The 72,089-nt window shown below is 40.6% G+C and overlaps 1 protein-coding gene across 1 annotated transcript; it reads left to right on the top strand.

Moving 5' to 3' along the window:
- The first annotated feature begins 20,449 nt into the window (after positions 1-20,449).
- Positions 20,450-40,462, top strand: LOC121402285 (mucin-17-like). The gene is made up of 12 exons (XM_041588935.1): positions 20,450-20,623; positions 20,970-21,434; positions 28,916-29,014; positions 30,090-30,211; positions 30,301-30,359; positions 31,339-31,490; positions 32,216-32,275; positions 33,404-33,569; positions 34,980-35,144; positions 37,648-37,763; positions 37,872-37,948; positions 40,143-40,462. Exons 1-12 carry the CDS (start codon positions 20,572-20,574, stop codon positions 40,179-40,181), a joined length of 1,572 nt encoding a protein of 523 aa, XP_041444869.1. The 5' UTR covers positions 20,450-20,571; the 3' UTR covers positions 40,182-40,462.
- Positions 40,463-72,089: the final 31,627 nt, after the last annotated feature.

A 72,089-nucleotide genomic window follows, 5' to 3' on the forward strand; every position in this document is an offset into this window, starting at 1 on the left:
CCCGAACTTCAAAGTTATGATCTATCTCTCACCTCAGTGTAAAGCCAAGAGGAAGCCAAGGTTGGATCTCATAGGGGGTTTTCAACCATTGATCTAAGTTTAGTGACTTTCTAGTTGATTCAAAATTCTGACATTCTGATTCAAATACAAAGAAAAACAAGACTTATTAAGGGATTACAGAGCCTGAAGTATCTCAAGAACAATATGTCGTTTCTTATTGCCAGAGCTACACAAGCTCAGTGTATTTATTCATATGACAAAGACTTCTGTCCAAACTGAGCAGTCCTTTATAATGGAAGTTGGATCTGAATACGACAGGCAGATTGTCTTGTTGGGACCACAAAGCCATTTACTGAACTTCCTTGGTGTGGCTCAATACTTCAGGTTATGGATTTCCTTTTTCATTTATGTCTCTGGATAATTAGGATGTACAGTACACTGTGGCCCCTGGTGTAACAGTATAAACTGCTGCTATGATATGACACAATTCTATGTACAGACAAGGCCCAATAAGGAAGTACACATGGTGATACCCATAATGTGCTACTGTTTCTATTTACATTTGGTCATGTTCACTACATAGTAACATAGTAACATAGTAAGTAAGGTTGAAAAAAGACACATGTCCATCGAGTTCAACCTTTTTTTTTCTTTTTATTAACTACCTATCAGCCAGTTGATCCAGAGGAAGGCAAAAAACCCATCTGAAGCCTCTCCAATTTGCCTCAGAGGGGGAAAAATTCCTTCCTGACTCCAAAATGGATCAACTTGTACTATGAGCTATCTCCCATATCCCTGTATTCCCTCACTTGCTAAACACCATCCAACCCCTTCTTATACCTATCTAATGTATCAGCCTGTACCACTGATTCACTTCCCAGCTCTCCCTGTAACACCCCTTTCCCTCCTCTAATCTCATTGGCTCCCTCCTGTCTGCTGGGAGGAGCTACTGGTGAATAAAGCATCCAACCCTTCCTTGTACCTATCTAATGTATCAGCCTGTACCACTGATTCAGGGAGACAATTCCACATCTTCACAGCTCTCACTGTAACAAACCCCTTCCCAATATTTAGCTGGAACCTCTTTTCTTCTAATCAGAATGGGTGACCGTGTGTCAGCTGGAAAGACCTACTGGTAAATAAAGCATTAGAGAGATTATTATATGATCCCCTTATATATTTATACATAGTTATCATATCTCCCCTTAAGCGCCTCTTCTCCAGAGTGAACATCCCCAATTTGGCCAGTCTTTCCTCATAGCTAAGATTGTCCCTTTACCAGTAGTGATGGGCGAATTTGCGCCGTTTCGCTTCGCCGGCATTTTGTTTTTGACGCCGGCGCCCGTTTTTTCGACGCCGGCGCCCGTTTTTGGCGCCGGCGTCCGTTTTTTCGAAAAAAAAAATTTGACGCCGGCGAATTTTTTCCGCAAATTTATTCGCGCAAATTCGCAGCGAATTCGCGCCTGGCGAATAAATTCGCCCATCACTATTTACCAGCTTAGTTGCCCTTCTCTGTACCCTCTCTAATACAATAATGTCCTGTTTGAGTGATGGAGACCAAAACTGTACGGCATATTCTAGATGGGGCCTTACCAGTGCTCTATACAGTGGGACCCCCTCCTCCCGTGACTCTCTGCCCCATTTAATACAAGTCAAGACCTTATTTGCCCTTGATGCTGCTGACTGGCATTGATTGCTACAGACAAGTTTATTATCTACAAGGACTCCAAGCTCCGTCTCCATTATGGATTTGCCTAGTGCAGTCCCATTAAGGGTATAAGTGGATATTGTTACATCCCAGGTGCAGGACTTTACATTTATCAACATTGAATCTCATTTGCCACTTAGCTGCCCAGATTGCCAGTTAGTCAAGATCCTGTTGCAAGTGCCACATCCTGGATGGAATTAATTGGGCTGATAGTTTTGTCTCATCTGCAAACACTGATACATTACTTACAATACTCTCCCCTAAGTCATTAATGAACAAGTTAAATAAAAGTGGACCCAATACTGAGCCCTGAGGGACCCCACTAAGAACCTTACTCCAAGTAGAGAATGTCCCATTAACAACCACCCTCTGTACCCGATCCTGTAGCCAGTTTCCTATGGCTAGGTATTTTATTACAATGTAGCATACTCTTTTTTTTCTAACTTATAGGGCCAGTAACACCAGAAAATAAAAAAACATAACTACACAGTATGTAGGTGCCAACATATCAGGCACCAGCCCACAGACATATGCACAAACAAATGTCAATATATAATATTGCCTGTAAATATAGATACAAATAACAGCTCTGGGACAGACTTGCCAGACTGACAAGCACCATGCAAAGTGCAGTGATGAACAAAACTAAACACTTATAAGCAGTTTTGTGCTTAAATCATAGAGGTGACCATTAAAGTAATGACAGATTTAGTAGCAGTATTTGGGCAACATTGGAAAAACGTTGGCCCGTGTGCCATGAGCCTTAAAGGGAAATATACAGTATGTTCTTAAAGAAAATACAACCAGCAGGTAATTCATATCTTTATAAGTGACATATTAAAGAATATCATCATATTAGCATATGGCTGAATATTTCTCTTTTACATTTTTTACCCAGAGTCCCCATTTTAGAATGTTTTGTGTATCACTCACTGATCACCTCTTCTTCCCATTAGATCCATTAAACAACCATTGCTCTAGTGACGGATGTTTGGGACAATCACGTAGGCACTGCTGAGCAATTTACTGGCTGGACAAAGGTTTAAACTTGATTTACAACCTGATTATATTAGAACATTGTCCCATTATAGCACTAGCTTACCACAACGGAGACTCTGAACCAAATATATATTTCATTTATTACAACACAGACTGGAATCTAACAAATACCAAAAACATCAGCGTAATCCTGGCACCGCTTGGAGATACTCAGAACATTTCCTTGGGGACTGGTGATGTCACATGTAGCAGAAGTGATGTCACACAGTTGTGGTATGATGTCACTTCCAGAAACTGGGGGTGCAGCTGGCACCTAAAAACAGAAAGTAGAAGTAAGGGAGAAAAAATGCAATTATATGTCAGAAAGTGCTGGGGAAATATTGAGAACAAACAAACAGACATAAAATGAGAAGTTTAGGCATGACATTATGCTGCTGGCTGCCTTACTTGCTGTACCTCAAGTCATTTTTCATTTTGCAGCTGGCCGTCCTTTCCTTCTGAAACCACTAGGGATGCACACAATTCAACATTTTAGGAGTCGACTGAAGACCAGATCCCGAGCCAAATCGAAATTTTAACTTGCAAAATCCTAAACACTTGAAAAAAACTGCAGCATGCCAAAAATAATCAGCAGCCTCAGTTGTAACATGCTCCATGTTGGGTCCACCAGGACTAAGGATTCACCATTGAATCCTGCAAAAAATGGCTCGGATTTAGCTGGATTCCTAACCAAATCTAGGATTCCTTAAAGCCCTAGGAAGCACCTTGATATCAATGCAGCCTTTGCCTGACAACCAGCTCCAACACAAAGCTTCTCTCTCGCTCCTGCCCTAGTTCATTCTCCCTATCCAACCTCTGCCCTGAAGTTAAAAACAGTGCTCCTGTGCGCCATGTTGTGTTGCTTTCTGGTACTGCAGCTCTTTAAAAGAAAATTCTGATCAGCAAAACATTCTTCAAAAAATAAAATGACAATTATATAGAGAATGCTGAAGGCACAGCCAAAATATCCAGGGCTACAGTAAATATTATGTAGATATGTATAAGTGTATACTATGTACTGTATATGTACACACTGAAATTCCTGTGTTAACGCATAAACTGCCATTGGCGCAATTAGCATGGTAGCCTCCAGCTTCTGATGGCATCAGTGCACTGCCAGGCCTAGTCAGGTGGACACCCGAGACAACCCAACCAACCACCTCGAACTTACCCTTCCTTGTGATTATGCAAACATATGGCGAGGACCTGAGAAGTGGGAGTAAAGTGAGTAACGGGTGGTGAAGGGATGAGGACCTGGAGTAGGGGTACAGAAGAGGTACATAATTAGTGTGCTCCCCACCTTTGTGCACAAGGCACATGCCTCATCTCTATATATAGTGTATGTGTTTGTCCCATAGGGTCTGAAATTTTCCACTCAGTACAGGGTGCAGAGCTACATTGTATCCACAACCAGTGTTTCTGTCCATTGACCTTTCCCAAGGCTTATCAAACAATGATAATAAAACGACCCTTGTCTATTGTATCTACACATAACGATGTCTTTAACTTTTCATTTAACCATAGAGACTTGTTCATAGAATCGTACCACTAGGTGTCACCTGTGTTTCTCCAAACTACAGTATGTGCTTCATAAATGCCAAAGTCCATATAGTGAGGTTGATACTCGGAACAGCGCAAGTGATGAGGAAGGTGCGAGTACGCTTGTGCTGAAGAGCTTGCACTCGCATGAACTGCTGCCACCGCTTCTGCACAAAACGGTCTGAACTAGGGTAAGGCATCAGAAGAGGTAGGTGCCTGGTGCCCTCTGCCTTTATGCCAACCCCTAGTTCCGGCCCTGGCGCTCAGCTGCGCTCCTAGCTCGGTGTGTAAACTTTTCATGAAATAGATGCTCATAGACTCCAATGGGTGAAATAAATTGTTGCGCATCAAAAAAAATCAACACATTTTCAGTGAAGTTCAATTGGTCAGATTTGCCCATCACTTGCTCCTAGTCCATAAAAGGGAGGAGATTCCAAAGGAAACTTCCAGCAGTAGATAGGGAGCTCCTCCTCTTCCTCCTCTTACAGGCCCAGCCCATGGATTGATTTAACGCCTTTCATTAAAGGAAGTCTTAGTTCCCTTACAATTATATATATATATATATATATATATATATATATATATATATATATATATATATATATAGTTTTATATAATGCACTGGACCATGAATGCAAAAATGTGACACATACACACAGAATAATGGGTAAGTGGGAGGGGCCTGTAACAAGTAGTTTATATGAGATGTTCCTCATATCTAGGTGGGTTTCACCTCACAGATACACTTATACCATGTGACACACACACAGAATGATGGGTAAGTGGGAGGGGCCTGTAACAAGTAGTTTATATGAGATGTTCCTCATATCTAGGTGGGTCTCACCTCACAGATATACTTATACCATGTGACACACACACAGAATGATGGGTAAGTGGGAGGGGCCTGTAACAAGTAGTTTATATGAGATGTTCCTCATATCTAGATGGGTCTCACCTCACAGATACACTTATACCATGTGACACACACACAGAATGATGGGTAAGTGGGAGGGGCCTGTAACAAGTAGTTAATATAAGATGTTCCTCATATCTAGGTGGGTTTCACCTCACAGATACACTTATACCATGTGACACACACACACACAGAATGATGGGTAAGTGGGAGGGACCTGTAACAAGTAGTTTATATGAGATGTTCCTCATATCTAGGTGGGTCTCACCTCACAAATACACTTATACCATGTGACACACACACAGAATGATGGGTAAGTGGGAGGGGCCTGTAACAAGTAGTTTATATGAGATGTTCCTCATATCTAGGTGGGTTTTACTCTATTTTACACATATCTACTTTCTCCGTCCTAGTTAAAGATACAGAGACCACAAGTTGCCAGAAGATAATGGACCTTGGCTTACAAGTAGGAAAGGCAACACGGAGAAAGTCTACATGGCCAGATCCAATCGCCAATTCAGGCAGCTACAAAGAGGAATGGGGACAACATGGTACTTAATAGACTGTGTCCAAATGCCCCTACAAAAACTCTGCATTAAATGTGACTTATTTCCTGTGAATGTGACTTGATTGTGCAGCATTACTGGTGCCTGATCTCAGAGTATGGCATGTAATCAATGCACAGTTATAGCTAAACTCTGATTTATTCCCTTTAGAATTGCTATGGAAACCCAACTAGAGCAAATGGTTAGAGATATCAACCCAACCCACTAAAGCTGGTCTTGCTATGCCGGTGAAACTCATTAGGCTCGCCATGTTATATGCTGGACCACACCCAGTAATGCTCACACATCTGCTGTATAAATGCAGGTGACTCCCAGAAATTTGGGTGGCTTAATAAGAGTGAAAATAGGATGTGTTGATGATCATTGGTTGCCCTTTGGGTCCTTATTTAGTTTGTCTCTCTGATATGTGCTGCTAATTGTATCTAGCCAATGTCACATTTATACTAAACAATAAAAAAAATGGTCTTTGGTACTTTATACTAAATATCTGCGTTTCCTTGTATTCACCATAACAATCATTCTCCCAATAAAACAAAGATGCTAATCCGATAAAGAACGTCTAACTGATTTATTGAAGTAACAGTGCCGAGCTTTTATGGTTATTATGGTTATTATGGTTATTTTTAAACAGACATATCTGATCCTACAGATTAAAAAGAAACAACAATACTCGTAAGGCCAACAATATAATGCAACCCTTCTCTCATCTTGTTCCATTGTGATTTAATGGATTCTAAGACTTGAAGTCCCTCTGCTTTCAATAAAGAGCAGTGCACACATTCTCTGAAAATCAAAAGAACTTCAAGTCCCAGAATCCATCACTTTGCCATGGAATAAGGCACGGAAGGGGTTGGATTACACTGTGAGCCTAAGGGGGTTGAGAAATTATCTCTTACTCGTATCATGGTTTCCTTTATACTTGTGGAATCAGGTGTGATCATGTTTAAAACAAATATTATATACAAGATATATATTTATTTAGAAATATATTTATTTAATAATAAATATTTTGCCTGTGTGTCAACTTTGCCTTTTTCCTATCACTTTCCATGTGATTAAGAAGATTAGGGTGGGATTCAACATGAATAACTATTTGCTCTCCTAAGGTTAGAGTACTTTGGCCCGAACTTCAAAGTTATGATCTATGTCTCACCTCAGTGTAAAGCCAAGAGGAAGCCAAGGTTGGATCTCATAGGGGGCTTTTCAACCATTGATCTAAGTTTAGTGACTTTCTAGTTGATTCAAAATTCTGACATTCTGATTCAAATACAAAGAAAAACAAGACTTATTAAGGGATTACAGAGCCTGAAGTATCTCAAGAACAATATGTCGTTTCTTATTGCCAGAGCTACACAAGCTCAGTGTATTTATTCATATGCCAAACAAAGACTTCTGTCCAAACTGAGCAGTCCTTTATAATGGAAGTTGGATCTGAATACGACAGGCAGATTGTCTTGTTGGGACCACAAAGCCATTTACTGAACTTCCTTGGTGTGGCTCAATACTTCAGATTATGGATTTCCTTTTTTTCATTTATGTCTCTGGATAATTAGGATGTACAGTACACTGTGGCCCCTGGTGTAACAGTATAAACTGCTGCTATGATATGACACAATTCTATGTACAGACAAGGCCCAATAAGGAAGTACACATGGTGATACCCATAATGTGCTACTCAGGGCCGCCATCAGAAATCGCAGGGCCCCATACGAAAAAATTTCCTGGGCCCCCTGGGCTGTACCCACAAGCCCCACCTACAGGTCCACCCCCCACCACACACTAAAAAAAAACAAAAAAAAAACATTGGTGGCTATGGTTCCGACATGTTAATAAAAAAATATTGGTGGTCAGGGCCCCCCCATTAAAAAAAACATTTGTGGTCAGGGCCCCCCATTAAAAAATATTGGTGGCTAGGACCCCACATGGGGAAAAACAATTGGTGGACAGGGCCCCCCCCCCACTTGTAGGAAAATTGGTGGTAAGGGCCCCCCTTAAACGTCCATGTAAAAAAACTTGCCCCCCCCAGAAGTGCCCAGGGCCCCACCACACAACAGGGACCACAAAGGGTTACCCCCTAAACGTGAGCTGCCAACTACAGAAGGGAGGAGGGGAGCACAGGTGGCTGCATCTTCTTTCAGTGACAGCATTTTCTTCCCTTATTGGTCTCAGAATTTCAAGTCCTGGTAAAGCTGCATGGTGATTGGATGAGCTGGAGGTGAAGTTCAAACCTCAGCTATCCAATCCCTGAGCAGCTCAACGGGACTTAAACTCAGTGACCAATAAGGGAAAGGAATGGACAGAAGATCCCTCCCCTTGTGCTCCCGCCCTGCCTTCCCTAAGTCAGCAGCATTCAGAAAGCAGGGGAGACCGGCTTATCAATAAATTGTGGCGTGGCTGGGCCCCCCTTACCTTCGGGGTCCCCTACAACTCTCCCCATATCCCCCCCGATGGCTGCCCTGGTGCTACTGTTTCTATTTACATTTGGTCATGTTCACTACAAGGTACCTTTATTACAATGTAAAATACTCTGATTTTTCTAACTCATAGGGCCAGTAACACCAGAAAATAAAAAAACATAACTACACAGTATGTAGGTGCCAACCTATCAGGCACCAGCCCACAGACATATGCACAAACAAATGTCAATATATAATATTGCCTGTAAATATAGATACAAATAACAGCTCTGGGACAGACTTGCCAGACTGACAAGCACCATGCAAAGTGCAGCGATGATCAAAACTAAACACTTTTAAGCAGTTTTGTGCTTAAATCATAGAGGTGACCATTAAAGTAATGACAGATTTAGTAGCAGTATTTGGGCAACATTGGAAAAACGTTGGCCCGTGTGCCATGAGCCTTAAAGGGAAATATACAGTATGTTCTTAAAGAAAATATAACCAGCAGGTAATTTATATCTTTATAAGTGACATATTAAAGAATATCATCATATTAGCATATGGCTGAATATTTCTCTTTTACATTTTTTACCCAGAGTCCCCATTTTAGAATGTTTTTTGTATCACTCACTGATCACCTCTTCTTCCCATTAGATCCATTAAACAACCATTGCTCTAGTGACGGATGTTTGGGACAATCACGTAGGCACTGCTGAGCAATTTAATGGCTGGACAAAGGTTTAAACTTGATTTACAACCTGATTATATTAGAACATTGTCCCATTATAGCACTAGCTCACCACAACGGAGACTCTGAATCAAATATAAATTTCATTTATTACAACACAGACTGGAATCTAACAAATACCAAAAACATCAGCGTAATCCTGGCACCGCTTGGAGATACTCAGAACATTTCCTTGGGGGAAACTATGTAACTTCTAGGTGCATTCCAAGCTGGGTGGAGCTGGAAATATTAATGCGGGGCTGTTTTTCATGCGTTGGCTAAACCCCATGACTCCACTCCACTGGTAGTGCATATAATGATACCCTTAATCCTACTTTTTAGCAAAAGTTTTGTTTTAAAATGTTAATGCCCCATGCACAAAACTAGGTCCATACAGAATGGGGTCTCTGAGATGGGAGTGAAAGAACTTAACTACAGAAAGCCCCAACCTCAACCCAACTGAACCCCTTTTGAATAAAGTAGAACCACAACTGTGAGCCAGGCCTGATCCCCAACATCACTGCCCAATCTCTTGTGGCTGAACGGAAGCAAATCCCACCAAAAATACTCCTCTCTAATATCTAGAGCAGTGATCCTCAACCAGTGGCTCGGGAACAACATGTTGCTCACAACCCCTTGGATGTTCCTCCCAGTGGTATCAAAGTAGGTGCTTGATTTTGAAATCGGCTTGAAGGCAACTTTTTTAATGCATAAAAAACCAGGTGTTTTGCCCTCAGTAGACGGCTAGTTCACAAATAGCCAATCAATTTGCCAATCAGAGTCCTTATTTGGCATTCCCAACTCTTTTTACATTTGAATGTTGCTCACAGGTAAAAAAAACAAAAAAGGTTGGAAACCCTGATCTAGTGGGATGATATGACCCCATATGCAATGTAATCAATTTATCCAAACAGGTTTTGACTAATGTCGAATTAAAAGTATTGAGCTCCAGTTTGCTGGTCCCACCTTTGCTGCTCCAACTACAGGGCTCCCTTTGTGTGTAATGCCTATAGGTGCTGGCTGTTGTTGAATTATGCACAACTGAAGGGTGTGTAATTGTATACCCATGTCCGGCACACATGCAATACCTTTTCTCTTTGCATCTCTAGCATGTGAGACAACATTATGTCCCTGAATTGATGGGGGTACTATTTTACTAGGATTTACTGGAGGCTAAAAAAACATGACAGATGAATTACTATGGAGGCTGTTTTGCATTCTATAACTATGACTCTGAAAATCAATACAAAGCACCAACAAATCATCGCTCTTTTTTGTTTCTTTTGGTGTGGCACATCCTATATACATATATAGTCCCAATGGAGGAGCACTCACACATAAATATATTGTCTGCTTGGGTGCAGGTAACAAATAACGTAGCAAATATTTATATACTGTATATATATTGTCCTCTTCGGAGGCCCCTCTCCATCCTCCAAAATCACACTAACCCCACTAACCCAGCATGCCCCTTTTGCCTGTACCTGTTGATTAAAGGATCAGCTGGTTGATGAAAACAGAATAAAAGCGCAGATTCTGAACTCGTATTTTTCATCTGTTTACACAAATGAAGAACCAGTAAGTGAAGGTTTCCTTCTTAACACTCCCAATTCTAGTAATACAACTAATGATGCATGGTTCACACAAGAAGAAATTCAAAAGAGACTTGAACAGGTTAAGATTAACAAAGGTCCAGGGCCAGATGGTATTCATCCCAGGGTAATTAGCGAGCTTAGCTCTGTGATTGCCAAACCTCTTTACTTAATTTTTCAGGATTCATTGAGATCTGGTATTGTACCAAGAGACTGGCGAATTGCTAATGTGGTGCCTCTATTCAAAAAAGGATCCCGTTCTCAGCCTCAAAACTATAGGCCAGTTAGTCTGACGTCAGTATTAGGAAAGCTTTTCGAAGGGTTAATAAAGGATAAGATACTGGACTTCATAGCAAATCATAATACTATGAGTTTGTGCCAGCATGGTTTTATGCGTAATAGATCTTGCCAGACTAACTTAATTTCTTTTTACGAGAATGTAAGTAGAGACCTCGATTCTGGGATGGCAGTGGATGTGATTTACTTAGACTTTGCTAAAGCATTTGATACAGTGCCACACAAAAGGTTACTGGTTAAATTAAGGAATGTTGGCCTGGAACATAGTATTTGTACCTGGATAGCGAACTGGCTAAAAGATAGACTACAAAGAGTGGTGGTAAATGGAACATTTTCTAATTGGACCAGTGTTGTTAGTGGAGTACCGCAGGGCTCTGTACTAGGTCCCTTGCTTTTCAACTTGTTTATTAATGACCTGGAGGTGGGCATTGAAAGTACTGTTTCTATTTTTGCAGATGATACTAAATTGTGCAGAACTATAGGTTCCATGCAGGATGCTGCCACTTTGCAAAGTGATCTGTCTAAACTGGAAAACTGGGCAGCAAACTGGAAAATGAGGTTCAATGTTGATAAATGCAAGGTTATGCACTTTGGCAAAAATAATATAAATGCAAGTTATACACTAAATGGCAATGTGTTGGGAGTTTCCTTAAATGAAAAGGATCTAGGGGTCTTTGTAGATAACACGTTGTCTAATTCTGGGCAGTGTCATTCTGTGGCTACTAAAGCAAATAAAGTTCTGTCTTGCATAAAAAAGGGCATTAACTCAAGGGATGAAAACATAATTATGCCTCTTTATAGGTCCCTGGTAAGGCCTCATCTGGAGTATGCAGTTCAGTTTTGGACTCCAGTCCTTAAGAGGGATATAAATGAGCTGGAGAGAGTGCAGAGACGTGCAACTAAATTGGTTAGAGGGACGGAAGACTTAAATTATGAGGGTAGACTGTCAAGGTTGGGGTTGTTTTCTCTGGAAAAAAGGCGCTTGCGAGGGGACATGATTACACTTTACAAGTACATTAGAGGACATTATAGACAAATGGCAGGGGACCTTTTTACCCATAAAGTGTATCACCGTACCAGAGGCCTCCCCTTTAGACTAGAAGAAAAGAACTTTCATTTGAAGCAACGTAGAGGGTTCTTCACAGTCAGGACAGTGAGGTTGTGGAATGCACTGCCGGGTGATGTTGTGATGGCTGATTCAGTTAATGCCTTTAAGAATGGCTTGGATGATTTTTTGGACAGACATAATATTAAAGGCTATTGTGATACTAAACTCTATAGTTAATATAGGTATGGGTATATAGAATTTTAATTAAAAGTAGGGAGGGGTGTGTGTAGGGATGCTGGGTTTTCATTTGGAGGGGTTGAACTTGATGGACTTTGTCTTTTTTCAACCCAATTTAACTATGTAACTAACTAACTATGTAACTAAGTAAATTTTTAAAATAAGTGAATGTAAAATTGATGAGGGTGCTATTCTAAGAAACTTTGTAATTTACAATCATTATTTATTTTCTTTTTATTCCAAGATATTAAGGGATACATGTGCTGTTAATATGAATGAATTTTGTTACAACAGCGCCACCTGCTGGTCAGTTTCTGACTATTCTGACCACCAAGTAGTCAAGGAAGTTGTCAACGAGTTTCTGTTACAGTTTTGCGGAAAAATTCACAGAGTTGTGGAATTTCGTTGGGAATCCATTCCTGCGGAGCAAATTCGCTTTTTATTGCCACTCATACATTGGACAAAAATGCTGTGCCTTGCTGCACAAAATACCCTGTTTTTTGCACTTTGCTCCAAGCTTGATAAATGTGGGTATGTACAGGTATGGGACCTGCTATCCAGAATACTTGGGACCTGAGGTTTTCCATATCTTTCTGTAATTTGGAATGCTATACTGGTGCATTGGGGGACCCACCGGAAGCTTGCGAGAATGGTAACACGCTGTTTAGTGCCTTTTAGAACTTTTCTGACATACAGGATATGATGTCACTGAGAGAAGATTGAGGAGGATGAAGCTTCCTCTTATTCGTGTAGCAGGTCTAAACTGGCAAAAGAAACTATGGTGAAAGAGGTAACTTTCTGTAAAATTTGCACTTTAGTGGATTTGTAGAGTAACAACCGTTCGCCTGTGCAGAAATATGCCTGGTGATAGAGCGTTAAACTGCGATGGTCTCTTTCTCTAGCAATTTGTCCTCTACTCCTGTTAGTAAACTGGCGATGTCCCTGCAGGTGGGATTTCTGGCGAATTTTCACTTCACCGTTTAGTAAATCCTTATCATCTAGTTTTTACTTGCATGTAATACATGGGCTCAGCTATAAAACTCCACGGATACTGTTCCATGGGTTCCCATCCTAATTTCTGTAATGTGATGTTGCAACTGCTACAGATCAGTCTTTCTGTTTCATATTGAGGTCTCTTGTTCTCACCATCCACCTTTCTCACAAATTGTGTCTTTGTTGATATCAAAGCCAAGGTAAGGGCCTGTTGTGTACTTTGTGTCAACCTTTGCTAGCGCCATGGTCTAAGGAAGAATTAATCTCAACATACCTGGCAGTTAAGCAAACCTGGGAATGGTGGTCAAAGTGCTTTGCAAGAAACGTTTGGAAGCTTTATATGCCAGGAGCCCACCAGAAAACCTTAGACCATGGACCCACTTTCCAAACTATTATTCCTCCTCTCCTCATTTAACCTCTTTATTCTCCAAGTTTTTATATCTACTTACTATACTTTATTCTTCCATTATTATTTATCCCATAAAGAAATAGGCAATGACCATGAAATAGGCCAAATGTTTAGAAGCAAGAGGCCCACTGACACCTGGTCTCCCAGTGGCCCAGTCCGACACTGTATACAGGCAATTCCATATACACTTGTTCAGTTTTGGCCTTCTGATCCAGGGACTGGTCCGCCATTTTGGAGTCAGGAAGGATTCTTTTCCCCCCTCCGATGCAAATTGGAGAGGCTTCAAACTGGGTTTTTGCCTTCCTCTGGATCAAGCAGGTCATCAACTGATCAGGTTAAAATAGACAGTAAGGCAGAAAAACCTTTTATAATAACCAGTTATAACCTTTTATAACAGTTTTTTTATTTTATTATTAACTTTTATTTATATGGGACTGATGTGTTACATGCTTAAGAGAAACTGTATATGATTCCCATTTGTCCCAACAAGAGTGGTGCTATAGCATAAACTACTTTAGGGGCCCCAGGGCAGTGTTAGAATGGGGTTTCACCAGGGACTGTCACCTCAGGGCCCCATGACCATCTAGTCGCAACTCTAAGAGACGACCTTCACTTCAATGGATCACAAAAAGTCCTCAATCAGAGTAGGGAACGGACCTGGGTCAGCAAGGGTCAGGGCCACTAGGGTTTTTCCCTGGTGGCCCTGTGTTAGAATGGGGTATCACTAGAGGACCACTGACACCTGGACCCACCAGGAGTTTTCCTGGTCTCCCAGTGGGCCAGCCCGACACAAAAAGTCCTCAATCGGCTGGGAGCAGACCTGGGTCAGCAAGGGTCAGGGCCACCAGGGTTTTTCCCACTGATCCATTGCGACTCCACCCCCAAGGTGCAAGTGCTAGAGCATCAATGATCCAAGAACTTTGCCCCTCTGTGTAATTAACATCTCTAACCTCCAGAATACACACCTCCAATTGTCCATAATTAGGTGAAACACACTTGAAAGCTACAGGATCTCTCCAAAAAATGGAAAAATTTAGTTTTAGTGTTTTGCCTTGGAATGATGGAGCATTTCCAAGGCAGATTGTGGGCTTTTAATTAAAGGAACTCTAATGCCTCAAAACAAATGAATGCAAAATTGCTCATTGGCTCGTTTGCAATTTTACATAAATTTTCTTCCTGGATCTAAATTCATGTAAATATAATCCAACTGAAAAAACATCAGATGACTCGTCTCGGCTCACTAACATCATTCTTTAAGCTGCACAACATCTAAATATTTTCCTTTCTCATTAAATTAATTTTCAGCACAAACAATATATCGAAGTCGAAGGATTTAGCGCTAGTCCTACGATCGAAGGAATAATCGTTCGATCGAACTATGAAATCCTTTGAATCGAACATTTCGAAGGATTTTAATCCATCGATCGAAGGATTATCCTTCGATCAGAAAATTGTTAGGAAGCCTATGGGGACCTTCCCCATAGGCTAACATTGGCCTTGGTAGGTTTTAGGTGGCGACTAGGGGGTCGAAGTATTTTTTAAAGAGACACTACTTCGACTATCGAATGGTCGAATATTCGAACGATTTTTAGTTCGAATCGAAGTCGAAGTAGCCCATTCGATGGTCGAAGTAGCCAAAAAAAAACATTCGAAATTCAAAGTTTTTTTCCTCTATTCTTTCACTCGAGCTAAGTAAATGGGCCCCTTAGACACACTCATTTATTTTGCTTTTTTTCTCTACCCATTCTCCTATATTTAATTTTCATTTTTCCTCCCAATTTTTTGTTTTTTATATCCACCCCAAGAAGTGAAAGTCTCAAGCACTACTTGGGCAATAAATTAGAAGTTATTTTCTACTTACAGTGGCTGAATTAGAATGGGGATCAGAGTAAAATCATGAGCACTGATCAAACTTGAAACAGGTACGTGTCACGACCGGCACCCAATACCAGAACAAATGCCAAGGACCCTGGTCTCGGCTCGGCTTCACCAGTAGTGTGACCACCTTTGGGCTTGGGGAGGAGCCCTCAGCTTAATTGGGTGCCACCTGGACTTAACGAGGGGTACAAGGCGAGATGTTCTGGCTGGCAAAGGGGCACGACCGGATAGCAAGAGTCTTTGGGCAGAAGGTCAAGGACAAGGCGTAAGGTGGAAACGGAACAGACCGGATCAGGACTGGCAGATAACAGAATCGTCAGGCAGGCAAAGGGTCAAAACCAGATAATCAGACAGACTGGATAAGGCAGAAGGATGGTCAGACAGACTGGGTTGAGGCAGGAGGATATCAGAATCGTCAGGCAGGCAAGGGGTCAAACCGGGTGATCAAGCAAGGGGTTAAGCAGGAAGAGTTGTCGTAGGCATGCAAGGGTCAGGATACAGAATTCAGAGTAGTCAGGAACAGGCTGGGTCCAACACAGATAATCAGTCAGGATAGCAAATTCAGAAACAGGTAGCACAAAGCTCAGGAAACCACAGGGTATGATCCTATAATACACAAAAGCCATGAATATCTTGTAAATTATATCCTTATAAACGGTGAGTAGTGATGTCATCAGCTATAAACGGTGAGTAGTGATGTAATTTCTGTCACATGACTCACTAAAATTTGTGTATTATAATAAATAAAGTACCCCCAGTTGTAAAATATGAGGATATTATAAGTTACCTCGGAGTTCCATGACCTGTATAAAAACACTCGGCCTTCGACCTCGTACTTTTATATGGTCATGAAACTCCTCGGTAACTTATAATATCCTTATATTTTACAAGAGGGGGTACTTTATTCACTATATAACGGGCACTGGCTACAGGTCTGAATGGGCCTTAAATAGGGAACCAATTGGCGCCAAAACGTGCGTTATATGGTCACAGAACAACCCCTCAGTGACTTCTAATATCCTTATCATTTACAGTAGGGGGTACATTATCTCTTATAATATATGAGTGATACTCAGAGTTCCCTGTATAACTCAGCCTGCAGCCTTGTGCCTTTATATGGTCACAGAACAACCCCTCAGTGACTTCTAATATCCTTATCATTTACAGTAGGGGGTACATTATCCCTTATAATACATGAGTGATACTCAAGAGTTCCCTGTATAACTCAGCCTGCAGCCTTGTGCCTTTATATGGTCACAGAACAACCCCTCAGCGACTTCTAATATCCTTATCATTTACAGTAGGGGGTACATTATCCCTTATAATACATGAGTGATACTCAGAGTTCCCTGTATAACTCAGCCTGCAGCCTTGTGCCTTTATATGGTCACAGAACAACCCCTCAGCGACTTCTAATATCCTTATCATTTACAGTAGGGGGTACATTATCCCTTATAATACATGAGTGATACTCAGAGTTCCCTGTATAACTCAGCCTGCAGCCTTGTGCCTTTATATGGTCACAGAACAACCCCTCAGTGACTTCTAATATCCTTATCATTTACAGTAGGGGGTACATTATCCCTTATAATACATGAGTGATACTCAGAGTTCCCTGTATAACTCAGCCTGCAGCCTTGTGCCTTTATATGGTCACAGAACAACCCCTTAGTGAGGGGTTCCTGTATGATATGATAAAAAGCTTATCATGTACCCAACAACAATTTATTTTGCAGTGACATATTTAAAATGTAAATAGCACCCGCTATAACAATACACACTGCAGTCATTGAAATTTAACTTGCCCTTTAAATAAACTATTGAACAGTTATGTTGTTTCTGTTATGAACCAGTGTTATCTTTGTGCCGTGTCACTGACGCATCATTTCTGGCATAACTTGTAATAAAGACATGTAAATGAACGTGTCTGTAGAACTATAACCTGCCCGTGTGAGTCAGAGCTACATCAGGGATAACTTGTCATGGGAAGTAAAAGTAAAGACATAAATCCAGTGCTGGAAAAGAGCAAGAAATATTATTTAAAGGGGAACTAGGAACTGGTATATTGATGTCAATTTATTGATGTCAATTCATTCAAACTGCCCAAACCACCTCTGCTGTCAGTCACATCAACAAAGTCACATATCTCAGACATGGGGGGTCTTATTTATTATAATCTGAATTTTTCTGATTATTAAAAAAAAACAAGTCCGACCAAACTAGAATCCACGATTGGACCTTATTCGGGGACAAACACAAAAAAAATCAAGCGAAAATCTGAATTGTACTTATTTACAAGTTTTTTCCGAACTATACCATTTTTTCAGGCTTTTTCCTGAAAACCCTGAATTTTTCGGGGAGACCAGAGAACTCTATCATTGCCTGTTTCCAGCTGTAGCAATATGTACCCCAACCTCCCTTTGAATATCAATGCAGATTCTAAATTCTAAATGGGGCTGGAGAGTGAATTTTTCCGGCAAGCATGGATTTGTGACGAAAATTCTACATTTCACCGTCTCCATTTTTTTTTTTGCAAAACCGTGGGAAAGATTTGCCGCAAAAAAATGAGCCTCGATGAAAAAGTCGGCATGACTAAATTGAGGCTGAGACAAAAAAGTCACCATAAGAAAAAAACGATCATTCACTTTAATGCATTTGGACAAAAAAGTCTCTGAGACAAAAAGTCGCCAAGACGAAAAAGTAACGGAGACAAAAAAGCCACCACAAGAACGCCCATTGACTTTAATGCATTAGGAGTAAAAAAGATGTTGATGTCCAAAGCATTTCGCAAATTTTTCACCGTTTTGTGAATTTTTCCACAGTTTTGCAAATTTTCCCGTGAAGTGAACTGGAACAGATTCGCTCATCATCACTACCTGTGGCCGCCTATTTTAGCCTCTGGAGCCTGTCATCCTCCACCAAATGTTTGGGCCTATGATCCAATAACCAATTTTTTGGGGCGTACAAATGCCGAGTAAACTAACTGCCCAATTAAAGATAAGTAAGTAACAAACCAACATTGGGGAGAACCTAACATCAGCTGTATATATATTTGAAAGGATTAGTGATGGGCGAATTCGGGACGTTTTGCTTTGCCAAAAAAATTGGTGAAAAATTTGCAAAACAGCACCGGGGTCCCGTTTTTGGCGAAATTGCACAGGTGTCCCAAAAAACGGACGCCAGCGTCCTTTTTTTTTGACGCCGTTGAATTTTTGCTGGCGAATTATTCGCCGCCTGGGAATTCTCCGCAAATTCTCGCCTGGCGAATAATTCGCCCATCACTAGAAAGGATACCCAATCAGAATCCATGTGACCCCCCCAAAAAAAGTATTTTTTAAGTACCACATGCAGGCTGATTTTAAGCCGGTTTGGTCAAAGGTCCAAAATAAGTGTGTATCAGCTTATATGTCCAACCTCTGCTCCACTCAGGGATTTTATGTTACAAATAATAACACAACCAATAGATTTACGGGAATATTAGGCGTGGAGCTGCTATGGTTGTTGCTGAATATCAGTTACTACTAAATTATGTGGCCAAGAGATTTGTCCAGGAGAAGAACTTAAGGCTTTTGTATGTAGCAGGAACACAGGGGTATTATAATAAAAATACTATTTTTTTTAACTATAAAATCTGAAGTTTTAATTGGAAAAAAAAAACTAAAAAATTTTTGAATTTATCAAACCCTGATGGTGTTAAAAGTCTGAATAAAAAAGTACTGCAACTCAGACCTTGCCAAGTTCATGTAGAAGTCAATGGGAAAAGTCGTGAAGATATCCTGATCTGCGATGGGTTTCATGCACTAATCCGAAGATTTTGTGGTTTTCGGGCAAAAAAAGAGTTTTCGGGTGTCAAATCCGAATATTTCATATGATTTTAATTTTTTCACTATTTTATCGTGTTTTTTCCCACACAGAAAATTTGACGGAAAATTGATAATTTAGGGGAAAAAATACATGTGGATTTGGTCAGACGACTTTACCAAAAATTATCAGAAATTTTCGGATTTTGATAAATGATCCCCACAGTGTGATCCCTCAGTGTTACACTTTAATTAGGCTCAGGAAATGCTCTACAGATGGAGCTACGGTTTTCTAAACATTGGGATAAGATGGTTCTCCCTATCCTTAACCGAGGTTATCATAAAACCTTTCCCCATAATGCTTTGATTATTTAGTGCCATTTTATGCTGAGTGATGTTAAAACAAAGTTTGCTCCATCTGCACAACACAGACTGTGCCCACACAGTTTATCTTAAAGGGATCCTGTCATAGGAAAACATGTTTTTTTTCAAAATGCATCAGTTAATAGTGCTACTCCAGCAGACTTCTGCACTGAAATCCATTTCTCAAAAGAGCAAACAGATTTTTTTATATTAAATTTTGAAATCTGACATGGGGCTAGACATATTGTCAATTTCCCAGCTGCCCCCAGTCATGTGACTTGTACCTGCACTTTAGGAGAGAAATGCTTTCTGGCAGGCTGTTGTTTCTCCTTCTCAATGTAACTGAATGTGTCTCAGTGAGACATGGGTTTTTACTATTGAGTGTTGTTCTTAGATCTACCAGGCAGCTGTTATCTTGTGTTAGGGAGCTGCTATCTGGTTACCTTCCCATTGTTCTTTTGTTTGGCTGCTGGGGGGAAAAAGGGAGGCGGGTGATATCACTCTTACTTGCAGTACAGCAGTAAAGAGTAATTGAAGTTTATCAGAGCACAAGTCACATGACTTGGGGCAGCTGGGAAATTGACAAAATGTCTAGCCCCATGTCAGATTTCAAAATTGAATATAAAAAAATCTGTTTGCTCTTTTGAGAAATGGATTTCAGTGCAGAATTCTGCTGGAGCAGCACTATTAACCGATTCATTTTGGAAAAAAACTTTTTTCCCATGACAGTATCCCTTTAAAGATATTGTTACTATGGTTTTCTCATGTTAATTATTTTCCAGGTTTTATGCGTAAGCAGGAAGCTACTTCTGCCCAATTTCCACATGACCTTGGTGTTATTTTCTACTAGTATTGCCTCTTTTAGCTGTTATTTACAGATAAGCGGGGACATAAACATCTACCTGGAAAGACAATAGAACTTTGTACGTAAGCTGACAGGTGTAGCCATATCTATAAATATATGAAGATAACATTCTCTTCAGCCTCATTCTTCCAATAAATCCAGAATAAGAGAGCCTGAGGTTCTACCCATTGCTTATTCCTAGAGGGGGAACCTGGACAACATGAAGGGGAAAGTCATTTCTATTATAATTTGTCTCACTCTTCTGGCCGCTGGTAAGTGCCTTTTCATTTCTGATTTCCATGATCACAGGCATTAAACTCTAGAGAAAGAACCTAATGTCCTACTTCAAGTTCCCTGGTTGGCATACCATATATTGCAACAATCAAGAAGATGCCAATTTTTCTACTAGTTGGGAAAAAAATGAAGGGTCTCCAATGAATGATGGCATTGTCTACTGCAGGAATATCAATTTTCATTATCAAAAGTCATTGAAAATGGAGGAATCCAAAAAATGATTCAAAATAATGGAAATGATTTACATGGCTGAGCTGAGTTTACTTATATAGACAAGATAATGCAGGAGTTTTTATATAAACACTTCTTTATTTCTCCCCTTAGTCACAGCATGGCATCAGGAACCCAGAAAGAAATCTGGCCTCAAGCCCCAAGATGTCCCAACTGTGATCAGACATCCCACAGTTAACAAAACAAATTCATCAAAGAGCGTCTTTGTTGAAAAGGAGGAGCACAATGGTAGCAAACCCAGGAAAAGGAGAGACACCATGATGGTGCTGGAGATACGAGATCCAAATGAGGAAAGTGGAGGGAAAGTTAGGACTACTGCTAAACCAATGACACGACCATCGATCAAAATTGGACATTATTTCATCAATCTTGGGAAACATAAAAGAACGTCTCTGGAGTCTAAAAGAGTACAACAACAGATGGCGGAGATTTATGAAGGGTCTGGTACCATAGATCCAACTCCGGAGGGATCTGGAGAACCAGAAACAAGCTATACTGTTGCTACCTCCAAAACCCCTGTCTCCTTCACTACACAGTCATCAGTCATTAGCACATCGTGTAAGTATCACCCAAGTGTCTTCACTTTAATCCATTTATAAGTCCCAGGCATTCGTGTACGTTTTTCATGTACTTTTTTCATGTACTTTTTTCATGTACATTTTTCATGTACTTTTTTGGCACAAATATAATGGAAGTTTTATTACAAAAGTTGCTAATGTTGCGCTGGTGCCGTCTCCAAGTTTCACAGTGGTTTTCTCCACTAGTGGACGGTTTGCTAAACACTATTGCAGGATCACAAAAAAAAATTATATTTGCACACAGCAGATATTGTTTGCATAGTTTTTAATGATGACTTTTATCACATTTTCTGAAATGTTTTTAAAACAAAAAACAAACAAACTCAAAGTAACATTTATACCATATCAATGTATTCTGTCCCACCAGGACATTATTGTGAAATATGGGACAGACAGTGCCCATCCTTCATCTATAACACAGTCTATATTCATCCCCTAGGTTGCAAGATATTCAAGGTTTTCTGGAAAAGCCCACTTTGCCACATCTTCCCTCATTTACTGAATGTTTTGCCAGTTATCACATAGGGGGTTATTTACTAAACTCCAAATGCAAAAATCTCGAAAAAAATACATGATTTTTTTTTATAAAATCAGACTTTTAAAAAATCACGAATTTTTCGGAATTTATTAAACCCTGAGGATGGAAAAGTCTGAATTAGAAAATCTGGCATCTCAGACCTGTCGAGGTTGCATATAAATCAATGGGAGAAGTCTCAATGATTTTTTGATGTGAGCTGGGTTTCGTCCAATACCCCAAAGTTTTCAGAGTTTTCAGGCAAAAAAAAACCATAAGAATTCAGAGTTTTCGGGTGAAAAATCCAAAAAAAAACGTGAAAATCTAATTTTTTCCCACAAAGCAAATTTTCAGGAAAATGTAATGATAAATAAGAGTAAAAACCCGAGCAGATTTGATCGGAGTTTGTAGCAGAAAATGTTGAGATAAAATCAGACTTTGATAATTAACCCCCTTAGTGTAAAGAGTCCTTCAGAAGGATCCTCATGCAGATAGCTTCTAGTCTTCCCATACATGAATTCTTTTGCACCAACCATTGCACCATGTCTTGCTTCGCCTTCCTTAACTATGGCATGATAGAATCCATAATAGATTTATAGACAAAAAATGCAATTTGGCATCCCTTGGCAATATTCTTTAAAATAGATGCAAAATTCTGCAAGTTCTGAGCCTTTTCATATAATTTATGTTTTTGAGAATTTCAACTTATAATAAGATACCTCATAACTGGGACTATAGGTGGCCATAGATGCACAGATAATATCAGAAGAAACAAATTTTCGTATGATATTCGGTGCGTGTATGGTGGGAAAAGAGCCGACCAATATCAGCAGATGACTTGGATATCGGTCGGCTCGTTGATTGGGTTGGACGGAAAATGTTGATCGGGCGCCTTTGAAGACACCTAAACATCGGCCATAGTTAGTGCTGAATCGTCAGATACAGGTAGAATTCTATTGTTTCTATATGTATATCCGATGATTCAGCTCTACACGTGTGTATAGAAACGAACGCTCTTTCTTGGAAACATCATTTCCAAGAAAGATCGTAATTGCTACGTCTATGGCCACCTTAAGACGATGTCAAGACGGTATCATAATCAAAAATTCTCATTGAAGTATTGTCTGTACAACCCAACGCATCTCATCATTTCATTTTGGTATCCGTTTCAATGGCTTGTGCTGAGTGCATTTTAAATAGGGGAAAACGGAGAAGGGACAGGACCATTATGTTTTCCCCTTATGTAACCACCACGCCCTCCGACTGAGCTTCTGATTCTAATACCCTTGCAAAGAAGAGAATATAAAATATACACAGGTTTTAGGATGGGCAAACCCAAATCAGAGGTCTACAAGGTCAGGATTAGTCTTATTTCTTCAAACTGCTCGTATTATACTTGTCTAATGCCATTTGATCTGCCCCCTACCTGATAGTTTCAGCTGCGATGCCCCAACTTTTGTATTTACGTATAGATATTATTTAACAGTAACATCAGTTGAGAAGCCTTTGGCTCTGTATGATTTGGATCTTCCTTTGGAAGAGTTGTAGCCAATACTGATTCCTAAATGTCTCTGTGCTGGCTGCATCATCAGAGTTATATCACAATACATAAACAACTATATTCAGTGAGATTCTTGTGTTAATCTAATGTGTTCAGGGCCAATCCAGACACATAGTAACATAGTAAGATAGGTTGAAAAAGGACATACTTCCATCAAGTTCAATTTTTCAACTGTAACGGTCGGCACCCAACACTAGAACAAACACCAGGCACCCTTTGGGCATCGGGAGGAGCCCTCGACTTACTTGGATGCCACCTGGACTTAAACGAGAGGTGCAAGATGAGGGTTCTGGATAGGATGAGGGGCACGACTGTAGAGCAAAGTCTTTGGGCAGAAGGTCGTAGTACAAGGCGTAAGCCAATAGAGTAGTCAGATCAGGCAGGCAGAAAGTCAGCGTAAACAATTCAGGCCGGGTCTGGGCAGGCAGCGTTCAAAGCGAGGTTAGGCAGGCAAGGGTCAAAACCGGGAGATCAATCAGAGGGATACGGCAGAAGAGGTAGTCGAAATTCAGGCAATGGATCAGTATACAGAGGTCAGAATCGTCAGGAACAGGCAGTCAGAATCAAATACAGAATACAGAATCAGAATAGCAAAAGCTAAAGGCACCAGGAACAACCTATAACGGGCAATGAGAAACTGTACAATGGCCCTTTAAATTTTCAAATTTTCACGCCATTGCGCACTGACGTCATCACGCCAGCGGGCATGCGCCGATAAAAACAGTTTGGCGCAGGAAGAAGAGGACGCGACAGGCGTCCCTGCCGTCCCCCCACAAGACCACCAGGGTAAGCCTTCACATTAACTTTTTTTAACCTTCCCAACTGCCAGTTGATCCAGAGGAAGGCAAAACACCTCCAATTCCTTCCAGACTCCAAAATGACAATGGGACCAGTCCCTGGATGAACTTGTACTATGAGCTCTCTCCCATATCCCTGTATTCCCTCAATAAGATCATTATCAATTATATGGCCACTCACTGCTCAAACTGTGTGGTTTGGGTGCATCCCGCCCCGAACCCATCACCAGAAACCTAGAGCAGTTCTGCTCAAAAGGGCCTCCACCATACATTAAATACAAATACAATCCAATTACTGTGACATTCTTTTTTAACCTTATAAAATTATTCATGTTCAATGCCTATTTAAGTAAAATCTGGCAGTTAAGAAATGTTTTAATATCATATATCTTCTGGCTGCCCGATCTCAGGAATGTTACTATGAAGAACACCTGAAAAAGTAATCTAGAATATCTTGAGGGTTAAAGGAAAAAAAAACTGTAAAAATTAATGACTAAAAATGCCATATAGTGAACTTATTGCACGAGGCTAAAGTTTGAGCTTGTCAATAGCAGCAATGATCCAGGACTTCAAACTTGTCACAGGGGGTCACCATCTTGGAAAGTGTCTGTGACACTCACATGCTCAGTGGGCTCTGATTGGCTGTTGAGAAGCTAAGCTTAGGGCTCGTCACTAATTATCCAGCAGAAAATGAGCTTCCCTGGCTGTAATATAAGCTGATGCTACAGGTTTGCTGATTATTAGTGATGGGCGAATTTGCGCCGGCGAAAAAATTCGCGAAATTGCGCCGGCGTCTCGTTTTTGACGCCGGCGCCCGTTTTTGACGCCGGCGCCCGTTTTTCCGACGCCGGCGCCCGTTTTTGGCGCCGGCGTCCGTTTTTTCGGAAAAATTTTTTTTGACGCCAGCGAATTTTTGACGCGAATTTTCGCAGGCGTTTCACGAATTTATTCGCCCATCACTACTGATTATTAAATTCTGATGCTAATTGCACTGGTTTCTGTGCTGCCATGTAGTAATTATCTGTATTAATTACTAATCAGCCTTATAGTGTGACATTTCTATTCTATGTGTACTGTATATTGTGAGTGGGACCCTAAGCTCAGTAAGTGACAGCAGCACAGAGCATGTGCAGTGAATCAGCAGAAAAGAAGATGGGGAGCTACTGGGGCATCTTTGGAGACACAGATCTTTACTGCTAAAGGGCTGTGGTTGCCTTGGGCTGGTACAGAAGCACAAAACATCATGTACAACATTTCTAGCTACTTCTTTAGTTAGGCTTTAGTTTTGCTTTAAGAAGATGTTTCAATTTTTCTCTCCCTAACGACCAATTTTAGTGCGAAAAATCCATCAAATCATGGTGAGGTTAGAGGCACCGAACTATCACACTAACGATTTTTTTGCCCAACATCGGTCAGAAAATCGATCGGGCAGGTTAGAAAATTCTCATTGTTCACAGTGACATTTACCCGTGTCCAATTGTTTGTAGGGCCAAGCAGGCAGCTACCCACAGTCTTGGCTTCAAGTAGACCATATCGATCGAATAAAAATTGTTCGATCTAACGATGAAGTCATTCGAATCAAACGATTCGAGCGATTTTAAGCGATCGATCGAAGGATTTTAATTCAACCTAAAAAACTTAGAAAAGTGCTGGGGAAGGTCCCCATAGGCTAACATTGGACCTCGGTAGCTTTAAGTTGGCGAAGTATGAAGTCAAAGTTTTTTTTAAAGAGACAGTACTTTGATTATCGAATGCTCGAATGGACGAACGATTTTTACTTCGAATCGTTGATTCGATCTAATTCGATTGAATTTGACCAATTCGATGGTCGAAGTACCCAAAAAATTACTTTGAAATTCGAATATTTTTTAATTCGAACTATTCACTCGAGCTTAGTAAATCTGCCCCTTAGCCTGCTGATGCCTGGTTTTCTTGTCCTGATAAGCCCAAATAACATCAGAGATAATTTCACCTTATGTTACAGTACTTTTATGTACCTTTGTACCTATTCTAAAGTAAGGTGAACTATTATATCTTGTTCAACCTACCCTTGTCTTGATTATTAAAAGACTTTAAGGGGCAGATATATCAAGTGTCGAATTGAAAAGTTAAATTTTTAAGTTCAAAATTCGAGTGTACTTCAACTAAGGAATAGACCAAATTCGATTCAAATTTTAAAAAAATGTGAAAATTCAAATATCGAAATTTATCATGTACTGTCTCTTTAAAAATTCGACTATTCACCATCTAAAACCTTGCTGTTTTAGCCTATGGGGGACCTCCTAGAACCTATTTGGAGTCATTTGGTTTTTTTCTTAAAATACTTTGAATTGAATTTGATAGAATACAATCCGAATTCGATGTGAACGATCAAATACAGCCTATTCAGAAATTCTATTGTTTTAATAAATTTCAGTTGGTACTTTTTTTATTCAAATTTCGAGTTGATAGGCATTTAAAAAAACTCCCATCACCTCGAAATTCGACCCTGGATAAATCTGCTCCTAAGAATTGGCCACTATGAGGGGCAGATTTATTAAGGGTCGAATAGTAAATTCAAATTCAAATCTTTGAAATTTTTTTGGTGTCAAAATTCACACATTCAATTTTTAATCCCCCTATTTAAATGTAAATTTGAATGTGAGATTTATCACATCTTGTCCATGGACATAGTTGAATATTCACCACCTAAAACCTGCTTGAGTTCATGTACAAGTCAAGGACAGAGGTCCATTGAGTCATTTGGAGATGTTAATAGTCTTCCTGACATTCAAGTTTTTTTGAATTGTAGGAAAACTCGATTGGTACGATTGGAATACAATTCAAATTTTCAGGTCGGAACGATATGATATTAGAATTAGAATATTAGACATCCAATTTTTTTCTTAAATAACCTCCCAGTCGAATTGGTTTATTCGAGTTACAAAAAATTCACACGAATTTGAAATTCGACCTTTCATAAATCGGCCTATAAGTGTTTGATTTTGAAAGCAATTGTTTTTTCCAGCTATAAAGGATCCAGTTTTACAATAAAAATAGAATTTTCCGTGACAAGTGATTTCCACTCAAGACCCATTATTTTTAAATGTTAACATTTATATAGGGATGCACCAAATCCACTATTTTGGATTCTGCCGAATCCCCAAATCCATCTTGGAAGATTTGGCCGAATCCCGAACGGAATCCGAATCCTAATTTGCATATGCATATTAGGGGCGGGGAAAGAAAAAGTGGAAAAAAATTGGTTTACTTCCTTGTTTTGTAACAAAAAGTTACTTGAAATCCCACCCTCCCCACAATTTGCATATGCAAATTAGGATTCGGATTCGGTTCGTCTGGGCATAAGGATTCGGTTGAATCCTGCTGAAAAAGGCCGAATCTTGGCCAAGCCCGAACCGAATCCTGGATTCAGTGCATCCCTACATTTATATGATTTTTTACTAATTTACTTTTTATTGAATGTTGAACATTAAAGAACAAGAAATGTGCTAGTAACTGGAAGGGGGTGCCAATTCACTAGGCACCCCCAGTGAATATAATCACTAACCTTGGATCCATGGCTGGTGCTACACTTTTCTAAAAGAGTTGGCACTTTCCCTTTGAGCCAAATACAAAAGAATTCCCAGCAATCCCTTGTAGCTGCTGCGACCATTCAGATGCACCATAGTCAATATTTAATGGCTGCAATGGATCCCTGGGAAATCCTAGAAGATGGCGATGTGGTGCTCAGATCAATACTTTTTGCACTCTGGACCAGTTCTTCTTCAGCAAAGAGGGTACCAGGCCAGGGTCCGAGGTTAGTGACTATATTCACTGCTTGTGAGCGTATATAGATTTAGGGGCCGATTCATGAAGCTCGAGTGAAGGATTCGAATGAAAAAAATTCGAATTTCGAAGTATTTTTTGGGTACTTCGACCATCGAATTGGTTAAATTCGTTCGAATTCGAACGAAATCGAACGAATCGAACGAAAAATCGTTCGACTATTCGACCATTCGATAGTCGAAGTACTTCCCCTTTAAAAAAAACTTCGACCCTTTACTTCGGCAGGTAAAACCTACCGAAGTCAATGTTAGCCTATGGGGAAGGTCCCCATAGGCTTGCCTGTGATTTTTTGATCGAAGGATTTTCCTTCGATCGTTGGATTAAAATCCTTCGAATCGTTCGATTCGAAGGATTTAATCGTTCGATCGAACGAAAAATCCTTCGATCGATCGATCGCAGGATTAGCGCTAAATCCTTCGACTTCGATATTCGAAGTCGAAGGATTTCAATTCGAGGGTCAAATTTCGAAGTATTTTTAACTTCGAAATTCGACCCTTAATGAATCTGCCCCTTAGAGTCATGGACAAAAGCAAGAGAGGACTTATCACATCAGTTATTAGAACTGTAGAAGCCGCTAGGATGAGTGGTGGAACTTCTTCAATGATTACTCAGCAAGTCCAGTTGTTTTAGAAACACTTATACGAGATAGTGAGATTTTTTTCTGAATTGAATCGCATCTCAAATTGCATCTTGTCCATGAGTTTTCATGAGATAAACTTTTTTTTCTCACTGAATTGAATTCTATTTATTTGTTTCTTTTTCAGCTAAATGCCAGAATGGAGGTACCCATGATGGAATTAATTGTATTTGTCCCAGTAATTTTTATGGATTAGAATGTGAATTCATCAGAGACCTTCATGTAGGTAAGTACATTTAGGTCAATGAAAGGTATAAAATAAGTGCAGTTTTTTTTTTCAGGTATATTTTTCCACCATTGTTGAACCCCACCCACCTTTTACTCATTTGACCATTTTTAATGAAACAATATCCTCAATCTTGGCTAATCTTAACTCTGTAACAATATTAAACAATGGTGGTGTGTTGGATTTCAGGTCAATGTTGTAAGCCTTCTAGTCTGGAACAGCACTCTAGCAATCTGGCTTCTGTAGAGAGTAGACTCTGCATCTTTAATTCCAAGGCCTAAAAGACATAGGTGTACAAATGTTTTCCAATCTTTTGGTTACAGTGAAGGTGTATAGGTGACACTTCATGGTAGATCTTGTTGAGTAGGCCCTGTGCAAAACCTCTAGCAGTACGACCTGTACGACTTAAGAGACATATGTTATATTATTTCCTCTTATCTGGATGTCGAGAGAATACCTAGGTCTTCCTGCCATTGACTTTTAAGAATTTAAGAATTTCTAAACTTTTCACAGTTTTTCCTTAGTGAGGGAATGTTAAGGTTCTAGGTGATATTAAAGTTGATTTAACAGCATTCTGTTTACCCATTGCAGAACATAATGTGTGATTGGTCAGCTTAATGTCTGGATCTAGTTAGATCTAGTCTAAGATGAAGTTTCACAGTTGGATCTAGCCAAGCTTGTTAATATTAGGCAACAATAAAAGCTCAGCACAGCTGAGACTGAAAGGCGGCTGTTATTGATAGGACAATGTGAGAAGAGAGAAAGGGGTGCTAAATTCTAAGCCATTCCAGAGGATAGGGCTGTCTCAATGGAGGTCCAATCCAGAAATGTTCATGGCCCCACAATGGACAAGATCTCTGTAAATCTCTTTGGATGTCTTCACGGTTTTATAAACATTTGGAACAAAGTGTAACTGACCCACAGCATAGCAACCATGGGCAAAACTGCCATCAAGGCAATGCCTACATTTTCACACTTCCATTTTGTAACATAAAAAGTTATAGTTCATGCAAAATTTTACTACTTGAGATGCAAACGCTACTCAGATAATAATGCATTTCCTTCATTTATTCAGGAAAGCATGTGGACACCTTTGTGAAAGTGACTTTGAAGATTACTAACCAGGACTATACGGAAGCTCTGAATGATAAAACATCTGCTGAATATGTCAAGTTTGAGAGCAACTTCAGAACAGAGGTGAGAGGGTGGCGTCACCTGTAACTCGAAATTCTGATTTATTTGTAACATCCAGGTCAAAATGTTTTGTCTTCTCTTTCTACTTCTAGATGAATAAAGTCTACAGTGATGTTCCTGGATATAAAGGGGTACAAATTGGCACTGTAAGGTAGGCGTGCTTATGATTTAAAATAATACTTTATGGGTATTGAGCCTTAAACTGGGACTACTTTACACATTTACTGCTCTTCTCTTCCCCACTTAATTATCAAGACTTTTTGCTAATTTTCCATCCTCCCCTTTCCTGTAAACACATTATGAATACTGTTCACATTGGGACAGATTTATCAAGGGTCGAATTTAAAAATCAAATTTTTAAATTCGAATTTCGAACTAATTTATGTGTACTTTGACTAGGGAATAGACCAAATTCGATTTGAATTTGAAAAAAATTAGAATATTGAAATTTATCATGCAATGTCAAAAATTTGACTATTTGCCATCTAAAACCTGCTGAATTTCTGTTTGAGCCTACGGGGGACCTCCTAGAACCTATTTGGAGTCATTTGGTGGACTTTGAAAAATCAACGTTGTTTTTTAAAATACTTTGAATAAAATTCGATCGAATACGATCCAAATTTGATTACAACGATTGAATACAGCCTGTTCACTCGACGTTAAAAAATTAAATTAAATTTTTTTAATGAATTTCACTTGGTCTTTTTTTATTCAAATTTTGAGTTGATGGGAGTTTGTCTAGAAAAGGGAATGACTGGGGAGCAGTCTCAAATCCACTGCTTTATAAGCAATAATCATATTGAAATTCAACGTACAATTATAACTGTGGTAACTAACTTTAGTATGGTGTGGGCACGGTACATATCCGCCCATATCCAAGGTATGGTTGCCCATCCAGCTGGTTCCTTTGTTTTCTTTTTAACTTCTACATTGCTATTCCTTACCCTCTTTGTATATTATCATTTATATAATTCTAGTGGTATGATGGGTAATGGTAGTTGGGAAAGAAGACTTCATGGGGGGACTGGAGTGGGAAGACACAACACACATGTTTATCTAAGTACACTTAGAAGTACTAATAGAGTAAGACTAATAATAAGATTCATAGAAATGCATTGTGTCTCCTGTAGCCGAGGAAGCATCGTTGTTGAGCACAATGTTACAGTGGAAACTGAATACAAGAATAACACTAGTGTGATAGAAAACTATGATGAAATCTTCCGTGATGTGAACACTGTGTTGGAGAAGCTTGTGACGGAGAACTGTACTGGGCAAGAGAACTGTATGTATCAGACATTTCTGTTAAGTTACCACTCAACTAATCACAATAGCAGATCTTCTTTAAAGGAGAAGGAAAGTCTTCTTCCACTTGGGGGTGACAAATGTTATTCCAGTGAGCACCATGGAACGATCCTCTTCCGGCTTCTTCTTTCTTCAAATTTGCCGGAGCAGACGCATGCGCAGACTTATTAGTTTAAGTTTGACTTTTGGCTCTACTGCGCATAAATGAAAGAAGAAGCCAGAAGAGGATCACTTTGTGGTGCTCGCTGGAAGAACCCCTGGCTGGTGCATTTTTCTGCTGATAGGAGCACCGGCCCGGGGTTATTCCAGTGAGCACCATGGAGCGATCATCTTCTGGCTTCTTCTTTCTTCAAATTTCCTGGGGCAGACACATGCACAGACTTATTAGTTAAAGTTCTACTTTTCGCTCTACTGCGCATGAAAGAAAGAAGAAGCCGGAAGAGGATCAATTTGTGGTGCTCGCTGGAAGAACTCCGGCCCGGTGCAGTTTTTTAACATTTGGCACCCCCAAGTGGAAGAAGACTTTCCTTCCCATTTAACACATGGCAGTGCCAACTTGTTTGTCCCCCAGTCAAAGATGAGAACTTTAAAAGGGCCAGTACAGGACCATCATGGTATGGCCATCTTTAGTCTAAAAGTTTTGAACATTCATGGAATTTGTACTACAGTCCCAACCCATCATCATCCAATTTCTTCTTTTCATAGCATCGCTGTGCATTGGGGCCAATATTACTACTGAAGAGATTTATCCTACAAGTGAGAACGGTAAGGAGAATCCAACATTTAAGAAAATCTGAATTTATCTGATATTTTGAATAAAAAAAAGTCCAACCAATCTAGAAGCCACGATTTATCCTTATTTATTATTAAAAAAAAACATGAAAAAATCGGATCGGTAAAAAATGCTAAATTTTTGGATTGTCACATGAAAATGCAACTTTTTCGGATTGTCACACAAAAAGTCAGTTTTTTTCTAAAAAAAATTGGCGGAAAAGCCCAAAATTTTCAGATTATCGTATGAAACCCAACACAGACCATATAATTGTAAATAGTACCTCTGCCATTGACTTCTACAGGACCTTGAATGGTTGAAGATGGAGTATTTTCGGATTCTGATTTTTGCTTGTCGGGTATAATAAATCTCTAAAAATTTTAGGTTTTTTTCCACTAAAAATTTGGAATTTAAGTCTTTTCAGGCTATCTGTCTTTCTAGTCTTCCCACCTGAGAGGCCCCAATAGGCAAGTTAAGGCAGGCAATTTGTTCATGTACCTCCCAGCGCAAACTGTGCCCACAGAGCATAGAATGCATCCCAGTCAGCTACATATAGCAGTAACCTTGGGTGTTAGCCCAAACAACAAGTATTTTTTCATCTTTTGAATAAAACTGCTCAGATATGACTCCGCTTGCAGATGTTCAGGCTGAATGGGAGTTGCTTCACTGTCCATGGCTCACTCTATTTCTTATTATGTAGACTCCTCCCAGTGGCAATGATGCTTGTGTCTAATCTTGTAAGCTCCACCCTATGTATGAGGTCTGACATCACTGGAGACATGCCAACCAAAAAGGACCTTAAATGTATGAGGTCTGACATCACTGGAGACATGGCCAACCAAAAAGGACCTTAAATGGAACCCTCCTAAGAAATAACAGCTCTCTTAGTTTGCTCATAACACATACAGATAAAATAAAACCAATGCTAACAATGATAGTCCCCTAACAGTCCCCATATCAGCTGTAATATAAGAAACATCATATTAAAAATAGAAAAACTTAAAATAAATTTGCAATGAAATATTACACATTCTTAACTCTTGCATTTTTTAAAGACAAATATTTAAAACCTTATTATTCAATGTCTTATTTTTTTCCATCACAATTCTTAATATTCTCAGATATCTGTAAGATGGGAATTCCAGAAAACTTTTTGAGTTTCTTCACTCCGGTTGTGAATGATAAAGGTCTGACCTGTGTGTCTGAATGTAATGAGCTCTCCCCAAGATACATGGACTGTACACGTGGCACCTGCCAGATTCAGAGCGTTAAAGGGACCCATTGCTTGTGAGTATGGAGTCATTCTTGAACGGAAATCAAGTATTCCAGCTTCTCTTTCCATTCTTTGACAATGCTAACATTTCTAATGCATGCTAGTGGGGTGATGAAAAGTGGGGGCTGTAAGCAACATGTAGACCAGCGACCCCCAACCAATAGCTCGTGAGCGACATGTTGCTCTCCAAACCCTTGAATTTTGCTCCCTGTGGCCTCAAAGCAGGTGCTTATTTTTGAATTCCAGGCTTGGAGGCAAGTTTTGGCTGCATAAAAACCAGGTGTACTGCCAAACAGAGCCTCAATGTAGGTTGACAATCCACAAAAGGGGCTACTAAATGGCCGATAACAGCCCTTATTTGGTACCCCAGGAACATCTTTCATGCTAGTGTTGCTCCCCAATGCCTTTTACTTCTTGAACTTCTGAATGTTGCTCACGGGTTCTAAAGGTTAGGAATCCCTGATGTAGACAGTCAAAAACAATGAAATCCTAACTCAATCAAGGCATCTAAATGTCCATGGGGCTAGATCAACCGGTAATCAGTATGGTATTACAGCCTTCATTTGGCTAAACCAATCTGCAGTCAATCCTGTTAAGGCATTTTCATGGCTAGACTAACTTGTAACCAGTCAGTAACATAGGGGGCTGATATATCAAAATCAAACTGGGGAATCCAGAAGGATGTTGATCCCCAATGTGGTTCCAACTGTTATAAAACTCATAGCCCTAGCCAATCAGAGCATTAGAACAGTTAAAACTCACGGGGGGTTATTTATTAGAGTCTGAATGCTAAAAACTCCAAAAAAAAAAATTTTTGTGAAAAAAATAATTCCCTTTTTTTCGGGATTTATTATACTCCGAGGATGGAAAAAGTCAGAATTCAAAAATTCGGCATCTCAGACCTGGCGAGGTCAATAGGAGAAGTCCTGAAGATATCCTAATCTGCACTGGGTTTCATGCAAAAATCCGAAGATTTTGTGGTTTTCGGGCATTTAGGGAGGAACATCTGGAAAATTTATGCAATTCGAATTTTTGGACGATATTCTAAATTTTTTCGAGTTTTTTCCCCAAACTGGAATTTTTCAGGAACATGTATTGATAAATAATGGGAAATAAACCGTGGGGATTTGGTCAGAATATATTTCAGAAAATAACAGGATAAATTCAGATTTTGATAAATAACCCCCAGGGTGTTAGATTATTCATAGGGGTAGAACAGACTTATCGGCCAATCAGAGTATTTATCCAACATGTAGCCAGTTACAAAATTGTACCAATCTGAGCATTATAATGTTGACATATTTGTGCCACTATGATCATAGCTCAAACTTAGTGGAGCCAACTACCAACTGCTGTAAGGAAAGGTCTTTATATGAAGCTGACCAAGTTGACCATGTTGGCTGCACTTTTTTGTCTCTGCACAGGTGCCCAGATGCAAATGAATACCTGTACACCTCAGCAAGATGTGCGACGCGGATCTCAAAACCTGCCATTTATGGAAGCGCTGGAGCAGTTGGTGCTGCCCTGTTAATTATCATCATCACAGTGGCGATCTTACTGACCCGAGAGAAGAAACATAAGAAAAAGAGGTAAGTGTTTATGTAACCTCAAAGGCAAAGCTCCAAATTTAAAACCTTATCCTCCCCCAGTGAGCAAACCTGTGGGATGCACAGAATCCAGGATTCGGTTTGGGATTCGGCCAGGATTCAGCCTTTTTCAGCAGGAATCGGATTTGGCCGAATCCTTTTGCCCGGCTGAACAGAATCGGAGTCATAATTTGCATATGCAAATTAAGGTCGGGGAGGAAATTGTGTGGCTTTTTGTCACAAAAAAAGGAAGAACATAATGGTTCCCCTTCCCACCCCTACTTTGCATATGCAAATTGGGATCTGGATTCGGTACGGTATTCAGTTAAATCTTTCGTGAAGGATTAGGGGGTTTGGTCAAATCCAAAATAGTGGATTCGGTGCATCCCTTCTTGTTTTTAATTGATTGAGATATATCCATGCATCATCAATTAACATATTGGGCATCTCACTAAATCTCCTGCCTGATGTGCACCCCAACAGTTGCTCTCCCATTACAGTCACTGAGACATTCCTCCCTGCACACCTTCAACAATATTTGAGAATGCTTGAGTATTTGAGAATACAGTTGAGAAAAAAAATGTGTATAGTGGGTTTTTCCCAAAAATTCAAAAAAATTAAGTATATTAAAAGTATAGAGTCATTTATTAGGACAAAAAATGGCATAACGCATTTCATGCCTGTAAGGGCATTTACTCATAGGCTTATACATACAGACATTCTCCCTGGAGAGCCTCAGCATAAAAGTGTCATTATTTTTATTAAAGAGGGTCAACCTAAGGTTCGCTCTGTGAAAATAACACTTTAAGTCATTCTTTAGTAGGGATGCACCGAATCCACTATTTTGAATTCGGCCGAATCCCCAAATCCATCTTAGAATACCAAATACCGAACCGAATCTGAATCCTAATTTGCATATGCAAATAAGGGACGGGAAAGGAAAAAGTGAAAAAAAAATTGGTTTGCTTCCTTGTTTTGTAACAAAAAGTTGCGTAAAATCCCGCCCTCCCCACAATTTGCATATGCAAATTAGGCTTCGGATTCGGTTCGGCCAGGCACAAGGATTCGGCCAAATCTGAATCCTACTGAAAACGGCAGAATCTTGGCCGAATCCCGAACTGAATCCTGGATTCGGTGCATCCCTATTCTTTAGTATCTAAGATGGTCTGAAAACATTGGGCACCTAATGAATATTGAGGCCCTTCATGCGGATTGTTTATATGTTCCATTAATACAGCAGGATCTGCCCACTTGATTTTTATACAGTTTAATGATTAGTTACCTTGGTGGAAACCAGACTAAATGAGTATTTGTGGATACAATACTTTTTTACATGTCATGGGCTTATGAGTGCAATTCTATATTAAAACGATGTCAGGTAAGAAGGTCTATGGAACCCTTCAGAAGATTAAAAGCCATAAAAATCTTTTTGGAGGGTCACATATGACCATTTGGACAGACACAATCTAATTCCTTGCTTTGGAATAAGTTGAAAGGGACAGAAGTTATCTTCTGCCTTGATCTTAAAGAACTTTCCTGGTTTTCCCATTCTATGTACAAGATATGACAATTAATTTATTAGCTGCACAATCAGCACTTTCTTGCATCATTCCGCGATCCCCACCGTCACTAGGCTTAGATTAGCCGTCCTATATCACTTTCTCTTGCGAGCTGGGTGTATTTATTGCTTTATCTCTCAAGGTTCTTGCCTAATGTACACCGTTGAATTATATGTGGAAATATAGATAAAAGATTGCACAACGTGGTGATGCACTACATGATGTCTCCATACTTTTCCACATTCGTAAATATATCATGGAACATATAAATGACATAACTTGAAAGAGAATTCAATATACTGTAACTGAACATAGCATCACCATTTGAAAGTATTTAGTTCCTTTTTCATTTGAATTGTAATGCTTATCACTTTAACCCCACATTTTCAATATATAATTATAGTCTACTTAGTATGATGTCACTTCCTCTGCATTCAATAGCTGTTCCCATTCAGACAAAAGACCATCGTTCTGCCTCTTTTCAAATTCTTCTCTTCCCTTACCCATTCTCTGTCCTGGATTGGCTCCCTTGCAACTAGGGTTACCACATTGGAATCTAGTTCTGGAATGATCCCGGAACAGCAATTATTGGATTTTTTTTAGTTCAATTCATCTTTGACCTTTGGTCAGGGTCCTCCTTAGCTTATAATAAGGTTACAGACAAATTAAGCATTGATTTATCAGTCATTCATCCATATCTCCAAGAATATCTAGGGCAGCAAATAAGATTTCACCCTCACCCTAATTGACTGGAAGCTGAGTTTTTTTGGTGTATCTAGGAGAGCAAAGAAGCAGTCCCACCAGATTTCATCCTAATTGGCCAGGGAAGCCAATATGACAGTTTGGAAATCCCTGTCCTTGGATATAGACGTGTGTAATATGTGCAGTTTGCCTGACATTATCACTGTGTAGTTGAATGTTTGTCTGATGACGCCTATGTTTCCTAGCACTAGTGAGCCATTCGGCAATGACAAGGAAAATAAATGGTATGAAGATGATGAAGAGTGGACCAATAAAAACGAAAGCATTCCGGCAACTAATTCAGCCCTGCAAAGAGAAGACGGTAAGTATTCTCTGACTGTCCCATGATAAAAGGGAAGGACAAGCTGACCATGTGCATATGAGAATAGTGGACAGACTTCTTATATTTTCTTTGTGTATTACTGGGCAGATATACCGAAAAATAAATATTCCGCCAATAAAGAAAACTTCCAACCTTCTCTGGAAAATGTGGACACAATGATACAGGTGAGTGTCTCTTATCTGTCTTCTTTCAGATTCCCACCAGAAATACTTTACCCTGTCCATGGTCATTCTCATATATTCTTTCCCTTGTCTGGAGCTTACAGTATGGGAAATAGAGGAGAGTAGGGCAAGGAGGCGACTTACCAAACCCCCACGTTTTTTAAAAGTCTAGTGACAACATCAGTCTTTAAAATAAAATTCTATATATTAACTGAAGACCCCAGAATTTCAATACATCTTGGACACAATGATCAGATATAAAAAGTAGGAATAGCTGTCACTTTCTCTATATTATTATAACACTAATTTGGTTACTGTCTCTTTTAATAGCAACTTACCCATGGCAATTCAGGGGCCCTGAGTCCCTTTTGCATATGAAAAGTACTGGGAACTGGGAATTAGAGTGCAGTGCCTCCACCTAGTGAACACTGAGAAACACACCTCAGGGGGGTTCCACTAGGAATAATAAAGCACACAGTTTGCAAATGAACAAATATAAACTTTATATAAACAGTAGTAAACACTTGGGCAACTAATACACCATGCACTCCTACACTGGGGACACATGGGACACTACCTAAATCACTATGTTGCTTCAACTGCTGCTTTTACACAGTCTTTGGTAAATATCACAGGCCCAATCCTCCGGAAGGGATTAATAACCACACAGTTCAAATGATTGTCCCTCCCCCCGAGCTCTTATTCCCCAGGTAGCGCTACCTTATTCCCCAAAAGTACCTCTCCCTTTTGAAATTGGCAGCAGCTCCCTTGTAGCAGGTACATGGTTAAGACCTGTCTTCACTGTGTGGCCCCACACTTGTATCCCGGCCAAGATCCTCCCTTGGGTGGCTCACTCACCGGGGTGCGCTCAGAGGAATTCACACTGGAGATCACACACAGCTCTGCAGCAGAATCAATCTCACTATTGGCCCCTTCTGAGTTTCTAGCCACTTGGCTGGGGACAGTCTGGGCTCAATCTCCCCTGATTCAACAGCTTCTCTGTACCTTACACTCTTACAGCTACTCACGCTGGCTCTCTCAGCTCTCTCTCTGGGAGACCCCGTGCATTTGGCTCCAAAGTCAGGCACACCCTTTCTCCCAAGGATGCACTGGGGTTCCCAGCCAATCGGATCGCTATCCAGCATGAAACTGGGCTGGATGATGTCACAGGCAGACAAACAGGGGATAGATTCCTCATGTCCCCTACATTATCTTACCCTTTATAGCCTACCTCCACTTTTCCCTGTAGGTATATACAGTATATGTACAGTAAAAACTCTCCATGATGCAGCATATCCCAAGAACGCTATTGAGTTGTATCATAATATGGTTATGGCTTTGCCCCAGCTTGGTGCCTGAGATGTCTATCAGTTGTGACAGGCTAGACTCTAGCCACTAGAGATATTGGGGCAAATTCACTAAAGGGTGAAGTTTCACCAGCGAAGGCTCCGTAACACTTCACCAGGCGCAAATTCGCTAACACTACACTAATTCACTAAAATGCGAAGTTGCGTCTCAGCAGCCAAACGCTGGCGAAGTTTCACTAGCATTAATTCGTAAGCGCAAGCATTTTATATCAAACTTTCGCCAGAGTTCAATTCTGCCTAGTGAAACTATGTTAATACTCTTACACTTACTGTAGATCAATTTGAATATGGCGGGTACATATAGGTCATATATACAGTATGTCTATTGGAGATTTCTTCAAATTCTTGAAGTGACCACTTATTATTACAAATGTCCAAGGAAGCAAAATAAAGACAAAAGAGATCCTCTATTGTCCTAAACATGAGCCCACCCTAAAACAAATATGGCACAAATGTAGAGTGCAAAACTACGCTAGCAACGGTCTCTTTCGCCACGAATTGTCCTCTACACCTGTTAGTAAATTGGGGATGTGCCTGCAGATGGAATTGCTGGCGAATTTTCACTAGCGACAGGCACTTTTCATTTTAGTAAATCTGCCATAGGCAATCCAACAGAAGAATAACAATATGATAAAAATAAGAAAGGAGACAGAACTGCTAGTGGACATTGTTTGATCAATGGTGAACCTAAAATGGCCTTTTAAACTATCTAACCTGACTAAGACTGATTTCAACTATGTAGTTCAAAATCTTTTAAAATAATCATTGTTTTTTTCCAACTACGTGTACAAGATGTTCTACCTCTTCCTTTTGTCTCTCCTTCCCAACAGATGAAGATTATGAGACCAGAGGTCAACAAACCATTATGAAGAAACCTTGTCTGTACATCAGAAAAGTTTTCCTCTGCCAAATTACAATAAGGACTCTGAAGGAGAAATTGGAGCACTGCACTTTTTTTCAGAACTCGCATTTATTGAAGGATATTTTTAACCTCAGAAAATATCATCATTGGAGCGTATGATTAGGTGCAATCTACCTTGTGTCACGCTTTGAAGAGGTTCAAAGACCAACATGGGAGAAACAGGAGACTTAGACTTGTATTATTAAAAATCAAGGCAAGGTAGAAATAAATGTACCATTCCTTGTTGCACTTATCTGTGTTTAATCAACCATATTGAATATATCTTAGTATAAAACTGAATAATTGAAGGTCTCCAGTAAAAACATGGGATTTAGGTGCACATGCCCCAGACCTACAGCTTGGGATGACCATGGGCCCACCTGTTGTGGCTTAAACATCCTTCTTTCTCCCATTTTATATCAAAGGAAACTGATAATATATACATATGCCAATAACTGTTATAAAAATACAGCACTTTCCTGCAAACTGTTCCCATTTACTATAAAGGACTGGTGCTCACCAAGTCTACGTGTCTTACCATGGTGAAGTCCACTGTAGTACAGAGAAGCTTTTTGATCTGCTAGACCAGTGCAAGGAAAACCAAACTAACTTTCATGAAGGAACCATCAAATATTGTGTGTGCCTCTGTCTTCTTCTCATAGTGCCATGGGACATCACCCAATGGAGCAGTGGTTGATTTATTCAACTGTTATTATTATTTATTATTGTTAACATGTATTTATAAAAAGTCAGCACATTCCCCAGCATGGTACAATAAATGAACATACAGTATTACATACAAAGCAACCAATAACTGAAACAAGAGGTTTTAAGGGCCCTGCCCAAAAGAACTTACAGTCTAAAATCTCAAGCATTCCTTCTGTGACTCCCAAATTAAATGTTAATTAATTGCACATTGAAATGTTTCTGTATTAACACTGGAAGGAAGGAAGCAAGGTAAGAAAAACAGAATAAAAAAAAAGTTCTACTAAAGTGCGAATTGTAAATTCAAATTCGAATTTTCGAAAACTCACAAATTCAAGATTTCTCATACTTGGACCCTGGGAATAACTCAAATTCTACTATTCGGAAACCTTAAACCTGCCGAGTTCATGTAGAAGTCAATGGCAGAGGTCAAGTGACCCATTTGAAGATGGTAATAGCCTTTCTGACATTCAAGTTTTTTAGGAGAAACAGTTCCATTCAAGTTTAGTCTAATTCGTTTCGATTCAAGTTTTCGAGTCGGTAATATTCATTTGAGTTTTAGACGTTCAAGTTTTTTCTTAAATAAGATACTGTTCGAGTTTTGAGTTCATTCAAGGTAAAAACAAGTCTTAACTTTCGATCTTTGATAAATTAGTTCATGAGTATTGAAAAATAAGGAAAAAAAAAGAAGATCAAAGGGCAATGGGGCAAGGGAGAGAATGGAGGGAGCATAACAAGAGGTGAAGGTGTATGGGTCTGACGGGGAGACTCAAACAAGGAGATGCAAAGGTAAAGCAAAGACAAACTGTTAAGGCAAAGAAGGGATTAGGGAGGTGAGAGAACAAGAACAAGTGGCAATGGACAGATGAAGGTGAGAAGGAAAAGAAGGATGAAATTAAAAAAGGAATAACTAAAAAGTTAAAAAGAAGGTAGTGTAAGAAGGACAAAAAGTCCAAGCTGAGTGAAGGGGAGGAGAAACTCATAAAGAAGGGAATGGAGAATAAAGAGTAGCTAATAGAAAACGAGAGTGAATTAGGATTGGTATTTTGACAGTTCTTCCATGAATATGAGGGGAGTGGAAGTTAAGAGTCAAACACTGCACTATATGGCCCTAGCATAAACAATCTGGATGATGGAGGTTTCCAGGAACAGGCAGAAAGACAAGATGGAGGCTTGGAACGAGGACCAGAGACAAAAGTGTTGCAATTGTTAAATGCTCAGCTTTTATTTCCCATACACAAGTAGGCCCAGGTCTTTGTGAATGTCACCAAAGAACTGTTTCTCTTGTACTGGCCACAGCATTGCTAAATGTATCTAATATAGCAGAAGCCTATATTTGCATTAACACTAAATGTATTCAAGTGCATGAAAAATGAAATAAAACATGCTCCATTTGCAGTTTTACACCTCATCAGACTTTTTATTCCACCATTTCTCTGTGTGTTTTTTTGTTGTTGCTGCTAAAAAAGACAAACAGGGAAACTGAAGTTACTCCATGTTTGGTCCTCCTGCATACGGGAGTCCTGCTAGCAAACCAGTCACAACAAAGGGTGAAGGCAGTGTATAGTGGTAATCTAATACAAAAAATAACTAGAAGGGTGTAAAATGATCTCATGTTTAAAACTAGAACTGAACTGGAGACGCCTAAACTGTAGAGATTTTCATGTTTCACAGCTTTTATAAGAGAAAAGGATGAATAGTTTCTACACACCGTTTAGCTTTTATCTTTCCCAAAGGACTTTGTTTTGAAAACACATGGTTTGCAAGGGTGGGGATTTTAGTTAATTGTCACGGACATGGTGTGTCTAGTACGTCTGTGATGTCCATGATCCAGTCATAAAACAATAAATTATAGCAATATCAGTAGATGTACCTTCAGTAATAAAGATGTATCTACAATATCAACACGAGCATAGGAGGTTAGAGGTTTCACCTTTACTAAGGCAAAGTCCACTTAAGGGTTCACCCTAGCACTGGGCTGGGTTTGTTCAGAGTTGGAGGAGGTTCCTTTTCCAGGATGTCCTTATTGGCCAAAAATGTCAGGTATCCCCTAATGTTTAAAAGTGGATGAAGCAAGAGGTTCTATCTCTTAAGACCCAATTGACTAGAGGGGGTGGAAGGTGCGAAAGAGCCTGATGTAAGAGAAGGGCTAGTTCTTCTAAGGTTAGAGCCTGTCCAAGTGAACTACAAGTGAGGATCAGGCTGACGGTAGTTAGCAGAGCTACCAGAGGCTTTCACTGCGGAGAGCAGACTAGTTAGTAACCTGAATGTAAGTGAATGTAAGTGAATGTAAAATTGATGAGGGGGCTATTCTAAGCACTTTTGTCATTTACATTCATTATTTATTTTCTTTTTATTCCAAGATATTAAGGGATACATATACTGTTAATATGAATGAATTTTGTTACAACAGCGCCACCTGCTGGTCAGTTTCCCACCAGTCTGACCAGCAAGTAGTCAAGGAAGTTGTCAGGAGAAAGAAAGAAGCTGCTCTGATGTTCTTCTGCTTAGGAAAGATGTGAGAAAGGTTTCTAATTCTTTTCCTAAGCAGAAGAACATCAGCCTCTTTCTTTCTCCTGACAACTTCCTTGACTACTTGCTGGTCAGACTGGTGGGAAACTGACCAGCAGGTGGCGCTGTTGTAACACAATTCATTCATATTAACAGTACATGTATCCCTTAATATCTTGGAATTAAAAGTAGTCAAGGAAGTTGTCAGGAGAAAGAAAGAGGCTCTCCATTCAAAAATCATTTTTGCATAATTGAAGGTAAATGTAATTGTAAGCGACTTTCCGTGGAAAGTGGATTTAAACTTGTTTGTAAATGTTATTTCTATTGTAACCAGAATTTCTTCCGTGGTGAAGCGATGAGTGAATTATTTTTGGCAGGCATGGATTTACAGCCAAATTCTGCATTTTGCAATCTGTGAATTATTTCACCAAACTGCAACAAAATTCCACCGCGACAAAAAAGTCTCCAAGACAAAATTGTCGTTGAGACAAAAAAAGTCCCCATAAGAACATATGCCCATTGACTTTAATGAACTCGGACCAAAAAAGTCTCTGAGACAAAAAAGTCGCCAAGACCAATAAGTTGTCACAAGGAAGTGACAAAGATAATGTTGCTTGTAAAAAAAAAAAGTTTGACGTCCATTGACTTCAATGCGGGAATTCTTTCGTCATTTTGCAATTTTATCGGCAAAGCCAAATGGGACAAATTCGCTCATCACTACCTGAAATAATGCAGAATATACAAACACTGCTTTAAAGTGCAATTATATTTGCAAATAATTTCAAACCATTGGAAATATGCATATTGAAAAGCTGCACAAAACGACATTTCTTCATCCAAATAGCTGTTGGGTGGAGATGCATTGTAATCTCTATCTAATCTATCAGAATTACAATACTGTTATTTCAAGTTATAAAATGTTATAAATGTACAGTATCAATTGGTCATGTTCATAGTTCAAATACGATAAGATGAAAAAGAAATAATGGAGTGTAAAAGACTAACTTGATAAAACACTTCATATAATAATCTGCTGCTTAGTAAATAAGGGACAATAAATACCAGTGCTGCTGTTTTCAGAAGCGCAGATTTGCTGTATACACAAAAAGACAAAATACTTAAGGCTAAATAAAATAACCAGTGTAAGAAAAAGTAGTGGCATACTACAGAATATGCCAAGAAAAAATTAGTAGAATTAAAAAAAAAATTATTTAAATCAAAATAAACACAAATTCGATGCAAATAGGAGGGGAAAAAAGTCTAAACAATTTCAGTACGGTACAAGAATAAACCGGCAGTATCTATGGTAATATAATAAAAATGTAAAACATTATATTAACAACATAAAAATGTAAAATAATTACATATGAAAACTGAAAAAAGTGTAAACGGCTAATAACTAGTGTTGGGCGAATTTATTCGCCAGGCGCGAATTCGCGGCGAATTTGCGCGATTCGCCGCCAGCGAATAAATTCGCGAAACTCCCGTGAAAATTCGCGGAAAAAATTCGCCCGGCGTCAAAATTTTTTTTTCGAAAAACGGACGCCGGCGTCAAAAACGGGCGCCGGCGTCAAAAACGAGACGCCGGCGCCGTTTCGCGAATTTTTCGCCGTTTCGCAAATTTTGCGCGAAATTCGTGAATTTTTCGGCGAAGCGAAATGGCGCAAATTCGCCCATCACTACTAATAACATTATGGGGCATATTTTTGAAAAGTCGAATTTTGAATTGAAAAAACTTCAAAATTCAAAAAGACCAACCGAAATTAAGTCGAGGTTTTTTTTGGGCAAAAAGGTCCGTTTTCGGGATAATTCGTAGCCTACGAATCGCATTAGATCAAATTAGATTCTCCCAAAAAAAACTTTGATTTTTCAAAGTCCACCAATTGACTCCAAATAGATTCTAGCCTATGGTCTATCATAGGCTAAAACAGAAATTCGGCAGGTTTTAGATGGCGAATGGTCGAAGTCGAATTTTTAAGGAGACAGTACATGATAAATTTCGATATTCGAAGCTTTTGCACATTCAAATTGAATTTGGACTATTTCCTAGTCAAAGTACACAAAAATAGCTCGAAATTAGAATTTTTTCAATTCAAAAATTCAACTTGACCTTTTATAAATCTGCCCCTATGTATTTAATAAGATTGTAAGGGGCATATTTATCAAGGCTCGAATTTCATATCGAAAAAACTTCGAATTCAAAAAGACCAACCGAAATTAAGTTGAAGTTTTTTGGGGTCAAAAAGGTCCGTTTTCGATCGAATAGGTCTGCATTAATAGTGCATTCGATCGAATTCGATTCGAAGTTTTTCCAAAAAAAGTCCACCAATTGACTCCAAATCGGTTCTAGGAGGTCCCCCATAGGCTAAAACAGCAATTTGGCAGGTTTTAGATGGCGAATGGGAGAAGTTGATGTTTGGATTGGATGAAGGCCGAGGTAACGGCTCCCCTCAGGTTATTGGGCAGCGTTTTCTAAAGTTGTGAACTTTTCTATATGTCACCCTTTTCGCCAAAGTCTATTTCTCCAGGTTCTGGCTGGTGAATTTATAAGATGAAGTGACATCCTCAACATTATTATGTCAGTGATATCACATCGGTCATAAAAAAGACAAAACTGTGTTTTTTCATATATTATATTTTCACATATTAGTATGGGATTATGTACCTGTTAAATATATCTCATTTACACCTTTTTAATCATGTGAAGCTTATGCCCCATTTGTTTTAGGCTGGGCTCATGTCTAGGACAATAGAGGATCTCTTTTGTCTTGATTTTGGACATTAGTGACCATAAGTGCCCTAATTATGTGTCCGAATAACACAAAGCATAACTTTCCCTTGAGCTTTAGATCTCCTTCAGTGACAAATGCGCTTCTCTATAGCTTCAAACCTTGTTATGTTGATATTCATAACTTGTTGGGTTTTTTATAGGTTAAAGGGGAGGCAGAAGCAATGATAAGATACCGAATGCGTGCGACAAAACAGACCCTGCCCAAAGGAATAGGAATTGATTTACAGCACAATAAAACCATATACGTAACCTTATTGCCTGAACAGCAATTATTTCAAAGAAACCTTCTTGTCCTTCAGGCACTAGACAAAACAGACTATAAAGCAATGTCTCAGCTTCACCAACCATTATTTACATTATTATTTGATGTTTTACGTTAAAGTCCATTCATTTTTTATTTTTTTTTTATTTTTTTTTTAGAGGAAAACTTTTTATTGGTTTTTATTTAAAGTTATACAGTTAATCAGAAAAAAAAGAAAAAAAAACACCCCATCATATATAGAGTTCAGGTATACAGTAGATACAGTGTGTTATATAGTACATACGATTTTGCTCATTGAATTGAGTCAGGTTTGATTAGGTATAGAGATCTATTAATTCCCATGTAGGTCTCAAAGGGCATTGGCAGTCCTGACTTCAGCAAGAGTGAAGTTTACTGATGCTCCCAATCCAGTTTCCAACCAGGGGCTCCAGATTTTATCAAATGTTTTATAACTACCTCTGGCCTCATAAGTAAGCTTAATGAGGGGGATAGCGGAGTTAACTAGGTGGATCCAGGAGTCTCTGGTAGGTGGATTAGGGGTCATCCAGTGCAGTTTCACATTTTTTTGGCGTAGAATAGTAGCGCTCTGGTACTCAAGCAGACCTGGTTGGTGGTGAGGACATCGTCTAGGATTCCTAGTAAACCGAACGAGGGAGACACGATATGTGGGGATCCCAGCTCCGTGGCTAAAGTTTAGATTATTTTTGTCCAGTAGGAGACTAAGGTTGGGCATTCCCATAGCATGTGGTAGAAGTTGGCATGTTAACTATAACTATGTAACTATGTTGGGTGTTACATCGAGGGCAATGGTCGTGGGGAGTTTTCCCCGTGCGCTTAAGCTTGACTGGGGTTACATATATTTGATGAAAGAGTTTGTAGTGTATTAGTTTGTCTCGAATTGAGGTAAGAGGTTTATAGACATGCTCAGTGGCTTCATCCCAGTCGTCTGGAGATAGAGTAGGTATATTTTCTGACCATCGTGCTTGGGCAGATGTGAAAGGCGAGGGTGTTCCTGCCAGAATATTGCAATATAGGTTTGCCATTAGTTTTGTGGGATTGTCGAATGCGAGGGTATCTTCCATATTGGTGACAAAGAGAGTGGGTGAGAGTGTGCCCAACTGTGTCTTTAAGAGGCATCTCATTTGAAAATACGGAAATAAGGGTAGTGGTCTGATGTTGCAGGGCAGGATATGAAGCAAAGTTGGAGTCCTCGATAAGGTCTTTTAGATATTTCATACCTTGAAATGTTTAGATTACATTATACCTCTTTTGCCTTCAAACCCGCTCATTCTCATGTGCAGCTGTTGGCAAAGACCCTGCATTAGTGGCAATAAATTGTTTTGATTCAAAAATGCCAATTGACTTTATTTTTGTCGATTACTCCTTGTAGATCCAATAAAGCAATAAAGCATGCTGTGGGTATGTTTGGGAACATTATGGTAGAACAATTTAACCTAAAAAACGTAGTTAACCCAACAGGCAGATCGATGCAGTATTTATATAAAAACTATAAAAGTATCACATCTCAGGTCCACTCCAAACTCAACACAGATCTGGAAAAGACTGCTGAAATACATTGAGTAGTACATGGTAGACCTTAACTTTTCCACACTAATCTCATGTATTGCCCACAGGTAGTTGATACCTGATGATTAGATGTCAGGTAGCCAATTTGGGCAGCAATGGTTTGTTTTGGTTGACTGCACTACTGTGTTGCAGATGGGGAAATCAAGGTTCAGGCTTGGTTCCTCCTGCCCAATTCAAAAAAAATTTGTTGGTTTTCCACTCACAAATCCAGTCCAGTTATCTCGGAGAAATGTTATTCCTGTGCTCCCCCAGACAATAAGAATCTGTTAGTAGTTGATCTCACCCATTTACCAGTAGAAAATGGTACCATCCATAACTGCAGTCTAATGTAGTTTCTTAAAGTATAAGTAAACCTTTAAAATAAGTGAATATAAAATTGATTAGGGGACTATTCTAATCACTTTTGTAATTTACATTCATTATATTATTTTGTTTTGATTCCAAGATATTAAGGGATACATGTACTGTTAATATGAATGAATTTTGTTACAACATTGCCACCTGCTGGTTGCAGAGACAAAAAAAGTTACTGCAATAAAAATGCCCATTGACTTATGCATTTAGAGAGAGGAAAAAGTTGCACGTGTAATTGATTTCAATGCATTCGCTCATCAATAATTGCACATATCCCATCATTTTGTTCCAACAGCGCCACCTGCTGGTCAGTTTCCCACCAGTCTGACCAGCAAGTAGTCAAGGAAGTTGTCAGGAGAAAGAAAGAGGCTGCTCTGATGTTCTTCTGCTTAGGAAAGATCTGAGAAAGGTTTATAATTCTTTTCCTAAGCAGAAGAACATCAGCCTCTTTCTTTCTCCTGACAACTTCCTTGACTACTTGCTGGTCAGACTGGTGGGAAACTGACCAGCAGGTGGCGCTGTTGGAACAAAATTTATTCATATTAACAGCACATGTATCCCTTAATATCTTGGAATAAAAACAAAATAAATAATGAATGTAAATTACTAAAATAACTAAAATAATACCTTAAAAACCTCAAAATATGAAAGTTTTTTCGGACAATTTCTAGAGAAAAAAACAGATCAAAGCCAGAATTTATTTAAAGCAGTCTAATATATTGTGAAGTTTTGTATTAGAGATTTTTGTGGTTTTTACACTTTTTTTTAGAGCTTTTTTAAAAAATTAGAAAACCACAAATTTTTAGAGATGCATGGGAAAAAAATCTAAATTCGAATGTTGCTATTATGAATTTTTGAATGTTTATGGGCTTTTTTTTCGCATCGAAACCTGGCGAAGAATTTCACTCGTCACTACTGCGGAACACTGAATACAAATATTTGCAAGATTGTTTAGGAATGAGTATTTAAAATATAGTTATTCTCTTGGCATCATTGTTTTTCACTTATTTTCTGCCACTTACTATGGACTTTGTTCTGTAAGTGGGAAAATGATAGTGAATAAAAAGTCTGTGAAGGTTTTTTCCTCCATTATCCCAGTTATCACAGAGTCGCCTTTAGATGAAAGATTGTTGGTTATGGAAGTTTAGTGAAAAGTCACAACTCTGAACTCTGGACTGTGTCGGTATTTGTCTACTTTGTGTTACAGCCCAGATGGTGATCCATATTAATCTGACCCCAAGTTGTTTCCCAGTCGTGTGTTATCTGTTTAGATGGGATTTATCTTTGTATATTGCATAGAAACAATATATATATCGGAGTTGATAAGAAATGGAGAAGTGTTGGTTGGGCCAAGTACAGACTTTTCTAATTTGTAGTTTGGATTCAAGGGTTTTTATGGAAAAGCTGGGACATCTGTGTTTGTTTTTAATATAAATACATATACTATATTTAAAGGAGAAGGAAAGCTACGGAGGCATTTTATTGCCAATAGATTAGCTGCAATAGTGCAAGCTAGAATGCTATATTTATTCTGTAGAATGTTTTACCATACCTGAGTAAAAAGCTCTAGAAACTCTCTATTTGTTTAGAATAGGAGCTGCAGTATTAACGTGGTGTGACATCACTTCCTGCCTGAGTCTCTCCCTGCTCTGGGCTCAGATTACAGTAGAGAAGGGAGGGAGGGGGAGAGAGGAACAAACTGAGCATGCTCAAGCCCTAGCCCTGGAGGTTTAAGCTGAAAACAGGAAGTCTGATACAGAAGCCCATGAGTACACAATAGAAGGAAAGAAATGTGCTGTTTCTTTTGACAGGGGACTCAGAGCAACATTACTTTGGGGGTTTACTGGTATATTTAGATGGACCTTTCTGATAAGGCTTACTTAGTTTTAACCTTTCCTTCTCCTTTAAATAACCTAAATTAGAATATATTTAAATTATTTATATTTTGATTGAACTTCACATTTTATTTTGTATTCTTATCCTATACTTGGCTTTTTTATAATAACATGCCAATGCACTCTAATAAAAGTCACCTTGTAAAATATAAATGTATATTCATGGCAGATTGTCGGTTTTCTTCATTTGTGCCACATTTTTACATTTTCTTCTGTGGCAGCTGTGAAGAGAATTATTTCTATCCTTCCCTAACAGGCAAAGGTTATGATCCGTGGAAAGGAAACGATTGGATATGAGGAATGGGAGTGAAGAAGAGAAGATAAAAATGTAAAAATGTCATTGTAGAATTTAGCTCAAGAAACTCTATGGGGCAGATTCCCTAACTTCTGTGCTGTCTCCCAGCCCCCCTGCCCATGCACTCACCTTTTCAAGGAGTCCAGGGCAGGGTTGAACTGGGGGCCCTGGGGCCCACCGGGGCTACTGCCCCAGGGCCCCCCTGCCGCTCCGGCTAGCTGCGCTGCATCTGTGCACATGCGCGCCGCACCGAGTACACGCAAATTCTTTTTGCCGTGACCGCCCAACAAGGGGAGGCCGCGGCATTAAGAAGCGGATCTGGATCTGGCCCGTCGGGGCCCACAAGACCCTGGGGGCCCACCGTGTTTTTTCCCGGTGTCCCGCCCTGGTCCAGGGAGGTCCATGATGCAACTGCCCTCTCTACACTTGAAGAGCAGAATTTTGGCAACTGACAATTTTGATGCAACTGCACTCTCTACACTTGAAAAGCAGAAATGTGGCTACCTGGAGCTGATTTTTTGCCTCCCTTTTTTTGCCTGGTGTAGCTGCGGTGAGTTTCAACTCGCCTCATTAGTGCAGCGCACCTGGAGGTGGTAAACCCACAGGTTTCGGGTCGTCCAACACATGGCTGTGCATTTAAGGAGAATTCTTCTTCATTGGGGCCCATTATACTAGTAAGAAGGGCCTACCACCCAGAGGGCCCAGATGAGCAGTGAGCTAATAATTGGGGCACTCAGAGGGGAAGGGCCCTGATAACTTGGGGCCCCATGATTGCTGATGTCATTCGTGCAGGAATACAGGGACATGGAAGTGCCAAGGTGGGAGACATTTTGCTTGGCGGAGAGAGAAGCTTTAAGACTGGGGTAGATAAGACAGGACTGAAGTAAAGAGCGCATATAATGCATCATCAAACTGTCATCTGTTGTTCCCATGAAGATACTGACTGAATATCCGAATCAGCCCCCCTGTGTCAAAGGGTCCAAGCAGTATTGTTATGAGTCTTTTGGCTCCAGTAGGGTTTGGCCTGTGTCGGTGGTCGGGTTCCTGGATAGAGTCCAATGCAGCATCCGGTCAACACTTTCTTCTCTGCCCATTTCTCAACTCTGGAAGCTTTGAATAGGATTGTTGGCAGACAAAGCTCACGTTACTGCCAAGTCAGATGGAATCTGCCGATGAAATGTGCGCCATTTAGTTCTTGTGTGCCACCTGGCACTGCTGCTTCATTTCATTCACTCCCACGTGCCGAACATGTGAACACTGTGAGAGAATCCATGACTGTTTCCATTGGAACCTAGCCAGAGCTGGAGAGGCAGTCGCTATATAAACTATAGCAGTACATAGGTTATTATCTCCTGCTATAGTTGTTTGAGATGCAAGGGCCAAGGGCTGGTTGAGGATGCTGGGAATTATGGTTGTCAAAGGTTGGTTTTCCAAAGCTAAGTTAGGTATTGAAGGAGTCTGTCGTAGAATGGACACTCATGCAACTAGTAACATAGTAAGTTAGGTTGAAAAAATACACACGTGCATCAAGTTCAACCTTTTTAAGTCTGTATATAACCTGCCAGTTGATCCAGAGGAAGGCAAAAAAAAACTTGAAGCCTCTCCAATTTTGCAATTTGAGGGGTAAAATGCCTTCCTGATGGCAATGGGACCAGTCCCTGGATCAACTTGTACTATGAACGGTCTTCCATAACCCTGTATTCCAGGCATGACCAAACTCTGGCCCGAGGGCCAATTGCAGCCCGTTTATAATTTCAGACTGGCCCGCAGTCTTAAACAAGGATTCGCCCATTCAAGGGCAGGCCTGGATAAAAATTGGCAACCAACTGGCCAGCCCGAGCAGAGATGAGTAGAGCCGTCTATCTTCTTAAGTTGTTTCAAAATTTTTGATGGTCCCTCACTCCATGTGTTTGAATTTATCTCCAACAGAGTAGCAACCCCATGAAGCCATGAAACTTCCAAATCAGCTTAAAAGTAAACTCTGGAGAACCACAGCAATTTCAGTGTATTTTTATTTCTCATAACATGTTTCAGATATAAATATCCTTCATCAGGTGCTTGTTACAGTGTAAGTGAACCTCAGCTATTTACTAACCCAATTTACACCAACAATAAGTGTGTCAGCTCCAACATTTACTCAACAGAGTATTGCCATCTTGTGGCCTGCTCCGATAATACACCAAGGAATATAGATATTTGGTTATATCACAACAAAGTTTATAGAATACATAGAATATTTCTGAACTATAAACTTTGTTGTGATATAACAAATGCAATTTGGTGACAGAATAATGATACTGTCTATATACTGTACTATGTATCGTAACTGTCCATGAGATGATGGTTCTGAATTTACATATTTGTATCTATATTCCTTGGTCCATTACACTGAAATTGCTGTGGTTCTCCAGAGGCTGCCACGGAGCTGTGCGCAAGCTCTTCATCTAGTTTTGCTGCAGGACTTGTCTCCTAACAGGATGACTCAACCCACCATGAGAGACTGCTGACAGTTTACTACTTTGGGTGGCTGGTCTCAACATTTGAAGAGCCCAGAATGTACAACATGCCAATTCTATTTACAATGGTGCAAAGCTTGACTGATTATTTCGGTGCCAGATGCCAGAAAAAGTTTCAGAATATAATGCCATCTCACCTACTCATAGTAACATAGTAACATAGTAAGTAAGGTTGAAAAAAGACACATGTCCATCGAGTTCAACCTTTTTTTTGTTTATTAACTACCTATCTGCCAGTTGATCCAGAGGAAGGCAAAAAACCCATCTGAAGCCTCTCCAATTTGCCTTAGAGGGGAAAAATTCCTTCCTGACTCCAAAATGGCAATCGGACCAGTCCCTGGATCAACTTGTACTATGAGCTATTACCCATAACCCTGTATTCCATTACTTGCTAAAAAGCTATCCAACCCCTTCTTAAAGCTATCTAATGTATCAGCCTGTACAACTGATTCAGGGAGAGAATTCCACATCTTCACAGCTCTCACTGTAAAAAACCCCTTCCCAATATTTAGGCAGAACCTCTTTTCTTCTGATCGGAATGGGTGACCTTGTGTCAGCTGGAAAGACCTACTGGTAAATAAATCATTAGAGAGATTATTATATGATCCCCTTATATATTTATACATAGTTATCATATCACCCCTTAAGCGCCTCTTCTCCAGCGTGAATATCCCCAATTTGGCCAGTCTTTCCTCATAGCTAAGATTTTCCCTTTACCAGCTTAGTTGTCCTTCTCTGTACCCTCTCTAATACAATAATGTCCTGTTTGAGTGATGGAGACCAAAACTGTAGGGCATATTCTAGATGGGGCCTTACCAGTCTCTATACAGTGGGACCCCCTCCTCCCGTGACTCTCTGCCCCATTTAATACAAGTCAAGACCTTATTTGCCCTTGATGCTGCTGACTGGCATTACTTGCTACAGACAAGTTTATTATCTACAAGGACTCCAAGCTCCGTTTCCATTATGGATTTGCCTAGTGCAGTCCCATTAAGGGTATAAGTGGATATTGTTACATCCCAGGTGCAGGACTTTACATTTATCAACATTGAATCTCATTTGCCACTTAGCTGCCCAGATTGCCAGTTAGTCAAGATCCTGTTGCAAGTGCCACATCCTGGATGGAATTAATTGGGCTGATAATTTTGTGTCATCTGCAAACACTGATACATTACTTACAACACCCTCCCCTAAGTCATTAATGAACAAGTTAAATAAAAGTGGAGCCAATACTGAGCCCTGAGGGACCCCACTAAGAACCTTACTCCAAGTAGAGAATGTCCCATTAACAACCACCCTCTGTACCCGATCCTGTAGCCAATTTCCTATCCACGTGCAAACGACTTCATTAAGCCCAACAGACCTTAGTTTAGAAAGCAGTCGTTTGTGGGGCACAGTATCAAACGCTTTGGCAAAATCCAAATAGATCATATCTACTGCCCCCCCACTGTCCAGCATCTTACTTACCTCTTCATAAAATGCAATCAAATTCGTCTGACATGACCTATCCTTCATAAAGCCATGCTGATTGCTGCTGATAATGACATTCATTAGGACAATTTTTTGAATGTGATCCCTTAACAAGCCTTCAAATAATTTGCCCACCACAGATGTCAAGCTTACTGGCCTATAATTGCCAGGCTGAGATCGTAATCCCTTTTTAAATATTGGAATAACATCAGCTTTTCTCCAATACATAGGCACCATACCAGATGAAAGTGAATCTGAGAAAATCAGAAATAAGGGCTGGTCTCTACTCGCTCTAGAACCCACTGCATTGGCCACTTTGCTGCCATCTCATGATGGATATCTATGGTCAGTTGTTTTATTTCAACGCTAGTGGGTAAGGAACACCTGAAGGGGACCCATCCCACTGGGAACTTGGAAAGCCTTGAATAGTTTCTTATACGGGAGCTTGGGGCAGTCCTAGATATATTAACATTTGGCCAAATGCTTCCAAAGGGCTCAGTAATGGTTTAAAGGATAAGTAAACCTTTAAAATAAGTGAATGTAAAATAGATGAGGGGGGCTATTCTAAGCACTTTTGTAGTTTACATTCATTATTTATTTTTTATGAATTTTTATTTTTTATGAATTTTGTTACAACCGTGCCACCTGCTGGTCAGTTTCCCACCAGTCTGACCACCAAGTAGTCAAGGAAGTTGTCAGGAGAAAGAAAGAGGCTGATGTTCTTCTGCTTAGTAAAAGAATTAGAAACCTTTCTCACATCTTTCCTAAGCAGAAGAACATCAGCCTCTTTCTTTCTCCTGACAACTTCCTTGACTACTTGGTGGTCAGACTGGTGGGAAACTGACCAGCAGGTGGCGCTGTTGTAACAAAATTCATTCATATTAACAGTACATGTATCCCTTAATATCTTGGAATTAAAAAGAAAATAAATAATGAATGTAAATTACAAAAGTGCTTAAATAGCCCCCTCATCAATTTTACATTCACTTACTTTAAAGGTTTACTTATCCTTTAAAGAATGTCACACTGAATGGTCAGCCCCCACACATTTTCACCTCACCAATTCTGGCCCTCGTTGCAAAAAGTTTGGACACCCCTGTTTGTATTCCCTCACTTGCTAAACACCATCCAACCCCTTCTTAAAGCTATCTAATGTATCAGCCAGTGCCACTGATTCTTTTGCCCACTATCTCATCCAACCTAACTTCCCCAGAATCCTTTACTGAACCCTCCCCCCTACGACTAGTTTGAAATCTCCTCCAACCGTCTAGCCATCTTCTCTCCCAAAACAGCTGCACCATCACAAGCCCATCCCTAGCAAAGAGCCTGTAGCAGACTGAGAAATCAGCCCAGTTCTCCAAAAACCCAAAACCCTCCTCCCTATTCCAATCTCTCAGCCGCACATTAATCTCCCTAAGCTCCCACTGTCTCCTTAAGGTGGCCATACACGGGCAGATAAAGCTGCCGATATCGGTCGTTTGGACCGATTTGACAGTTTATCTGCCCGTGTATGGGGGCTTCCGACGGGTCTTCCCGATCGATATCTGGCCACGATATCGTTCGGGAAGGTTGGATTTCTACCCGACCGACCCGTCAGAGCCGCTTGGCACATCGTAATTCGATCGTTCGGCCATATGGCCGAACGTTCGAATTACCCCCGATATAGCCACGCAGTTTAGTGGCATATCGGGGAAAGATCCGCTCGTTTGGCGATGTCGCCAAACGAGCGGATCTTGGAGTCTATGGCCACCTTTAGTGTTGCTCGTGGCACAGGTAAAATCTCTGAGAAAATTACCTTGGAAGTCCTCACCCTCAACTTTACACCTAGTTTTTTAAAATCATTGGTACCTATGTGTACTCCAACTCCCGGGTTTTCCCCATCCCCTCCCAATACCTAAAGGGGAGCCTGGCTGTGCTGCTGTTTCCGAATTAGCCAAGCCCCCTTGACAGCGCGCAAGCTGAACCCGAAGCGCAATGTCCCAAGGTCCCGAAAACCCAAAGACACAAATCCACAAAAGGAGCAGAAGGAAACAAGGAAGAAGGACAATGAAGAAGAATCTGAGGTAAGTTCCACTGAACACCAATCTGTTTTTTAATTTTATTAAACCCCTGGCCACCAATGTAAACTTATAATACTCTATAGGCCCATGGCTACCAATATTAATTTAAAATATTCAATGGGGTCCCTGAACACAATTTTTTTGTGGCGGCCTGGCCACTAGTGATTTTTTTTTAACTTTTAAGGGGGACCCCTGACCACCATTTTTTCAACTTGTAGGGGGGACCCTGGCCACCAATGGGTTTTTAGCACCCATGCTTGTGTGGCTTTTTTACTGTGGTGTGGGGGGTCTAGGCTGGGGCCATGATGGTGTGCAGCTCTCAGAAATTTTTGTTGTATGGGGCCCTGTGATTTCCGATAGTGGCCCTGCCTACAACTAACACCTGCCTTTCTTTCCTTGTATTCCCCCACCACCCGTATTAGAGCCACTGCCTCCCAGGGTGCTCTGAGTGTGAGTCTCCTCCATACACGCCATTTCAGAGCTTTCCTCCCCAGAATCTTCAGCCAAAAAGGTGAATTTGTTGTTTTGGACAAGCTGCGGTCTAACCCCCCTACCCTTCTGTCCCCTACTTCCCCTCCTGACTGTCACAAACCTCCCCCCCTCATTAGCCTCCACTGCCCCTTCTCCTCCCCCCACTCCACTAGCCCCTGCCAGTCATTACTCTGTGATTCTCCTTTCCTCCCCCACGTTTGCCCCTCAGTGCTGCAAGTTCCCCCATTAGAGTCTGCAGTTCAGATTCCAAGATGGAAACCCACCGACATCTCTCACATGTAAATACTGCCTGGAACTGCTGCTCCAACACCACATACATGTGACACACACTTGCACTCATATTTACACTGGTACTTACAGTCTCCCAAGAGTAATTACGCTTACACTTGGGAGCGTAATTACACTTCTGCAGTCTGAAGGCCAGTTAGGGGGAGATTTGGGGTGAGTGCTTATTTGTACCCTGGGTACCCCTGGAACTATAGCAGGGTGACTGTTACCCCAATGTTTCTATATATCTGTAACCTTGTTATGAGCTAAGGGGGCCCAGTCTGAAGGCCAGTTAGGGGGAGATTTGGGGTGAGTGCTTATTTGTACCCTGGGTACCCCTGGAACTATAGCAGGGTGACACCCCAATGTTTCTATATATCTGTAACCTTGTTATGAGCTAAGGGGGCCCAGTCTGAAGGCCAGTTAGGGGGAGATTTGGGGTGAGTGTTTATTTGTGCCCTGGGTACCCCTGGAACTATAGCAGGGTGACTGTTACCTCAATGTTTCTATATATCTGTAACCTTGTTATGAGCTAAGGGGGTCCAGTCTGAAGGTCAGTTAGGGGGAGATTTGGGGTGAGTAATTATTTGTACCCTGGGTACCCCTGGAACTATAGCAGGGTGACTGTTACCCCAATGTTTCTATATATCTGTAACCTTGTTATGAGCTAAGGGGGCCCAGCCTGAAGGCCAGTTAGGGGGAGATTTGGGGTGGGTGTTTATTTGTACCCTGGGTACCCCTGGAACTATAGCAGGGTGACACCCCAATGTTTCTATATATCTGTAACCTTGTTATGAGCTAAGGGGGCCCAGTCTGAAGGTCAGTTAGAGGGAGATTAGGGGTGAGTGCTTATTTGTACCCTGGGTACCCCTGGAACTATAGCAGGGTGACACCCCAATGTTTCTATATATCTGTAACCTTGTTATGAGCTAAGGGGGCCCAGCCTAAAGGTCAGTTAGTGGCAGATTTGGGGTGAGTGTTTATTTGTGCCCTGGATACCCCTGGAACTATAGCAGGGTGACTGTTACCCCAATGTTTCTATATATCTGTAACCTTGTTATGAGCTAAGGGGGTCCAGCCTGAAGGCCAGTTAGGGGGAGATTTGGGGTGAGTATTTATTTGTACCCTGGGTACCCCTGGAACTATAGCAGGGTGACACCCCAATGTTTCTATATATCTGTAACCTTGTTATGAGCTAAGGGGGTCCATTTGGGGTGATGCTTCTTTGTACCCTGGGTACCCCTGGAACTATTGCAGGGTGACTGTTACCCCAATGTTTCTATATATCCCTATATATAGCCCAATCTTCTCACATAGGCTGTCCTCTAACTTACTCCTAAAGGCTTACTTGCCTCTCTGATGTACAATCACCTCAGGGCTCTAACCCCAAGCTAATACTCCTCGTTGGGACAACGGTCTGTCTATGCTCACTACCCCTCTCTATCTTACACTCCTGGAGAGAACTTACTTGCCCCTACTATCCATTGGCTAGCCCTACGACACCAACCTATCCCCAGGGAACTGGTCATTTCAGTTTGCTGCTGCTTGTTTGATGTGATAGACCAAAAGAAGAAGTGCCCCAGCAAGGAACTGTATAATATAGACTCACAGGTCGACTTAGTGCCACCTGCTGGCTGCACTACAGCATTGCTTAACTATTTACATAATAAAAATAAATTCTTTAATTTTTACCCCTTTACACTTCACCCTCCTGAAAACCAAACATGTCCTTGTGTCTGCTAAAAATATTCAACAAATAGGAACAAACGCAGGTTCTTGGCGTTTAGAGCAGGAACCAGCAAAGTGGGAGCCGTTGGCTCATTCGTTCAGGGAAAATAAAGACATTTTCACATGGTTTACTGCACCTATACACCTATATATGACCTGTATGTAGGATCCTGTACTTATTATTAAATAAATCCGAGCACCTAGAGCATATTAACTGAATCCAGTATAGTCAAGTGCCCCCACAACCGACAAATCCCATTTCATTGCCATGAGCTTAGTCAGAAGTGTCAGTGTGTAAACACAGGAGCATGTTCACTGCAATGTATTGTTGATCCAACGTCACACAAATATCGGATGCAGACACAGGGCATAGCGTTTGCAGCCGACAGTCGAGTTGCGTCGGATCAACGCTGCGACACAATCCGACATTTGTATCTCTTACCTTACTTCTGTCTTCTGTCTACCTAACAATACTTTTTCCATAACACTACCTGGTACGATTTGGAATTACTTCTGGATAACCCACTTGTCCAGGAGGCAGAACAAAACTTTCAAACTTAGCCCCCCCCCAGGACAACCTCTAGCACAGTGATCCCCAACCAGTAGCTCGTGAGTAACATGTTGCTCCCCAACCTCTTTGTTTGTTGCTCCCAGTGGCCTCAAAGCAGGAGCTTATTTTTGTTGCATAAAAACCAGGTGCACTGCCAAATAGACCCTCAATGTAGTTTGACAATCCACATAGGGGCTACCAAATGGCCAATCACAGCCCTTATATGGCACCCCAAGAACATTTTTCATGCTAGTGTTGCCCCCCAACTCCTTTTACTTCTGAATGTTGCTCATGGGTTCAAAAGGTTGTGGATCCCTGCTCTAGCACAGGCACCCCAACCCCAGAAGTCACCACGCCACTAAACTATTAACAAGCCACCTGCCATGACTGTAAGTCCACAACAATGGCACTAAGGCTAGAGCCAGACAATGGAGGATCTCCACAGGCCGAGAATCTGCTGCCCAGCTGCTCCTCCTCTCCTGCTCTTCATGCACCTGGAAGCATTGTTTCCAATCGGATGCAGGCAGATGCGTCGGATTTTGGCATAGAAACGTGACATTTTGCATTTTGCTCCAAAATCCGCCTGTGGTTCAAAATGCAAAGGAAACGGCAAGGCAGCGGATTCTGTGTCTGCAGAGAATAAATCATCTGGCCCTATATAAGTCCTGTATATATTCACTATGATTCTATGCCAACTAGGAATATTTTGGATACCTCCTTATCTGCTTTTCTTTACTTGTCCTTTTTTGAAAGCTGACGTACAAACAATGTTGATATTTACCTTTATTTTGTTTCATTTGGAAGTTTAAATAAAAACAGAATAAAACAAAAGGTGAATGGCCCCTTTGATCCACTGACAGTCATTCCCAGTTAACCTGTAAAGTTTACAGTAATCCATTAAAATCAAACTGCCCCAGCCACACTAATTGATATCTTGTTTCAGAACCTTTATTAAAGCAACGGTAAAGCAGCTTTGGCACCAAGATCAGAGGGTTACTGTGCCGTCAGCACTACCTTCCGCTAATAGGTGAGGTCACAATTGGTACAACAGGCGCCACAGCACCTCAGACAGTAGGGGACTGATTCCGTAATGAGGACAGAATGCAGTGATCTCATGTTTTACTACTCATGCTGCAAAAACGCAGGTCCCAGTCATCTCTAATCCCCAACCTCACTTATTCTTATATCCCTTCCCTTACATGTGTTTCTCATCTGGCTTCTGTATTTGGCTGAACTGCAAACAAATCCAAGTAACATGAGTAACAGCGGAGTCATTGATCCAGACTGTACCCTTACATTTCACTCAGTGAACTAGATCCCAAGAAAAAGTGTTTGTTTTAACCTTTAAAAAAAGGTCATTGCTTCTTCAGTAATAACAACAAGCTAAGATGGCAGCTGCTATCCTAAACAAACAGAGAGCTTCTAGAGCTGTTTACTCAGGTATGGTAAAGCTTTCTGCAAAATAAATATAATGTTATAGCTTGTACTATTGTGGTTAATCTATTGGCAATAAAATGCTTTAGTAGCTTTCCTACTCCTTTAAAGCTATCTAATGTATCAACCAATTCAGGGAGACAATTCCACATCTTCACAGCTCTCACTGTAACAAACCCCTTCCCAATATTTAGGTGGAACCTCTTTTCTTCTAATCGGAATGGGTGACCTTGTGTCAGCTGGAAAGACCTACTGGTAAATAAATCATTAGAGAGATTATTATATGATCCCCTTATATATTTATACATAGTCATCATATCTCCCCTTAAAGGAAAACTATACCCCCAAAATGAATACTTAAGCAACAGATAGTTTATATCAAACTGAATGACATATTAAAGAATCTTACCAAACTGGAATATATATTTACATAAATATTGCCCTTTTACATCTCTTGCCTTGAACCACCATTTCGTGACTGTATCTGTGCTGCCTCAGAGATCACCTGACCAGAAATACTACAACACTAACTGTAACAGGAAGAAGTGAGGAAGCAAAAGGCAGAACTCTGTCTGTTAATTGGCTCATGTGACCTTACATGTGGTTTGTATGTGTGCACAGTGAATCTTACGATCTCAGGGGGCGGCCCTTATTTTTTAAAATGGCAATTTTCTATTTATGATTACCCAATGGCACATACTACTAAAAAAGTATATTATTATGATAATGGTTCATTTACATGAAGCAGGGTTTTACACATGAGCTGTTTTACTCAGTATCTTTTAATAGAGACCTACATTGTTTGGGGGGTATAGTTTTCCTTTAAGCGTCTCTTCTCCAGAGTGAACATCCCCAATTTGGCCAGTCTTTCCTCATAGCTAAGATTTTCCCTTTACCAGCTTAGTTGCCCTTCTCTGTCCCCTCTCTAATACAATAATGTCCTGTTTGAGTGATGGAGACCAAAACTGTAGGGCATATTCTAGATGGGGCCTTACCAGTGCTCTATACAGTGGGACCCCCTCCTCCCGTGACTCTCTGCCCCATTTAATACAAGTCAAGACCTTATTTGCCCTTGATGCTGCTGACTGGCATTACTTGCTACAGACAAGTTTATTATCTACAAGGACTCCAAGCTCCGTCTCCATTATGGATTTGCCTAGTGCAGTCCCATTAAGGGTATAAGTGGATATTGTTACATCCCAGGTGCAGGACTTTACATTTATCAACATTGAATCTCATTTGCCACTTAGCTGCCCAGATTGCCAGTTAGTCAAGATCCTGTTGCAAGTGTCACATCCTGGATGGAATTAATTGGGCTGATAGTTTTGTGTCATCTGCAAACACTGATACATTACTTACAACACCCTCCCCTAAGTCATTAATGAACAAGTTAAATAAAAGTGGCCCCAATACTGAGCCCTGGGGGACCCCACTAAGAACCTTACTCCAAGTAGAGAATGTCCCATTAACAACCACCCTCTGTACCCGATCCTGTAGCCAGTTTCCTATCCATGTGCAAACGACTTCATTAAGCCCAACAGACGTTTGTGGGGCACGGTATCCAACTCTTTGGCAAAATCCAAATAGATCTACTGCCCCCCCACTGTCCAGTATCTTACTTACATCATCATAAAAATCAAATTAGTCTGACATGACCTATCCTTCATAAAGCCATGCTGATTGCTGCTCATAATGTCTTTTACAAGGACAACATTTTGAATGTGATCCCTTAACAAGCCTTCAAATAATTTACCCACCACAGATGTGAGACTTACTGGCCTATAATTGCCAGGCTGAGATCATAATGCCTTTTTTTATATATTGTTATGACATCAGCTTTTCTCCAATCCATAGGCACCAGACAGGTGAAATTGAATCGGAGAAAATCAGAAATAGGGGCTGGTCTAAAACTGAACTAAACTCTCTTGCCATGATTTACATTTATTACAGTGTTTATATTCATTAAATGCAGCTTCTGTCCCAACAGACTTGTAATTTATAAATACCTTGCTCTTCTTTTCTATTAACTTCTTTACTTCTATATTAAGTCACATAGGGTGATTCTTAGAGCTTCTATCTTTAGCCTTTTACTTTCATGTCTTTACTTTCAGTTTCAGATCTTGCCCTGTTTAATGCCATAGATATTCCCTAAAGAAAACAACAGGCAGGAAGAGTGTTCAGCACTCCGCTATTATTCACTGGGCTCATGTTGGACAATGGGGTTATATAGCACTTTACACACTGATACAGCCTAATCCTTGAGACTCTGGAGCTGATACATGGGGCCTGTTTCTCATTCCTCACTCCATGTCCAGGCACATTGTTTCATTTCTCACGTGTGTCGCTGCCAACATTCCCTTTCCTGTTATTAAGATTTCGTAAGAAGCCCAGAAGCTGTGATATGATGAGTGTTTATATGAGGGGTATGGGGAGAAATACTTGGGGTATGGAGTAATAAGAGCTGGATCTGACCAGCACAGCCTGCAAAATCTGCTTTCACTTTAACTCTGGTTCCTTCATGCCAAGCCCCCCTTTATCTCCTCTCCCTCTTTCTGATTTCCATTAGAGGCCCCTGTGTGTCTGTCTTCTCTCCACAATCCAAACACCCTAAAGGCTCATTGTCTGCCTACATTTTTTTCACAACTCTGCAGGAACGGACCATTAATTTGTTCATAGCCTGAACAGCTGTAAGTACCCAGTACTAATTCAGCAGAAACAGCCCCTGAATCTGCTGTACAGAGAGACACCGTAAAATTATGTCAGCATAGGTATTCCTCTGTACTAAGCACAATTCAGCAGGAACAGTCCCCTAAATTTGCTCATAGTCTGTACAGAGAGATCCCATTGAACTATGGCAGCATAGGTATCCCCTGTACTAAGCACAATTCAGCAGGAACAGCCCCTAAGTTTGCTCATAGTCTGTACAGAGAGATCCCATAAAACTATGGCAGCATAGGTATTCCCTGTACTAAGCACAATTCAGCAGGAACAGTCCCTAAGTTTGCTCATAGTCTGTACAGAGAGATCCCATAAAACTATGGCAGCATAGGTATTCCCTGTACTAAGCACAATTCAGCAGGAACAGTCCCCTAAGTTTGCTCATAGTCTGTACAGAGAGATCCCATAAAACTATGGCAGCATAGGTATTCCCCTGTACTAAGCACAATTCAGCAGGAACAGTCCCCTAAGTTTGCTCATAGTCTGTACAGAGAGATCCCATAAAACTATGGCAGCATAGGTATTCCCTGTACTAAGCACAATTCAGCAGGAACAGTCCCCTAAGTTTGCTCATAGTCTGTACAGAGAGATCCCATAAAACTATGGCAGCATAGGTATTCCCTGTACTAAGCACAATTCAGCAGGAACAGTCCCCTAAGTTTGCTCATAGTCTGTACAGAGAGATCCCATAAAACTATGGCAGCATAGGTATTCCCTGTACTAAGCACAATTCAGCAGGAACAGTCCCCTAAGTTTGCTCATAGCCTGTACAGAGAGATCCCATAAAACTATGTCAGCATAGGTATTCCCTGTACTAAGCACAATTCAGCAGGAACAGCCCCCTAAGTTTGCTCATAGTCTGTACAGAGAGATCCCATAAAACTATGGCAGCATAGGTATTCCCTGTACTAAGCACAATTCAGCAGGAACAGTCCCCTAAGTTTGCTCATAGTCTGTACAGAGAGATCCCATAAAACTATGGCAGCATAGGTATTCCCTGTACTAAGCACAATTCAGCAGGAACAGTCCCTAAGTTTGCTCATAGTCTGTACAGAGAGATCCCATAAAACTGTCAGCATAGGTATTCCCTGTAGTGATGGGCGAATTTGCGCCGTTTTGCTTCGCCGAAAAATTAGCGAATTTCGCTTGAAATTCGCGAAACGCCGACAACCGTTTTTGACGCTGGCGCCCGTTTTTGACGCCGGCGTCCGTTTTTTCGAGAAAAACGCCGGCAAATTTTTGCCGCGAATTTTCGCGGGCGTTTCGCAAATTTATTCGCTGGCGGCGAATCGCGCAAATTCGCCGTGAATTCGCGCCTGGTGAATACATTCGTCCATCACTAATTCCCTGTACTAAGCACAATTCCTCCCATCTGCAAACACTGATCTTATAGGACAGAAAATAAAGCAACATTACCTTGTAACAAATAAGTGGTATAATATAATCAGTTAAACAGGTGGTTCAGCTTTAAGTCAACTTTTAGTATGTTTTAAAATAGCAAATTTTAAGCAACTTTTCAATAGGTCTTTACTTTTTTTTTATAGTTTTTTCAAATTATTTGCCTTCTTCTGACTCTTTCCAGGTTTCAAATGGGGGTCACTGACCCTATCTAAAAAAACAAACAAATACTCTGTAAGGCTACAAATGTATTGTTATTGCTACTTTTTATTCCTCGTCTTTCTATTCAGGCCTCTCCTATTCATATTCCAGTCTCTTATTCAAATCAAAGTATGGTTGCTAGGGGAATTTGGACCCTAGTTTTAAATGCAAACTGGAGAGCTGCTGAATAAAAAACTCAAAAACCACAAATAAAATATGAAAACCAATTGCAAATTGTCTCAGAATATCACTCTCTACATCATACTAACAAACAGCCCCTTTAATTATACAACAGTATCCCTTTAACTATGGAGTTTCAAGGCCCAAGGCATTATGGGATACAGGATGGAAGGAATAGTGAGACTCAGCACAGCTATACAACTCTGCACCCTGATTAGCAATCCTCTGATCTCTTATGACTGTGATGCTGAGCTACATTACACTCATCCTGCTCTGTAAACCCAGAGACAATTAATATCAGGATTAGCCCACTGAGGCAGGGGGGGGGAAATGGAATTTCCTCCAAGCCACTATAGAAATATTTAAGCAATTAGGGAATGCATACTTCCCCTTGGATGAAGCATCAGCTCAGATGCCAAATATTTTAACCCTTATTCAGGTCCCCAAGGGGAGACCACAAATTCCCCCCAACATGCCGACCACCAAAATCACTGGTTAACGACATTTCCTCTTGTTGCTTAGGAACTTGGACTGAACCCATATTATATATTATAAATACATGTACAGGGTATATTTACATGAAGGAGCGGTGCCCCCTGCTACGGAACTGCCCATTAGTAGATCCTGCTTTTCTGGGGAGAAATTCTTGTTTTTTGGAAACATTTCACTTCTCCCCATGGTACAATGGAAGGAACAGTCTGTTCTGAGTCTGACTCACACACACAGCAGTATGTACCGTAGTCACGGCTCAGTGAGTCACACGGACAGGCCACAATACACACAGACGGGACACAAGGAGCAACACGTGTATTTACATATATACAACATGCTGCACCTTTCATGCACAGACACACAGTCAGGGCCGCCATCAGGGGGCACAGCAGGTACAGCTGTAACGGGCCCAGCGGTTTTTGAAGCTGGAAGGGGGGTCCAGTTTTGCAACACTTCCTGAATTTGCGGGACCCCCCATTTAGACCCAAAAGCTGCCACCGATTAGACTCGAAAGGTGCAGAAAAGACCCAAAGCCCAAATGAGTCGAAGTTGAAGTTCCGAAGAAGACCCTAAGTCACGAATAGACCCAAACTTGAAGTCCCAAAGCTGCAAAAAGTCCAGTAGCCACTAAAAGACTTTCAGTCCCACAGCCGCAAAAAGACCCGAAGTCAAGAAAAGACCCAAAGTCACAAATAGACCCGAACTTGAAGTCCCGAAGCCACAAAAAGTCCTGAAGTCATGAATAGACCCGAACTTGAAATCCCGAAGCCACAAAAGACCCGAAGTCACGAAAAGACCCAGAGGTCACGAATAGACCCAAACTTGAAGTCCCAAAGCCGCAAAAAGACCCAAAGTCACGAAAAGACCCTAAGTCACAAATAGACCCGAACTTGAAGTCGCGAAGCCACAAAAAGTCCCGTAGCCACGAAAAGACCCAAAGTCATGAATAGACCCGAACTTGAAGACCCGAAGCCACAAAAAGACCCGAAGTCATGAAAAAACCCGAAGTCACGAATAGACCCGAACTTGAAGTCCTGAAGCCGCAAAAAGACCCAAAGTCATGAATAGACCCGAACTTGAAGCCCTGAAGCCGCAAAAAATCCCGTAGCCACGAAAAGACCCAAAGTCACAAATAGATCCGAACTTGAAGTCCCGAAGCCACAAAAAGTCCCGTAGCCACGAAAAGACCTGAAGTCATGAAAAGACCGGAACTTGAAGTCCCGAAGCCGCAAAAAGACCCGAAGTCACGAAAAGACCCGAAGTCACGAATAGACCCGAACTTGAAGTCCCGAAGCCGCAAAAAGTCCTGTAGCCATAAAAAGACCCGAAGTCACGAATAGACCCGAACTTGAAGTCCTGAAGCCGCAAAAAGATCCGAAGTCACGAATAGACCCGAACTTGATGGCCTGAAGCCGCAAAAAGTCTCAAAGTCACGAAAAGAGCCAAAGTTGACGTCCTGAAGCCACGAGTTCAGTTCTACTGAACACCAATACTTAACACCAATGTGTGTTTTTTTTCTTTTTTTAAACCCCCCAGAAAAAAAATCATTATTTTAATACTTTACAGGCCGCAGCCACTAATGTTTTTTTAAGAAATGTTCTCTGGGGCCCCAATGTTTTTTCAAAAAAACTTTTATGGGGGGCCCTGGCGCCAAATTTTTTTTAAATTATGGGGGGCCCGGACCAATGATTTTTAAAAAACTTTTATGAGGGGCCCTGGCACCAATGTTTTTTTTTAACATATAGGGGGGCCCTGGTCACAATTATTTTTTTTAACTTTAAAAAAAACTTTTATGGGGTGCGCCCTGGCACCACAGTTTTCTTTTTAACTCATTGGGGGGCCCTGACCATCAATGGCTTTTTATAACGCGTTTGTGGCGGAGTTACTTTTTGTAGATCTGATGTCTGTGTGGTCTTTTAACTGTGATGTGGATCTGGGGTGGAGCGTGGCAGTTGGGCTGGGCGGCCCAGGGGGGCCCTGAAAAATTTTTTGTACGGGGCCCATGATTTCTAATGGTGGCCCTGCACACAGTGACCTGGGCACCAAACCTGTTCCTCCAGCCCTTAGTTTGCCATGAGCAGGAAGGCTGGCTCTTTCCAAATTTAAAATGGGGGTCACTGATCCTGTCTAAGAAAAACCAAATGCTCTATAAGGCTAAGGCCACACTAGGCGATAGCGCGGCGATTTGACTCGCGGCGACTTTTCGCCGCGACTTTTAAGCCGCAATCGCTGTGGAAACTTTTGCGCTGGCGTCTATGGGGAATCGCGTAAAATCGCCAGCGTAAAAACACACGCGGCGATCTTTTTTCTATTGTCGCTCGAAATCGCCTAGCGAGGTGATTTCGAGCGACAATAGAAAAAAGATCGCCGCGTGTGTTTTTACGCTGGCGATTCCCCATAGACGCCAGCGCAAAAGTTTCCACAGCGATTGCGGCTTAAAAGTCGCGGCGAAAAGTCGCCGCGAGTCAAATCGTCGCGCTATCGCCTAGTGTGGCCTTAGCCTAAGGCTACAAATTTACTGTCATTGCTATTTTTTATTCCTCATCTTTCTCTTCAGGCCTCTCCTATTCATATTCCAGTCTCTTATTCAAATCAATGCAGGGTTGCTAGGGTAATTTGGATCCTAGCAACAAAATTGCTGAAATTGCAAACTGGAGAGCTGCTGAATAAAAAGCTAAATAACTCAAAAACAACAAATAATAAAAAATGAAAACTAAATGCAAATTCTCTCAGAAGATCAATCTCTACATCATACTAACAGTTAATTTAAAGGAGCAGCAAAACAAAAAAATTAAAGTGTTTTAAAGTAATGAAAATATATTGTAGTGTTGCCCTGCACTGGTACAACTGGTGTGTTTGATTCAGAATCTCTACTATAGTTTATATAAACAATCTGCTATGTAGCCATGGGGGCAGCCATTCAAGCACAGGATACACAGTAGATAACAGATAAGTACCACTATAGCTTATATAAACAAGCTGCTGTGTAGCCATGGGGGCAGCCATTCAAGCACAGGATACACAGTAGATAACAGATAAGTACTACTATAGTTTATATAAACAAGCTGCTGTGTAGCCATGGGGGCAGCCATTCAAGCACAGGATACACAGTAGATAACAGATAAGTACTACTATAGTTTATATAAACAAGCTGCTGTGTAGCCATGGGGGCAGCCATTCAAGCACAGGATACACAGTAGATAACAGATAAGTACTACTATAGTTTATATAAACAAGCTGCTGTGTAGCCATGGGGGCAGCCATTCAAGCACAGGATACACAGTAGATAACAGATAAGTACTACTATAGTTTATATAAACAAGCTGCTGTGTAGCCATGGGGGCAGCCATTCAAGCACAGGATACACAGTAGATAACAGATAAGTACTACTATAGTTTATATAAACAAGCTGCTGTGTAGACATGGGGGCAGCCATTCAAGCACAGGATACACAGTAGATAACAGATAAGTACTACTATAGTTTATATAAACAATCTGCTGTGTAGCCATGGGGGCAGCCATTCAAGCACAGGATACACAGTAGATAACAGATAAGTACTACTATAGTTTATATAAACAAGCTGCTGTGTAGACATGGGGGCAGCCATTCAAGCACAGGATACACAGTAGATAACAGATAAGTACTACTATAGTTTATATAAACAAGCTGCTGTGTAGCCATGGGGGCAGCCATTCAAGCACAGGATACACAGTAGATAACAGATAAGTACTACTATAGTTTATATAAACAAACTACTGTGTAGCCATGGGGGCAGCCATTCAAGCACAGGATACACAGTAGATATCAGATAAGTACTACTATAGTTTATATAAACAAGCTGCTGTGTAGCCATGGGGGCAGCCATTCAAGCACAGGATACACAGTAGATATCAGATAAGTACTACTATAGTTTATATAAACAAGCTGCTGTGTAGCCATGGGGGCAGCCATTCAAGCACAGGATACACAGTAGATAACAGATAAGTACTACTATAGTTTATATAAACAAGCTGCTGTGTAGCCATGGGGGCAGTCATTCAAGCACAGGATACACAGTAGATAACAGATAAGTACTACTATAGTTTATATAAACAAGCTGCTGTGTAGATAAGACTGTTATGAATAATTATCTGTATCGTTATGGAGAATAATCTCTATTGCTGCAGCGAATAATCCCTATGATTATCATCAATCCATAGGACAGGGTTTGTTGCCAGCGAGGTCCCTGTGTGTGCGGCTGATAAGGGAGAGCCTGTTGTATTATTTATCAGTAAATAGAAACTTGCTAAGGGAAATGTTGTTTTTGGTGCGGGGGGGGGGGGAGAATGACTGGATGAACAGTGACAGAGAGGGGGGGCTGGCTGGGAGCTGCATGACTCTTATCAGTTTGAGGGGGGGAGATAAAGATACAGACAGGAGACTCGTCTGGGTTAATGAGCAATAGCAACATCACTGGGAAGAGACTGGGAAGAGAGAAGGGAAGAGAGAAGGGAAGAGTCAGTAGAGAGAATGGAGGAGAAGTTCAGCAAGATGAGAACGGCACAAGGAGCAGAATGGGGGGGACAGGGGAGAGGTTACAAGTTGCTCAGTTTTATAGAGAAAAGCACAAAATGGTTCAATGTGGCAAAGGAGAATTAGAGGCAGGTTAGAAGTGTTACACTTTATGTTCTGGGGTTCTGTACCAGCCCAAAGCAACCAAAGCTCTCTAGCAGTGAACTTCTGTGTCCCCATCCCTCTCCTAGTAACACCCCATCTTCTTCTTCTGCTCTCAGGTACCTGCAGTGTCAGACTGGGCCGGCAGGACACTGGGAAAAAACCCGCCCCACCGGCCCAGACCTGGTCCTTGTGCAGAACTGGCTTCCAATCTCCCTCTCTGGCCCCCGGCGCAGCTGAAAGAAAAAGAAGTAGGTGTGGGGGGGCTGAAGTGGGGGTTACGGCTGGGGGAGGGGGCCAAAGGCTCAGTCTGATGCTGGGTACCTGAACTTAGGGGCCGACTCACAATATACTGTATTTAGAGACAATAAAAATATCACAAGACAAGGCTGATTAGTAATTAATTCAGATTCTCATTACAGGGCATCTCAGAAACCATTTAATTATCACCAGAAATGAATCATCTGCCCCACAGCATCAACTTTTATAACAGCAGATTCTCATTTCTGCTTGATAAATTGTGATGACCCCTAAGCTTAGCTTCTCAACGGCTGCTCAGAGCCCACTGAGCATGTGCGGTGTCACTGACACTCCTCACATAATCCAAGATAGGGAGCTCCCCTGCACAACTTTGAAGGCCTGGATCATTACGGTTATACAGATGCCACTTCTCTTACATTTAGTAAATGAAATATGCATTTCTAGCCATATTCATTATTTGGCTTTAGTTCTCTTTTAACTACTCATGTCCAGACAGACCATAACAATCTCTACAGACAGGTTTTTTAACCTTTTTCTCAGGGGACCTGAATTATCCACAGGAGTCAGCTTGAACCTAAAACATTTGTTTAGCACTTTATTTTAGTTACTTTTATATTTTGAAGTAGGACAGTTATAGAAGGACTTCAGAATGGGATATTTTCCCTTCTTCTGTAATGGTGGCCGTACATAGGCAGATTAAAGGATAAGAAAACCTTTAAAATAAGTGAATGTAAAATAGATGAGGGGGCTCTTCTAAGCACTTTTGTAATTTACATTTATTATTTATTTTGTTTTTATTCCAAGATATTAAGGGATACATGTGCTGTTAATATGAATGAATTTTGTTACAACGGCGCCACCTGCTGGTCAGTTTCTCACCAGTCTGACCACCAAGTAGTCAAGGAAGTTGTCAGGAGAAAGAAAGAGGCTGATGTTCTTCTGCTTAGGAAAAGAATTAGAAACCTATTGTCACGATCGGCACCCAGAATCCAGAACCAATGATAGGCTCCCTGGTCTCGGCTCTTGCTTCCGCCTTTAACAGCCTTTCACCTCGG

The sequence above is a fragment of the Xenopus laevis genome, chromosome 3S (genome assembly GCF_017654675.1).
Source record: "Xenopus laevis strain J_2021 chromosome 3S, Xenopus_laevis_v10.1, whole genome shotgun sequence".
Taxonomy (NCBI): Eukaryota; Metazoa; Chordata; class Amphibia; order Anura; family Pipidae; genus Xenopus; species Xenopus laevis.

Bases quoted from the DNA above. Each gene is read 5' to 3' on its own strand.
- LOC121402285 (XM_041588935.1), top strand. From the start codon at position 20,572: ATGAAGGGGAAAGTCATTTCTATTATAATTTGTCTCACTCTTCTGGCC. The intron at 20,624-20,969 runs GTAAGTGCCTTT...TTCTCCCCTTAG, and splicing joins TCTCACTCTTCTGGCCGCTG to TCACAGCATGGCATCAGGAA. The intron at 30,360-31,338 runs GTAGGCGTGCTT...TGTCTCCTGTAG, and splicing joins GTACAAATTGGCACTGTAAG to CCGAGGAAGCATCGTTGTTG.